General features: G+C 43.9%; 2 protein-coding genes across 2 annotated transcripts in view; one reads left to right on the top strand and one right to left on the bottom strand.

Annotated features, from left to right (window-relative positions):
• The window catches only part of LOC131485967 (1,25-dihydroxyvitamin D(3) 24-hydroxylase, mitochondrial), a 21,399-nt gene extending 21,331 nt beyond the window's left edge, over positions 1 to 68 (bottom strand). Inside the window, exon 1 of the mRNA XM_058686012.1 lies at positions 1 to 68. This exon is cut by the window's left edge and continues 604 nt beyond it. The gene's annotated coding sequence lies outside the window, so the exon portion shown is untranslated.
• A 28,931-nt stretch (positions 69 to 28,999) lies between these two features.
• PFDN4 (prefoldin subunit 4) lies at positions 29,000 to 41,248 on the top strand. Its single transcript, XM_058686013.1, has 4 exons — positions 29,000 to 29,249; positions 36,573 to 36,680; positions 37,519 to 37,659; positions 40,848 to 41,248. The coding sequence occupies exons 1-4, from the start codon at positions 29,226 to 29,228 to the stop codon at positions 40,977 to 40,979; spliced, it is 405 nt and encodes a 134-aa protein (XP_058541996.1). The 5' UTR covers positions 29,000 to 29,225; the 3' UTR covers positions 40,980 to 41,248.
• The last annotated feature ends 30,841 nt before the right edge of the window (positions 41,249 to 72,089 follow it).

Here is a 72,089-nt window from a genome sequence, read left to right on the forward strand (position 1 = left end):
GAGGGCAGAGGGATGCTGCGCGGCGCCGCGCTGTCCTCCTGTCCCTCTCCATGCTCCATGCCCAGGGACCACGTATTTATGGACACGGGGCAGGCCCCGGGTGGCCAATCAGCAGGCTGGGTAGGGCGCAGTGGGCCCCGGCTGGCCTGGCCCGGAGGGACGCGGGACCCGGGGGGGTGGGGGTGGGGGGGGGCGGAGGGCAGGGCTGGGGGTGGAAATAGGATGGAGTCAGCGAGGTGAGCGAGGGCGCCCGGGCCTCGGGTGGCGGGTACGCTGCTCCCCGGGCGGGAGCGCGGCCGACTCCGCCCGGAGTTCACCGGGTGTGCGCCCGGCGCGCCTCCCCGCCCTGACCCGGCGGGCAGGAGCCGGCAGTGGCGGCCGCGGCTGCAGCCCCGCGCTTGCACAATCGCGCTGCCGGGCGGGCGAGGTCTCCGAGGGCGGCCCCGGGGAGGCTGCCGGCGCCTTCAGGGGGGCCCCGGGGTCCGCGCGCCTCCCGGGAGCGGGGGCTTGCCAGCCTGGACCCAGCTCTCTCTGGAGGAAGGTTGGCTTTCTGCGCCTCCCAGCGTGGGGTGTTTGAGGCTTAGTGAAAGGCATCCAGAGAGGGCATTTCAACCTTCGGGTCTTGGCCGGGGCGAGGAGAGCCAGCTGGGTTTGCAGGCTCCTCCCTGGGTGCTCCATTTGCTCGGTTCTTCTGAAGATTTAATGAATTACAGTAGGTAAAGCGCACACAACAGAGCCTTGTCCGCAGTCAGTACTCAGTGTAGTCGTTGTTACCTCCTCTTGGGGCAGTTCTGAAATGCGCGGTGAAAACGTGGCTTGCCCTCGAGGCTGGGTTACCTCTCCCAAGTCCATCGGCCCCGTCTCTTTTTGGACACCGACTGCCCTGTGCAGAGATGCGCCCAGGCAGCGTTAAGTCGCGTTGCCCCACCTTCCCCACCCTCCCTTGCAAAGTGCACCCCAAGCAAGCAAGACACACACACACACACACACACACACACACACACTCACACACTCTTTCGGGAGTCGTCCTAGCTGCCAGGGGTAGAACTTGTTCTACTCATTCAGGAAGAGAAGGTGAAGATTTTTGTTGAGTGTTTTAAAGTAATTCGTGTGCTGTCATTATGACCCAGCACCAACAACTACCGCCGGCCAGAAGTTTCCTCGCCAGGCTTTCCAGTCACGTGACTGGCTCTTTAATGACCCGACTGTTCCACAACCCCTTCCCTGGTGAGTTTATTGTAAACTTTCAGGTTTCTCGAAAACTTTTGCGGTCCACCTTGAGCTGGAACACTGCCATTTCAGATTTGTCCTGACATGTTAATGATTGCTAATGTTAACAATACCTATATTAATGTAAGGTGTTATGTTAATTATTATTTTAATTGTATTAATATAATGTATTATATCTACTATTATAGGATGTTAATATAACGTATCATATCTGCTTAACAGATATCCATTTATATATACATATTAGATAGTACATTTTATATATCACATACTATATAGATTATATCCTATATGTAATATATACATCTTATGTTACATAGCATACAAATGAAAGCTTTCTAGGGCTTATGATAAACCAGGCACTTAAGCTAGACATTTTACATAAGTTTCCCCATTTAGTTCAGTCCAATGACAAAAATAAATGAAGAAATAAAACCAGAGTTAAGCCCAATGTCACATGTGGCTCGTGTGGGATTCAGCCCCCCAATTTTCTGATTCTGGCCCTTACGATATACACCCATCTACATATTATACCACCTTTTCTTAAACCAAGAACATCTCAGAATATTGGAAATATTCTCTAAGTGGAAATACCACCAAAAGGGGGTAGGTGGGATCAGTTTGTGGGGGGCTACGTGATGCAATGTGGCCTTATGTGCTAATGGTGGTTGAAAAACTGAAGAAGGAGGAGGAGGAGGGGGAGGAGGGGGAAGAGAGGGAGGAGGAGAAGGAGGAGGAGGGGAAGGGGAAGAGGAAGAAGAATTCCAAATAGAAGATGAATTTAGTCTATCGTGTCTATCTTGTGTCTGGCAAGTGCTCGGCACATAGAGAATGGTCAATTTATTTATTGACCGCTTAACTCTTATTGTTAAGTCAGATATTAAGTTATCCCCCCTCCTTATTTTTTCTTTGCTTCCCCTCCCTGCAGATGCATTCAAGAAGAAAGGGAAATAATTTCATATTTTCTAGGTTTTCATATGAATCTAGCACTATGTTGCTTTATAAACTCCAAGTAGACACTTGGGCAGTGCAGGCAGTCCTTAGTGCCAACGATGGTCAGCAAGAGAATTCTTATTTCAGGAAAACTGGCTTCTCGTGTCCAGTGGAGAGAGTCCCCAGTAATTTGTACACCGGATTGCAGAGAGAAGAAGATTGGTTCTTGGAAACTTGCTTGACATAAACACACATCCCTCCTTGACAAGGCACAGCTAAATTCAAAATGACCAGTCCCAGAAACACTCTTCCTGACTGGGCCTCATCCCTAGCTTATTACGAAGCCTCTCTGAGTCATCCTGCCCGGGATCCTGCTGGGAATTACTAATGAGAGATGTTGTAGCATCTCATAAATGCCCACCCTCATTACGGAGACAGGTCCAAGCCCTCTGTTTTGTTCTGGGAAATCTTACCAAGTCCTGAATGGATAATTATACTCCAGCCCTCACACACCAAGCCACCACCACAGATGACAAAGTGTGTGTGTGTGTGTGTGTGTGTGTGTGTGTGTGTGCGCGCGCGCACGTGCATGTGTGTGAGCTTGTGTGGCGAGGGTGCGGTGGAAGACTCTTTGGAAGGACAATAGCTGCTTTCACTACTGAAAAACACAAAACTCTTTCAAATATATTAAGTGGTTATATAGTTTTGTGCTTCAGAGTCTTTACTAAACTTGGTGTAGGCCCTAGATCTGTAGAGGACTTGCCTTCCACATCTGTAGAATAGATGGGGTTAGAATCAACCTCACAACCTGAGTAAAGCCTAAGCTTCATGGGAACAGCAATAATAATAATATTAGCCAATCTGGGGTTCGCTGTGAGAGTAGTGAGTACACAGTTCTCAGCACGGGAGAAGCATTTAGTGGATATTACCTCATAGCATTCCTGTATTACATGCCTTGGTTTTTGCAAACTACATACAAAAGGGGCAACATATAACCTCTCAATGATCATACCTTGTGTCCAACTTAACATTGCAATTTCAACTTGGGAAACTGTATAATTGATTAAGCCAAAGGAATATTAGCAAAGAAATGCTGGTGAGTTCAAATCCCAGTTAGCCCGGTAGGCAGATAAACCAGGGTTAATGTATTTGTCTTTGTAAGCTTAAGTACCTCCTCTCAAGGTGGTGATAATGGTCTTACCCACCTAGTGGGGTTTTTCTGAGGATGACAAAGCATTGGAAGTTCCTGGCATCTACTAAAGCTCTGAAATGTTTATCATTAAAGTGACGAAGTACACGAATTGGGCTCATAAGTAATCTCTAGTATATTCGTCTCAGAGTCCTCTGCCTAATTAGAGAAAAAATCGCCCTGAAATTACAGACATTGTCTCCTTGGTTTTGTCTCTCCTGGAGTATATGATCTAGTGGTGTTTACCATGGCCAGCACCCAATAAGCAAATAATAAGCAATTGATTATTGATTTTTTCCTCATTCTTTAGGGAAAGCAAAAGATCAATATCAACGCATTTTTTGTTTTCTGAGAACTTGCTGGTAAATCCTGGAGGGCTTTATTTGTGTGTCATATAGAAAGCAATTCTGTATGACAGAAATAGTAATTTCAGTCTCCACAGATTGGATTGAAACCATGGCTCCATTACTCGCAAGCGTGGCCTTGGGCAAGTTACTTAACCTCTCTGGACCTAGTTTCCTCATTCAAAAATTGGGGGTTGCTATGCCTATAGGTCAGGAAGGTTAAGATTATACTTGATTTAAAGAAAATTTTTAATGTTTTATTTTATTTTTGAGAGAGAGCGAGAGAGAGACAGAGTGTGATCAGGGGAGGGGCAGAGAGAGAGGGAGACACAGAATCCGAAGCAGGCTCCAGGCTCTGAGCTGTCAGCCCAGAGCCTGACGCGGGGCTCGAACTCACAAACCGTTGAGATCACGAGCTGAACTGAAACTAAGACTTGGATGCTTACACTGACTGAGCCACCCAGGTGCTCCAAGGTGAATACTCAAAATACCTTCCTGACACAATTAAACACTATCTTCCCAAACATTCATCTGGCCCCAAATATGCTTAATGATTTCCGAGTACAATTCAGTCCTGTTGGTAAGTTGAAGTTACATTATGGAAAAATGCATCCTAAATCCCCCAAGACGTGTTTACACAGAGAGAACTTCTTATTGAACGTTTTGAAAAAAAAGTTTGTTTGTTTGTTTATTTACTTATTTATTTAGAGAATCCCAAGTAGGCTCGACACCCAGCAAGGAGCCCAACTCGAGGCTCAATCTCACGACTCTGAGATCATGACCTGAGCTGAAATCAAGAGCTGGACGCTTAACTGACTGAGTCCCATCGTCGGGGAGAACTTTTGAAAAGGTTCCTCATTAAAAGAGCTGTTCCATCGCGAAAGAGATGAAAAATACAATGTGTACACTCAGGCTCATGAATCATTCTCCTTGTACAACAAAGAATAATTTACCGAGGAGTCGAGGAGCTCCTGTGTGTGTGCCAGATATTGTACTATCTCTACGAACAGCGGCAAACTCTAAGGTAAGTATTAGTTTGCTGTTTATGTGAGAAAGCTTGTTTCTTAGGGAGTTTAAGCTACACCCGAGTTTCATTCTATCCCTCCATGTATTGCCGAGTTGGTTCCTCATCTATAACATAGAAACAATAGTGGCTCTGTCTTTTATTCCCTTATATATATAATACATATAATATAATTATTATATATTATATAATTATATAATATACATTATATATTTATATTATTATATTAGATATTATATATAATAATATAATATAAATAATATAATATATAATATTATATATTATATATTATATCGTATTATTATATATGTATATATATTATATAATATATATTATATAATTATATTATATATAAATATAAATATAATATATATAAATATAATATATACATTATATTTCTCTATATATTAATATATAATTATCATATATAATATATTATATGTTATATTTATTAATTAATATATGAATTAATTAATATTAATTAATATAATATATTGTATATTGTATTTATTAATTAATATATGAATTAATTAACATTAATTAATATAATATATTAATATATATAATATATTATATTTCTCTCTATATATTCTCTATTTATATATATATTTATATATATTATGTATAATATATATAATATAATATAATATAATATAATATAATATATATTATATAATATATATACTATATTATATAATATATATAATATAATTAATATATAATATATAGAAAAAAATATATATAATATTATATATAATTAATATATATTAATATATCATATATATTATATTTCTCTCTATATATATTCTCTATTTATATATATAATATATAAATATATATTATATTTATATTATATTTATATATTATATATATATTATATATAATATTTATATATAATAATATATAATATATTATATAATATATAAATATATATTTATATATTATATAATATATATTAATATAAATTTATATATTAATATAAATATATAATATATATTTATATTTATATATTTTATATATAATATACTTATATTATATATAAAATATATAATATATAATACATATATTAAATAATATATAATACATTATATGATATATAATACATATATTATATAATATATAATATATTATATAATATATAAATATATTTATATATTATATAATATATATAATATATAATATATAATGGTATTATATAATTACAGTCTTGTAACTTGAATTCTACCTTGCTTTAGGATGTCAGCTCCCTAAAGGCAGGAAGACTATCTGTCTTGTTTTCTGCTCTATTCTTAGTACCTATATCTATGCTTGGATCAGTTTAGGTGCTCAATAAATGTCAAATAATATACTACAAGGTAACAGAGATTAAACGTCTTATTTGTTATAGCTGTACTTGTTTGAGTTGATTGATTTTACGGTTCTAGTGAAAAACAGTTCCTAGTAAATAATATGTTTCATTACAAATCTTATATATAAAGGAATATTTTATTTCATTTTTTTCTTTTTTTCACATGTCTAAGAAAGTAGAAATCTGTACAAAGAAGATGTGCACTCTTTATTTTATTTCTTTTTTCTTAATTTTAAATGTCTGTTTTTGAGAGAGAGAGAGTGTGTGTGTGTGTGTGTGTGAGCAGGGGAGGGCCAGAGAGAGAGGGAGACACAGAATCTGCAGCAGGCTCCAGGCTCTGAGCTGTTGGCATAGAGTCCGACACGGGGCTCGAACTCACAAACCGTGAGATCATGACCTGAGCCAAAGTCAGACGCTTAACTGGCTGAGCCACCCAGGCGCCCCAGTGCACTCTTTAAAGTAATAACACATCTCCACATGAAAATGGAAAGAATTAAATGCGTTAATATTGTGAACAGTATTTGTTGCATGGTAAATAGTATTATCCGTTATTATCAATAACAGTTTTAGAAGGTGTAGGTATAACTATCAGATCTAGAGTGAAGTTGAGCTACCTGTGATAAAATCCATTGATGCTGAAAAACCCCATTGGTGCTGTATATGTTTCATCACTGACTTTTCAAATTACATTGTCAGGGTGCCAGGGTGGCTAAGTCAATTACGTGTCTGACTCTTTTTTAATTTTTTTTTATATTTTTTTTTTAGCGTTTATTTATTTTTGAGACAGAGAGAGACAGAGCATGAACGGGGGAGGGGCAGAGAGAGAGGGAGACACAGAATCAGAAGCAGGCTCCAGGCTCTGAGCCATCAGCCCAGAGCCCAACGTGGGGCTCGAACTCACGGACCGCGAGATCGTGACCTGAGCTGAAGTCGGACGCTTAACCGACTGAGCCACCCAGGCGCCCCACGTGTCTGACTCTTGATGTCAGCGCATGTCTTGATCTCAGAGTTACGTGTTCAAGCCCCCGTGTTGGGCTCCACACTGGGTGTGAAGCCTACTTAAAATCAAATCAAAATACAATTACATCATCATTGCATTATCACTTTGATACCTATTCTATGTTGTTTTTTTTTAAATTTTCTTTGTGGGTTTTTTTTTTTCATAATATAACTTGGCTAATTCCATTGGGGTGAAAATTGGAGAAATCCCATGACAGAATTATTACTGCTCATTACTTTGGAAGCAAAGTCCATTTCGTTTTTTGCTCCCGTAAGTCGAGAACCTGCCTTGACGTTTCTTGTTGTGGCTGTTGACTTTCATGAAGCATCGTCGAGCTCTGATTGTGTTTTGCCAGAGCTTTAATAGGAACCAGCAGTGCAAACCTCCACAGGGGACAGGCACCTACAGGGAACCGGTGGAAAGTACCCCTGTGGTCTGGGTGAGTCAACTCCAGGACGAATGCAAATGGATAGCTGGTCGTTGTTCAGTATTCGTGAAGTGGGCCAAGTGAAACTATTCTGAAGCAAGAAAACTCCGGGAGAGTTCTCTTGTCCATTGGGAAAATAAAATTCAGCTAGCAGAGGACTTAAGCAGCCTTTGTATAGGAGCAGATGCCAAATAGCTCTCACAGTCCGGATCCTGTGACCTGATCTTCTGCTGCTGGAGAACCATATGCAAACCTCCTGCAGTCTGGTTCTTGTGCAAGGTCAAATGGTGGTGCTTCCGGCAACGAGGGGGAAGTCAATCGGAGTCTGATCCTATTGCAACTTGGACAGAATAATTTGAGATCTTGCATGTTTATGTGAACACTCACAGTTTACCCCAGAATCCATATTTTTCCAAGACCTCTAGGTGATTTGTATGAGTATTAAATTTGAGAAGCGTGCATATTATTATCCATTTTACAGGAAAACAGATGAAACTCAGGGTAAGTATCTTGTCCAAGTTAGAAAGTCTGTCTAACTCCAAAGTTACTCTGCTTTATTTACCAAGAATAAGTTTATTGTCCCTAAAAAAAAAATCAGTGTTTCCTCATGGGTGTGAATGGTTCCATATGCAGGCACTTTTCCTTTTCTTTCTCTTTGCGTTTTCCCTTTCTTTCTATTCTTCCATTATTGCTTTTTCTCAAAGGTTTTTTTTTAATGTTTATTTATTTTTGAGAGAGAAAGAGAGTGAGTGAGGGTCAGAGAGAGAGGAAGGCACAGAATCCAAAGCCGGCTCCAGGCTCTGAGCTGTCAACACAGAGCCCAACGCGGGGTTCGAACCCATGAACCACATCATGACCTGAGCAGAAGTCGGACGCTTAACCGACTGAGCCACCCAGATGCCGCATTCTTCCATTATTGTTAATGAATGACTCTTTCTGTTCTTTTAAACGTCAGTGTTAGATGTGTGACAACTTCTTACCTTAAAGTATTAAAGGAGGGTTGCCTGGGTGGCTCAGTCAACTGGGCATCTGACTTCGGCTCAGGTCCTGATCTCACCATTCATGTGTTCAAGCCCCACGTCGGGGTCTGTGCTGACAGCTCAGAACTGGAGCCTGCTTCAGATTTCTTCTCTCCCCCTCTCTCTCTGTCCCTCCCCCACTCGCCTTCTGTGCCTCTCTCTCTCTCTCAAAAATAAATAAAAACATTAAAAAATAAAAGGCATTAAAGGAAAAGACAAAAAGCCCATGCTTCTTATTCCAGAAGTTACGTTTCTGCCCCGCCAGCAGGAAAGCTGGGTGGCCGCATCCACACTGGGGAGCTCGAGTCAGACACTCCCTCAGAAGTGGAGTCCAAGGTGAAAAGCGTCTGCCAGACAGCCTTCATCTAAGGCCACTTAGGTGGCTACTCCAGGAAAACTCCAGCGCACCGCTCGAGAGTTCTTTGGGATCTGATTTTTGTAACCTGCTACAAAAGAAGTGATCATCAGAAAAGCTCTTCCCTACCAGCTAGAGACTTCAGAGAAAGTGGATATTTCAACAGAGATCATCTCACAATGATCGTGCGAAGAGACATACAGGGGCCTTCTCGGCGGACGGGTAAAATCATGAGGACCTCTAAAAGTCTCATATGGCAAGTTTAAGTGGCAACTTGTATCTCAAAATCTCAGGACCTCACAGATCTACCATGGCCTTCTCCCTTTATGTGGGAAATCTGTCTCCACGGTGGAGCTACGTCCCCCCAGCACATACACCTGCCCACACACTTATAGCTGTGGATCTGTACATGCCCCCGCAGTCACACCCTCCCCCACACACACATTGCGGGGGCACAACCTCTTCACAAGCACGCCTTCCAGCACGTGAACAGGCACCCACAACCCACACCCGTATGCACCCCTGCACAACCACACAACCCCCAGGCTTACACCCATGCACATGTGCTTATCCCTGGCACACCTCTGCCTCCACACACACACACGTGCGCACACACACATACATACACACACACACACACACACACACACCTGCAGATTTAATAGCACCTGCTATTTTGAAGGTCTATGATGTCATTTTCCAACCCATTAAAATTTGTTTCAATGTTTATGTACTTTTGAGACAGAGAGAGACAGAGTATGAGTGGGGGAGGAGCAGAGAGAGAGGGAGACACAGAATCTGAAACAGGCTCCGAGCGGGCAGCACAGAGCCCGACGTGGTGCTCGAACTCATGGACCACGAGATCATGACCTGAGCCGAAGTTGGACGCTTAACCGAAGTTGGATGCTTAACCGACTGAGCCACCCAGGTGCCACCCCTCCAGCCCCTTTTTGTAATCACGTATGATCTTCAGTCCAAAAGATAATGGGTCTGTATTTCCAGAAAAACCCAAAACAGGAATTTTGAATTCTCCTAACACCTACCCTCAGTCCCTGCCCCAACTCAGAGGAAGAAGGCCTGGTATATCCTGTGGTCTGGCACTGAGCCCTCTACCCGAAGTCCTTGTTCCCACTGTGGTGTGGAGAGGCACAGCTTCCCTGAGCCACGAAGGATTCAACCAGGGGGAATCACCGTAACAACCTTTGGCTTATCTCCAAAGGGTACTTCCTCACACGGCCTGATGGAAGGTAGATACCCCATAAGGATGTCAAAAGAATGCGTGAGATGGAATTTCTTGATAAGCCCCAGAGGGGGCATTGAGAATTTTTTCATTTTTGGCACACACCTATGTTTGTGGGGAAAAGGTGAGGGTAGCTATGAGCGATCCTTGCCATTTGAGCCATAGAGGGGTGAGGGAACCAATTGCTGCAAATAATGCACGAGGGCCCTCGAAGAACACAGCAGCCCTTAATTTTCTGCAAAAACTCCACCTGCTCACCCATCCCGCCAAATACATTGTCCACAGGGTGGTAGTTAAGGTTACAGTAAGAGAAACTTGGGTTTGAGGCATGACCTTGAACACGTGACATCCTCTCGCTGAGACTCGATTTCCATTTTCTGTAAATGGTGGTACTTACTTCATACAATTGTTTTACGGATTAAATAAGACAATGCAGATGAGGCATGTGACAAGTAGTCAATAAATATTGGCAAGGAAATGTCAGCTAAATTACTATTAATCGAAGCCACAGACAGGGGAATGTCTTAATTCCAGAAGTAGTGCTTTTGGTGGATGTTTTGGGCAGGTTTATCTGTGGTGGAATATTGGGGCCAGGGAGCATTTTTTATATGTGTAATCCTATCTTCAGAAGCGTCTATCATGTGGGAACAAACAGAAGGTTCCTACAGGGAAACTTTTGCCAGATACCTTGAAAAACACACACCCAGAAGGAACGTCCAGGGATCATGGTCATCCAGTTAGTTGTAGGAGGAAAAGTACCTGAGGTGTTACATTCTCAAGGATGCTGCAAGAAGGTGTGAGCGGATTTTTCTATGAACCTTAACAGGGATGGCCATTTTCCAGGTTTTCTCCATAATTCAATCCTGCATCTCTCGTGGTCCACCCTAACTTAAGGCCCCTTTCCCACTATAGAACTATTTCTGCCCCCTCTGCATCTAGGGGAAGTGGAAAATAAATATAGATGCATATGTAAGATGTTCGGGTGTACCTTGTAAATGTGAATTCCCCTGCTCTCACCATCTCCGGGAATCACCACAAATCCTGAAGGTAAATACCACGTTGGCTATCGTTTTGCAAATGAGGAAATGCAAGGTCAGAAATTGTGAGCGACCTTCCCAAGGTCATGGGGTAAGCTTGTAGGAGAGCTGCAAATCAAAGCATGTCTTCATCCATACTCTTCCACGTTCTATCTTGAGAATAATCTCTTGCCCTACTTTTGATGATTATTGCATTTTCTTTAAATCTGGATGGGAAATATGCCATTCTGCCCAGCACGGGAGCCTAGACTATTTTGAGAAATCCTAAAATGGGGACATTTGCACCAGCTACAGAAGCCGAAGGGACTCCCGAAAGTCCCCCTTGAATGCAAACTGGTGTAGCAACTATGGAAAACAGTATGGGGGGGTTCCTCAAAAAAAAAAACAGGATTACCATACGATTCAGTAATTCCATTACTGGGTATTTGCCCAAAGGAAACATGAATTGGAAAAGATATATGCACCCCTATGTTTATTGCAGCATTATTTATAGTAGCCAAATATGGAAACCACTCAAGTGTCCGTAAATAGATTAATGAACATAACAGAGGTGGTAGATATATATTCAGTGGAATATTATTCAGCCATAAAAAGGAATGAGATCTTGCCATTTGCAACAACAGGGGTAGGTCTAGAGAGTGTAATGGTAAGTGAAATAAGTTAGTGACAGAAAGACAAATGCCATACGATTTCACTCACGTGTGGAATTTAAGAAACAAAACAAAGGAAGAAAGAATAATAAAAAAAAAAAAGAATCAAGCAAAGGCCAGACTCTTTGTTTTTTTTTAAGCTTATTTATTTATTTTTGACAGAAAAAAAGAGCAAGCGGGGGAGAGGGAGAGAGAGAATCCCAAGCAGGCTCTGCACCGTCAGCACGGAGCCCGACGTGGGGCTTGACCTCACACACCGTGAGATCACGACCTGAGCTGCAACCAGGAGTTGGAGGCTTAACCCACTGAGCCACCCAGGCGCCCCCAACAAGCAGACTCTTAAGCATAGAGAACAAACTGATGGTTACCAGAGGGCAGGGGGTGGGGGGATGGGTGAGACAGGTGGTGGGGAATAAGAACACACTTATCACGATGAGCGTGGAATTGTTGAACAAGAATCGCTCAATCGCTATATCATGCACCTGAAATTAATATGACACTGCACGTTAATTAGGGGGGAATGAAAAACAGAAAGCCCGCCTCCCAGCGCAACAAGTAGAGATCATGTGACTAACCCCAGCCAATCGGATGCTCCGGCTGAGGGCTCCGACCAAGAGCCTGCGGTCCTGATTGCTGGTTGGTAGTGAGCGGCCTCCAGGAAATCAAATGTGCTCTGCCGGCCGTGCTGTGGCGGTCTCCCTGATTCTCAATCCAACCAGACTCCTTTTGCTGTAATTCGGGCCACAGCGTGGCTGCTTAATCTCCCTCGAGGTCTGCCTGCTTGTCCAGATCTGCTTGTGCAGCTTTGCCATCAGTTCCGTGGGCTCCAAAATATCCCATCGACAACTTCCTTTTCTGCTTTGGTTAGCCGTCATGGACGTCTGTTACTCAAACACAAGAAATCTGACCGACTGTGGCCACACGGTAAAGAAAAGAGGCCGTGTGCTTTGCAAATGTGACAGGGGTGTCCTCCCTTCAACCTTGCAAGGGTCCTGAGCAGCTGCCCGTTTCTGAGACTTGCCAAGCCCTGGCGGTAAACAGACTTTTCATAAAGACTCTTGGAATATTGGCATCTTTCTTTTTGAATCAATAAGAGAATTGTCCATTTTCTTTTCCAGGCTTAATGAATACAAACAGGGCTGGCGGGACGTCCTCAGTAAGGTTGGAAGCCGGGAGTCGTTCCTGGGGTCCAGGTCACTGTCTGCCATGCTCTTGCTGTCACCCGGCCCCTTCCTGCCCCATCTCAATGGCCTAGTTAGTGCAGTGGGTAAAAGGGACTAATTTAAGTCAGACCAATGGAGTTTCAATCCAGCTCCCCTACTTCCTGGCTGTGCAACCTTGGGCAAATCACTCAGCATCTCTGTGTCTCAGTTTCTTAATCTATAAAATATGGATTATGAGACTACCTATCTCCTAATGCTGTTAAAACGATTCAAGGAGTTAATTCATGTCAAACACCTGGAATAATGTCTTGCCCCTTGTAAATGCCAGGGAAATGTTAGCTCTTGACATATTTTCATCATATCTAATTTTTTTCCCTTTTTTTAATGTTTATTCATTTTTTAAGAGACAGACCGAGCATGAGAGAGAGGGGGAGACACAGAATCTGAAGCTGGCTCCAGGCTCCGAGGTGTCAGCACAGAGCCTGACTCGGGGCCCGAACTCACAAACTGTGAGGCCATGACCTGAGTCAAAGTCGGACACTTAACAGACTGAGCCACCCAGATGCCCCATCATCATATCTAATACACACTTGTTCTTGTCCCCTTTCTCCTTGTCAAAACCAGCTTTCAGAAAAGAATCTGATATTGTGTATGGATCTCAGTCTGAATTTGTTTCTCTCAGTGGGATATCCTCAAGTGAAGCCCATTCTCTAACTGTGAATTTCCTGGTAAGAGAACTGGAGGTGTTTATAGAAGTTCAGGGGATATTTTCAGGGACATAAGAGTCTGCACTCATAGAACTCAATGACAATTCCACCTATACACGGTCAAGCCTGCAAGTGAACGTACAGGAATTAAATTCAGACTTTGAAATATATCAGAAGACATATGTATGGAGGGGAATTGTTTTTTATCCTTGAGATAAATAAGCAATTGATAGAGTGAAACAAAAAGGCTCCCTGCCTGTTCTGAAGACTAATGATCAGTGCGTCCATAGAGTTTCACCATTAACAATGGTGACATTGATGAAACATTGTTTCATCTTGGGGAGTGTCACTTTTACTTACATAACACTTACAATCAGTTCATCTCACCAACATAAATAAGTCTGTTATCCTCATGCCCCGGCCTGTGACTTGATTTCAAAACCATTCAATCTCAAATAAAGCCGCTCGTGTGTTTTGTTTTGTTTTTTTCCTACATGAAGTCCAGTGACTCAGATATTTTGTTATTCAACAAGATGACTCTGCCATGACTCAGGCAACAGAGCTAGGAACATTTTCTGAGGTCTCAAGTCTGGAGCCCAAAAGAAAATGAGTTCTTTCCTAAACGACGTTTCTCTAAAATGAAAATGCATGTGTGTCTTCTGGTTGTCAAAATCCTGGTTTGAATCTCAAAGGAGGAGAGTCGTGGTTGGAAGAGCGGACTTGGCCTCAGAGGCAGTTGGGCTCAAATCCCAGTCCCCGAACTGATCAGCCTTTGGAAAGTGATAGCATCTCTCCCAGCTTCTGCTTCCTCATCAGTGAAAAGGAGAATGTTACCAAATTCATGGGTAGTTGTATGGATACCACTTAGCGGAGTGCCCAGCACATGCCAAGTAGGTAGTATAAGGGTCTGTTTTGCTTCCAGCTAGAACTTCATGGCACAAAAGGACATCACACTCAGATGGGGGAGCATGTCCTCACTTCTGTCGAAAACCGTGGTTGCAGGAGGGAAGAATTCTAACGGAAGTGGTATTGTCTCTGGCCCCATTTTACCCTTACTCTCTGGAAAGGTAGGTTGTGCCTTGGAGTGGATTTCCAATGCGAGTTCACTAGCAAGGGTTGTCGGGTAGTCTGTTGCTTCAGTAGCCTGGGGGTTTTATCGAATTGGAACAAGTTTAGCAGAACAACTTTTTGTGGGGAAAGGTAGTTCTTTATTCTGTTCCGGCACCTTCTTTTTCCCCCCATGGTAAAGTCTTTGTTTTTCTGTTGTTGATCTTAGATGTAAGCCTCCTTGGTTTCACATCCTTCCTTGGCAAAATAAACAGTTGGTACCTCTCTGATGATACTGCTCCCCAGTCTGTATTTTAAAAAAATGTATTGGGATGTGAAATTCAAAGGATTGAGAACTATTCATATCATGATCAAGCAACTCTCCCTGTTATCCCAAGTATAGTATGCTTCTGTGTCCCTCTGCTATCTTAATACCTTCGGCCCAGGAGATACAAATAGAACAATTTTTTTTTTTTTTTTTGATCAGGAAAAATCAACCAGGATATTTTAATGAGGACAATGAAGGCACAGAAGATCAAACCCAGTTTCTAAAGCGACTATCTCCTACTATTTTGTCACCCGTGAACTTTCAAGGAACTATCTTCCACTAACCCTTATAAAATCATGGTCTCTGCTGACTAATAATCTCATGAAAGACACCGAGAGGTTCGTGCCAGGCGGTGATCACAGATCCCAATGCAAACCTTCCCAGAATCATGACTCAGGGAAGCCCATGTGAAAGATAAAAAAGTGAGTGAAAAATGGTTTCTCTCCCTTACCGCACAGGCCTGGCCCCTTGGCAGCCATGATCGTATATGACAATGGATTCTGGCCATACCTTCTGGAGTGACAATGGATTCAAATGGGCCACTTGGATCTTACCCTGAAGCATTTCATCGATTTGGGATTTGGGAAACAGCACGCTCGTTAGTGCGAACTGGTCTCTTGATCAGAGGTTATGGAGAGACCACCCATTATTCCCCACCCCTCTGTCACTGAATCAGTAGAGGAAGAAAATTTTCAGAGATAAAGAAGGTTGTAGCAGCTGAGCCGAGCGGAGAAAAGGAGGGAGGGTCCTGATGGTTTACTAATTCCCATTTGCAGGCCTTTCTTGAGGCCCGGTGTGGATGGACCTTTTGGAGTTGCCGGTGGAAATTTAATTTAGATTCTTTCAGTTATAAGCAACAGAAACTGGTTCCGACTATCCTAACCAGTAAGAGAATTTATCTGACATATGACAGAGGCTTGCCAAAGTGTTGCAAGGTGAGGGTGTGAAAGGATTCCAAAAGAAGCCCACCGCTAGAGGATTGTCAGCACCGAGGCTGCAGGACAAGGAGACCGGGAGCGGCCTTCAGCAGGTATCATTTGAACACCAGCAGGATATTTGATCAGCATTCTCGCTTGCAGGTTAAGACTCAAAGCGCTTGGACATTTTCATTGCTCAAATAGCTGGGTGAGTCACACGTTCCGGTGACCCTCTCGGGCATCTGGATTTGAGACCCAGGATTGTTCACAAAAGTCACCTTGGCTCCCATTCAGAATAAACGGTGTTCTGCAGATGGGTACCGGTGAATGCTGCAAATTTCACGTCCTCTGAATATACTCCGAACTTCTTAGGGAGCCAAGACAGGAGGAAATCATTAAATGGGGCGGGTTTCAAATGAGTAAGCATTTCATTTTCAAAGGATCTCAGCAACACTTCCTTGTTTTGTTCTAGGTAACTCGAAACTTTTGAGACTGAATTGTTTTGCTCAGGAGAACAACGTTATCTCAGTGTGCGTGTATCTCCTTTCTGATCCGAGAAGTACTGGGCTTGGAGCACCAGGTGGATAACGTTTGTATCAGCAAATGCTCATTACGTGATCATCGATTTTGGACAAGGACAGAATTGATAGGGAAAGAATTAAAGCATTAGCAGCTCATCCCAGGCAGTTAGGAAATGCAACAAATTTAAAATAAGCCAACAAAAACCATCTGCAGTCATATGACCCAGGAAAAAACAAACAGAATTGTTTTAGAAAGAAAACTTTTAGGGGCCCCTAGGTGGACAAGTCGGTTGAGTGTCCGACTTCGGCTCAGGTCATGATCTCACAGTTTCTGGGTTTGAGCCCCGCTTTGGGCTCTGTGCTGGCAGCTCGGAGCCTGGAGCCTGCTTCAGATTCTGTGTCTCCTCTTCTCTCTGCCCCTACCCTTGCTCATGCTCTGTCTCTGTCTCTCAATAATAAATAAACATTTTAAAAAATTTTATTGAACTGTAATATACATACAAAAAAGGAGTCACTTTTGAAATTAAAAAAAGTATCTGTTACTTTTTTTATAGATTCTTTTTTTTTTTAATGTTTATTTATTTTTGAGAGAGAGAGCGAGAGCATGAGAGACAGAATCTGAAGCTAGGCTCCAGGCTCTGAGCTGTCAGCACAGAGCCTGATGCGGGGCTCGAACCCACGAACCGTGATCATGACCTGAGCTGAAGTCGGACGCTTAACTGACTGAGCCCTCCAGGCACCCCAAAAGTATCCATTACTTAATCAGGGACTGTATCCAATGTGGAAAACTTGAACATGAAGCACCCTACTTTTGCGTATGAATTAGAGATCTTTAAAATGAAATGTACCTTCAGATTCATTTTTTTTTCTTTTCTTACACTTGAAATAGAACTGCCCCATAGCATTTTCAGCAGATGGAGATGCCTCCTTCAGGATTAAGATCTTCGCAGGACTCCTAAAATTTTTAGTCCTTAGTTTACTGAACCCATCACAACATAAGCTATGGTGAAATTGCCTGCAGCTGAGAATATAAGAGTAATTCATATAACCCAGTGAAAAGAAATACAAATTCCTGTGATGTAAACCGCATTACCCATGGCAAGGCATGTCCCGGAAGTCCCCTACCAGGAGCACTAAGAACACCTGAGTCACAAACGCCTGAGTGTGTCCTAACTGCACCTGAGCCCCCTTCATGCTTCCCTTAGTGGCACCTGCCCTCATTCCCCAACTTAGGAGAACTCGTCGTGGCTTAGGCTGGATCTGGCAGCTTTCTTCCCCTATTCAGATGTTGGTGTTTGGCAAGCTTTAGAGGCTGCAGAGATGTTCTCTGAAAACATTTGCAAGGAATACCTTAAAGATTAGCAAGTGAGTACTTATGGATTTGAGCAGTCCCGGACTCAAAACGCTTCACAGACTGTGCAGGTAGGATAGCTGTGTTAAGCAGTCAGGTATGAAAGCCGTAGGGAGTGTGGGAAGGCCACCGGGGGTGTAGATCACTTAGCAGTTAGGGTCTAAATGAGATTATAAATCAACTGTGACTAATAATTAAACTGATATTTGACAATCCCCAGGAAGCTGGCCCTTGGGACAAATGTCTTTCCCGGAGACACGCCTGATGTCCCTCAACGTAGCCAGACCACCCCCTCTGCCCCGGAATATATCACTGGTTCTTCAGGTGAGCTCCCGGGGTTTAGGGACGAGGTCGCATGAAAAATTCTTTAATATAGAATGAAACTCACTCTAGCAGGTGCTCAGGCTGTGAGGCAGACCGAGCGAGGGAAGAGCAGGAATCCCAGCCTAGACTCTTCACGAGGACAAATGCTGGATGTGTCTTGTTTGCTAACATACGCCTGAAATTTACCACAATGACTGACACACGGATGACATTCGGGGCCCCTTGCTCAGAAGGTCCCCACACTTGGTCTAATGCTCTGCTGTTGCCCTATAGAAATTCTTAATGATACTCGAACAATTCCTCCTCCCCACCATTTTCATTTTGCGCTACGACCTGCAAATTATGTGCCTGCTCCTGGTAACTTCGATAAATAACATGCTGAATGAATGAATGAATGAGTGAGTGAATAAGGGCAGGTCTTTCTTTCCTCACCTCTTTAAATTCTGGATGGAGGTGGAAAAAAATAAGTTTTTTCTTCACTCGATCTAAAATTCACCTCCCTCGTTTTAATTTGTCAGATCGAGACTGATCTCTTCCATCGATAAATGACAATGGGGGTCATTCATTCATTTCAGGGGAAAGCCCTCCTCTACCTACACACAACTGGTCTGACCCTGTTCTGCAACAGAACGATTTCCTAAGAATTGGATTCAGGAAACTCCCAAAGGGGATTACTTAGTCTTAAGTAAGAGTGATGGGAGACATCAATATTTGAGTCCTGGTTGGACTCCACAGGAATCAGCCCTGCTCTTTTCCGAGTTCATTAAAAAAAAAAAAAAAAAATAGTGGAGGGCCACCTGAGTGGCTCAGTCAGTTGAGCATCCAACTTGGGCTCAGGTCATGATCTTGCAGTTCATAAGTTCGAGTCCCACATCAGGCTGGCTGCTGTCAGTGCAGAGCCCGCTTCCTTTCCTCGCTTCCTCTCTCTCTGCTCCCCCTTGCTTGCGCTCTCTCTCAAAAATATATAAAACATTAAAAAATGGTGGAGTTCAATCTTAGAGGGGAAGTCTGTTCTACCGATAACTGATCTATATTGGTGTTGTGTATCTTTAAGGCCTTGTCTTATATCCCCGCCTTGACCTATCTTTCCACACTGGCCATTGGCCTCACCAACAGCTGTGCAAAGAGCACCTTAGTCATCTCTGCCTTACCTCTAGAGGATTTTCTGCTGGCTGCAGGTAGCTCCCGCAAGGCTTCTGGTACCAGAACAAAGTGCAAGAAAGTTAACACCCCAGGGCAACCCTCAAGCAAACCAGAAAGGGTAGGTAAGTGCTATTTCTGTGGTGAGAACAATTCTATGATATGTGGTGCAAGGTGCCCTGAAGGGTTCCCAGGAAGGGTGAGTCCAGTTGCCCACGGGGTAACTAGCTCAGTAAACAGCCCTTGGAACAGCTTCCTGGCCCAGCCTTTTTCACCTTTCCCGGCCCCCTCCCTACCCCCTGTTCCAGTTCCCCAGAGTCACTTCCCAGTATTGACTCCCTGTGGCAAGACTTTGTCTCAGGCTCTGTTCAGACATTGCTGTTGCTAGAACATGTCAGCTAATACTCTTTTGGTTATAAATCACAGAAAATTAAGGCAAGTCCCATTAGACAAATAAAGAATTGACTCATGTCACTGAGAAGTTCAGGAGGAGAGCTAGCCGAGCTTAGTGGGACCAGGGCAACACTTGAGAAATCAAGCCTTACTTTATCTCTCTCCATTCCTCGGCCACACTTGTGTGTTGGCTCCATCTTTCAGATGAGCTCACTCTTTATAAGGCAAGATGCTGGCCACTGTTCTAGAATTTACATTCCTATAGTTTCACAGCCAGCAGGGAGAGATGTCTTCTGGTGTCCATGCTAATCAGAAGCCCTGGCTCTGATTGGCCTAAATTTGGTCTTATGCTGATTGCTGAACAATCACGCGGCCACAATTTGCTGATTGGCTGAAGCCTGTTCTTATGCTCTACTCCTAGGACAGTGTTAGAGCCCATCCAGATCACATGGACTGATTGGGAGTATATTAGTCTGGGTTCTCCAGAGAAACAGAAAGAGTAGAATGTGGATGGATAGATAGATAAATAGATAGAGGATAGATAGAAAGATAGATGGAAAGATAGAGGATAGAAAGATAGATGGAAAGATAGAGGATAGATAGATATAAAGATGGATGGAAAGATAGATAGAAAGTTAGAAAGATGGGGCGCCTGGGTGGCTCAGTCAGTTAAGCATCCGACTTCAGCTCAGGTCGTGATCTCGCAGTCTGTGAGTTCAAGCTCCATGTCGGGCTCTGTGCTGACAGCTCAGAGCCTGGAGCCTGTTTCAGAGTCTGTGTCTCCCTCTCTCTCTCTGACCCTCCCCCATTCATGCTCTGTCTCTCTCTGTCTCAAAAATAAATAAAGGTTAAAAAAAAATTTTTTTAAAGAAAGAAAGAAAGAAAGAAAGGAGGAAAGAAAGAAAGAAAGAAAGAAAGAAAGAAAGAAAGAAAGAAAGAAAGAAAGAAAGAAAGAGAAAATTATCAAAAAGTGATTTATGTGATTATGGAGATAAATCCCAAGATCCACAGTTGGCATGCCAGAAACCCAGGAGAGCTGATGTGTCAGTTCAAGTCTGAAAACTGGAAAGGACCAGTGTCCCAGCTCAGTAGGCAGGCAGGAGGAGTTCACTCTTATGCCATCTTTTTGTTCTATTCAGATCTTCTATTGATTGGATGAGGCCAACCCACGTTAGGAAGGGCTTTACTCTGTCTAGGGTTCACATATCAATTTCAGTCAAAAACATTTACAGACACACACAAGGTAATGTTTGGCCAAATGTCTCTGCAAGTTACATGTTAAAGTGACCATTGGAGGGAGTTAGAGGAAGATCTCTAAACTAAAATCAGCACCATTGCCAGAAGGGGAAATGCATGTGGGGGGAGCAAATGCCATGTATTTAGGAAGAGTAGTTCTTCTTGGACAGATAATCAAATGGTGTGTGTGTGTGTATTTGATAATATATAATATATTTGATAATATAAAATATATAAATATAAAATATATTTGATAATATATATAAATATAATATATATTTGATAATTATCTACCTATATATATATATAAAACATATAAGTATATGTCTCCATATGTCTATATATCTCTGTTTAATACCGAGTTAATGATAAAAAATTATATTTAGGTATAGTTTAAATTAGTAAAATAATTTCTTATAACAAACATTTACAGATTAAATGAATGCTACTTCTCATAGCAACCATGTTTTATAAGATTTGTGCTCATCATGTTAAAGATTGAGTTTATAGAAATTTTTAAAAATTGTAGTTAACTAATACTTCAGGGAGCTTCTTATTCCTCCTCAGAGACTTAGGACAATAATGTCATAGAACTTATTTCAGTATAAATCCTTTGCTTCTGACGATGGAGATCCTGCGATTAGGAGAATGTGAGAATTATCTAGCATTCTTTACTGAGAAGGTAATAGTGTACTCCTGTCTTGAAAAAGAAGTTTCCCAGAGCACCTGGGTGGCTCAGTCAGTCGAGTGTCCGACTTTGGCTCAGGTCATGATCTCATCGTTCATGAGTTTGAGCCCCGCGTCGGGCTCTGTGCTGACAGCTCAGAGCCTGAAGCCTGCTTCAAATTCTGTCTCTCCCTCTCTCTCCATCCCTCCCCATTTGTGCTTTGTCTCTCTCTCTCTCTCTCAAAAATAAATAAACATTAAATTTTTTTTTTAAAAAAGGAAAAGAAGTTTCCCTGTGATAGGGTCCCCTCTCTAAGGAAAAGAAAAAAAAAAAAAAACCAACCAAACCACAATAAAAAACCTCAAGGTAACCTGGCTATACACGTATATGACATCTCTCACGACCCTGTAACATGAGACCACTTAATCAGACTATATGTTTGTGTGTTACCATATATGGGAGACAAAGAAGTAAAAAATGTATTAAAAATGATACATGTGGCGTTTGGGGCTCAGTTCATCAGGTATGAACCCAACTGAGCTGTGCCGACACGAATAAAGTTGCTTCCTGGAAAGGAAAGCCTTGGGGGTCATGACTTTCTGTGCAAGAATCCTGCTACATCCCAAATATTATTAAAGTAACATATAATCATTAAAAGAAATTTAAGAAAGTACAAAAAAGAAAACATTGGATTTTATGTCACCACCCAGTGACAGCTGCTAAGAAGAGTTGTGTATTTCTTTCTATATATTCTGTCTGTGGTTCTAGTTAGAATCACAATGTGTTCACCTTATAGCTTGCATCAGGTTTCACTACATCTTGCATTACTACGTACTGGTTGGCTTAATACTAATTTCTACCTGACTAAACATGAATCCATATTCACTTTTTAAAATTCAGAAAATACAGAAAAGCATAAAGATGGAAGCAAAAAGTTCTATTTAACTCCTGATACCTCCTATATAAAATCATTGTTACATATTGACATTTTTACATATTTCATTCCTATACATTTCTAAGTGTCTGTCTCATATAGAAATGATTTTTAAAAACAAAATTGGAATTGTAATTTTGCATCTGACCTGTTTTTCCACGTTTCCCTCTGCTGTTACTTTTCAGGATGGGCGTTGTGACACGTGCATATTGCGGTGAGTATCCTATGGGCCACTTAAACTGGTCTCTTTTGCCAAACCCTTAAGAGTAGTTGAAATGCTTCATTTTTATAAGCACCGCTTTCCTACGCACTCTTGGAATAGTCTATTTATGCTTTTAGACCTATGTTCTCAGAATAGGTGGCCAGAAGTAGAATTATTCCTAAACAATAAAAATGGTGTTTCATTTTATTTAACTGCTGTCTACACATGTCTCAGCATTCACTTCTCTCCTGGTGGCAGTGAATGAGCGTGGGGCAGAGGCTGCTTTTTATTCCCCCTCTTTGGCCTCAGTGCCCGCCAAGTATTTTGCTCAAGGAGAGACCCCAGAAGCGTTAGGAGTTGACAACACTGATTCCCATGACGTCTTCGATCTTGTCCTTTGCTCGTCAGCAAAACGGAGTCAGGTTTCTTGCCAAGACTCAGCCTGATGCCTCTGAGGCTCTCCCAGCCCCAGGTGGTGGCCACTTCTCACCAGTGTCCCTTCTCCCTTCCTCCACCAGTTTCCGTTTCCATGTGGGGCCCTCCCAGGTGACTAGCATTCTGTGGCTGTGGTTTGTGATGGTTCTGGTGCTGGCTTCAGCTGATGGCTCTTCATTAAATGTGCTTTACAAAATGCATTGAAAATCAGCTCAGCGTCCTTATGTTGGCATTGCGTGTGCTGTGGCCATGTAGCAAGTGGATTTTTTTTCTTCAAGTAGTTTCACCTGCACAGCTGTCTGTGCTGAGCACAGGGATCCTGCAACATTTTTCTTTCCATCTCCTGATCATCTCAGCTGAATTTACCATGGCTAAAGAGTAACTTTCTTTTAAAAGTCACATCTCTTCGGGGTTCTTTGTGTCAAACAACAGAACTCCCTATAGATAGATACAGCACAAGAATTTGAAAAAGGACGTTGAAATGTGGACAGACCCTTTGTGAGGTGGCCAGGGATCCACAGTGGACGCAAAAGAGCCAGGGATGCCATTGAGATGACCTTGCCAGGCTGCTCTGGCTGTCTGGAGTGGAATCTCCTGGGCACCTGGCACCTGCCTCCATTGCTCTCCCCTCATTGGTCACTGGCCTGTCACTGGTGAATCTGATTGGCTGGACTCTGATCACAGGCCTGCATCCGAGCTTCAAGGATGCTAGGAAATTGAGTCCCGACTTCCAGAATGGAGGGGCAACACTCATCACCTGGAAATGTTAAATATGGAGAAAAGTATTCAAAAGACAACAGATGCCCACTCCAGCACAAAACAGATTCTTTTTATGAATAACATCTATGCGAAGAGGCTACCTGGCTCAATACGAGGTTCTTGTTGAATAATTCAAATGTATATTTTAATTCGAAGATATGTAGTGACTGGTACTTATAACAAGTTCTGACTCGTTTCTTTTTAAAAACAATTTTTTTTAATGTTTATTTATTTTTGACAGAGAGAGACAGAGCATGAGCGGGGGAGGGGCGGAGAGAGAGGGAGACACAGAATCCAAAGCAGGCTCCAGGATCTGAGCTGTCAGCACAGAGCCCGACGCGGGGCTTGAACTCACGAACTGAGATCATGACCTGAGCGGAAGTCGGACGCTCAACCGACTGAGCCACCCAGGTGCCCCAATGACTGACTCCTTTCTTAATATGAAAATTGCCACAGGCATGTACCCTTGAAATAAACAGGCTAGTTAATGGTCTATCTCATAAAGGCCTAAACCCAATGCATACATTTGAGGGTTCTGGAAAATGCTTTGCTTTTTGCCAGGTAAAAATTAAGGTAAGAATTCAAACCAGTGAGAGATGAGTACATTTTGTCTCAAAGAGAGGTTTCCTTGATTTTGTGTATTCCTGCTTGGCAGAGTGTAGCCGAGAACGCGGACAGTTCCTAAGGAGTTGCAGAAATAAAAAAAAAAAAAAAAAAAAAAAAAAAAAAAAAAGTCAGAAATAAAATGTCCTGGAGTCACAGCGCCACCTGGTGAAGAAGGGAAGGATTGCGCAGGCAACGGAGCCGCATGATCACGTGATCGCTATTTGGGCGAGGCACCTGGTACCATATACAGCGCGCACACACACAAAAAGCAAGTGGAGATAAGCCATGGACTCTTGTACCGTATTGCTGAATGAATTCATCAACGGCTATATTGTTTTGCATACTACTGTATTAATCCCATTACTTAGGGGCTTAACCCTAACCCTAATTAATTACATACTACTGAATTACATACTACTGGGTGCTGCAAGTAAACCAGGGGAGACATATTTCAAAAGAAAATGTGCCAGAGAGGCTTGTAACAGTGTTTGCAAGGGGGATGTTGCTCTTTCTGGGTGGTGGATGTGTTTGAGAAAGATTTCTTGATGGAGCGACACAGAGGCTGAGTGTTGAGGATGGGCAGAATTCAGCCAGGTGAAAAACAGGAGAAGGGCCTCTTGAGTAGCAAGACAAGCAGGTGAAAAGGCCCTGAGGTAGAAGGGAGCAAGTATCATTCCCAAAAGGAGACCCAAGAAGATGGAGAATATTGAGGGGAAAGATGGTATAAAAAATAATGTCGGAGAGAGAGGCTAGGCCTTGGTAATAAATCTAAATTATACCTTAAGTGCAATGGGAAGACAGAGAAGAATTTCATCGAGGGTCGTGGGAAATCATTTACGAAATTGTTGAGCCATATACAAATTCACACTAGTTTATGTTACCCATCATAGTAAGAATATTCAAAAGAAGTAGCAGAGAGAGAGAAAGGGTAAGGTATATGCAGTGGTAGCTTAGAAAAGCACCAAATTGAGGCGCCTGGGTGGCTCAGTTGTGAAAGCACCCAACTTCGGCTCAGGTCATGATCTCACGGTTCGTGAGTTTGAGCCCCGCGTCGGGCTCTGTGCTGACAGCTCGGAGCCTGGAGCCTGCTTTGGATTCTGTGTCTCCTCTCTCTGCCCCTCCCCTGCATGTGCTCTGTTGCTCTCTCTCTCAAAAATAAATAAACATTTTTTTAAGCACCAAATTGTGTAGCAAGTGGAGAATTTAAAGATGGGCCAGGTTGATGAGAAACAAGGAAGTCTTTAGAGAATGGATTAAATGTTGAGTTAGGTTTAAAGGCACCACCCGAGGTCAAGAGTCCTGAAGAAGTTCTGATGATCATGGACAAGCATAGGAAGGAGGCGAGAAGGGAAAATACTAACCAGACAGCTTGGCGATGAAATTTTCAGTAAGAGCTAGAGTTCCTAATTTACATTTTGACTTCAGTAAACTTAGGGACTTTATTAAAAATTTCATTTAGGAGGAAAATTTGGGCTTAAGAACATTCCATAATATGGGCATATGGGGAGGTTTGCTGATGGTCACAAGCGAGTGGGTGGCTTATGCCTTCCATCTGCCTGGTATACATACGTGAAGATTTTGAGTGAAGGTTTTGACAATGTGAGACTTCCCATTTATTATTTTTTAAAAATGTTTATTTATTTATTTTTGAGAGACAGACAGAGAGAGAGAGAGAGAGAGAGAGAGAACACAAGCAGAGGAGGGGCAGAGAGAGGGAGACACAGAATCTGAAGCAGTTTCTGAGCTGAGCTGTTGGGGCTCAACCTCACAAACTGTGAGATCATGACCTGAGCCTAAGTCGGAGAGTTAACTGACTGAGCCACCCAGGCGCCCCAAGTCAAAGATTTTTAAATGCCCTTTTAAAATATATTTTTTCTAAATTTAAAAAATAGACTATCTTAAAAATTAAGAAAATAATAGTTCTGTATTTTGGCAAAACATTACAAAGGTTGCCTCGAATGGCTCCACTACCACGACCCTCGGACGCCCCCTGCAGGCCTGGAACAAATTACCACGTGATAATAGGGTTGGCTCCTTGTTGCCCCTTACTCCTCAAGGCCCGCGTGAACAGGTAATCCCACCAAGATTTCCTTTTTAAGTCCCAGAACCAGGAGCTTGGCGCGGATGGAGCGGGTTCTGGAGGGCATTCATGCACGTTCTGCTATGACATGAATCCATTATTGCTTTGTGACAGAATCTTAAACTGGGACATGTCTGGACAATTTTGTAGGTTACATGTTAACTCAAATAGATGGGTAGGTGGAGGGGTTTCCCCTTCAATTTTCCAGCCAACATACTTACCATTTCTTGTATCTTTCTCCTGAAGTTTTCATCCTGGTAGTTATACAGTCTTTTATTATTATTTTAAGTGTTCTGTCTTTTTTTTTTTTTAATGTTTATTTATTTTTGAGAGAGAGAGAGAGCTTGAGCGGGTGGGGGGGGGGGTGGAGGCAGAGAGCGAGGAAGACACAGAACGCAAAGCAGTCTCCAGGCTCAGAGCTGTCAGCACAGAGCCCAATGCGGGGCTCGAACCCACAAACAATGAGATCATGACCCGAGCCGGAGTCAGATGCTTAATGGACTGAGCCACCCAGGTGCCCCAAGTGTCCTTTCTTATAGCTATTAATAATACATAGTAATAACATTCATCTCTGACATACTATATAATTCATTTCTGTATTTTGAATATGGTCTGTCTCTGATCACTAGAATGTAAGCTGTATGAGGATAAGGAATTTTGTCTGTGTTTTTCAGCACCTGCCCTTCTTGATCCATTCAGCCTGCCACCAATTCCAGGGTTTTCATTGGCTACTCCAGCTAAGCTCTTCCTCCCCAGGACCCCTCAGGCACTGGTCCCAGGGCTGCAGCTCCCATGCTATAATTTGTGGGGATACATGTGTGCCAACTGTAAGCTTCTTGATGTGAAGCACCTTGTGTAATTCATCTTCCTTTTTGCAATAGCATCTGCAATGATACAGATTTCGAACAAACAGATGCACACACAAACATTCTCATTTAGATCTGCTAGAACAGAAGCCTGACCAGTGACAAGTACATATACCTGGAGGGTCTGACAGTTAGGCACAAGGATGGGGCAGGTGGGGATCTGCCAGGGCCCTGGAGAGGGCCTGTTAGCTAAACAGGCCTTACCTGATTATCACCAGCAGCAGCTGGCTGCTATGCAGGAATGTAGATTCAAGGTCACAGGGACACTGATTTTACAAGCTCAAGCAAAATAAAAAATCTGATACTGTTGAGTGCAATTTCGTAAGTCTCATATGTTGGTTCAATTAAATGAGAATACTGCGTGGGTCAAAAAAAACCCAAACCAAAAAACAAAAACATGGATCCTGTCAGTGGATGACAGTCTTCATCTCAGTGTAAGGGAATATGTTCAGTCACCCTTAGTGGGGATAGTATTTTCAAGTGGTGACTGGTGATTTTCCTTCCTGACCTGCAATTGTTTCCATTTGCACCACAAGCTTCTTTCTTTTGCTGGTCCAAACAGGTGGGGACAGTCCCCTGCTAGAGAAAGAACCAGAAGCAGAGGTTGGAAATGCTCAAATTTAAGGAAAGGAGAGGAGGCTTAGCAGAAGACTTGAAAGTCCCCATTTACATTTACAGAACTGGTTCTCCTGCTGGGAAAGAGATCTGCTTGAAGGATGCCAGGGCTGGGAGAGAAGGGGAATGGAGACCGTGAAATGCAGAGTGAGGCGGAGGGCTTCTGAGCCGGACAGAGCCAGTACCATGGTTGCCAGGGGTCAGCCACTGTCCAAGCGGTTGCCCAGATCAAATGACACCCTCCCAAGCCATGAGACTCTGGCTTGGGGAACACCCCACCACCCAGAGCCCCAGGTAGAAAACACTATCGGCTGCTGACCAAGCAAGCTTACATCCTTTTTTCTCTCACTTGTTTTCAGAAGCCCATGCCAGTTCCCAGTGATTTTGTATAACTTAAAATGTTACTTATATTAATATAGAATGGGTTTCTTTATTAAGTGAATTAATAAATGTTTTAAAATTCCGTTTTAATTCCAAATATGGTGAATATCGATGAAAATAACCTACATACACAGAAAATCTTTGGGGTCTTCAATAATTTTTAGGAGTGTAAAGGAATCCTCACACACACAGAAAAAGAAAAACATTTGGAGGCACAAGCGTCAGGGTACACAGTAATTGCGCAGTAAGTGTTTAATAAATTAATAGTATCTCCTCCTTTACACCAGGGCACGAACGTCTCACATTCTAGACCAAGGTCATTCGTTCTTAGCTCTGTTTAACGCATGCCGGTTTCTTAACAAGGTTTGTGGGATTGATGAAAGAGAACTCCCCTTTGGTCCACTCGTGGCCCCGCCCCGGCTCCACCCCCAGCCCCGTCCGGCCCCGCCCCGCTGAGCGGGGCGCCCCCTGCCGCCCGCCGCGGAACGCTGGGGCCGTTCGCCACACCCCCCTAGTTTCTGTCGGCCCACAGGGCGTTGCCTGTGCCTTTAATTGGCATGTACCAAGTCCTTCCAGGATGCATTACCTCCCTGAGTCCCAGACGTTAGGAATCACGGGTCGGTGATGCGGTAGGAGGGAATGTGGAGACAGTGTTGTATTTTGGGGGCGCTCTGGGCCGACAGGGAGCTGGAGGCGGCCCCGGGCCGAGGCGCGCCCTTGCGGCCCTCCCCACCGCGCGTCGTAGTCCAGTCCCAAGATGGCGGCCACCATGAAGAAGGCGGTGAGTGGGGCGCTCGGGGTGCGGGATGCTCGGGCGGGCGGCGGAGGTCGGCCTTCGGGGGCCGGGCGCGGGCTGCCTGGGGTGTGCAGCTCTGAGGCCCGGCGTGGGGCCCGAGGCCGAGCCCACCGGCCCTGAGAGCGGCCCCGCGGCGAGGCCTCCCCGCGCCCGGCGCCCTGGGTGTCTTCCCCGGCCCCCCGGCCGGCCGAGGCGGAGCAGCCGGGCCGGGACCCTCGGGGAGCTCTGGGTCGCCTCTCGCGGTGCCGGGGACGGCCGTGGAGAGCCTGTGGACCCGGCGGCCCACGCCTTGTCCTTGCGGGGGTGAGAAGCCGGAGGTCCCATTGACTGCGGTTGGCCGTCACCGCTGGGCATTTTACCTGGGTTGTCACATTTAACCCTCGCAAGCCCACAAGCGTGGGTGCTGCTGGTACCGTCCTTTGCGCGGAAGGAAGCCGAGGCCCAGAGAGGTAGTCACCTGCCCAAGGTCGCGCAGCTGTAAGGAGCGGATCAGGACCCTGCATCCCCAGGCAGTTTGACCCCAGAGCCCTTGTGTGTAGCCCTGAGCCGCCCGCATCCACACTCCATGTCTCTGTGCTTCCAGACTAAAACTGTATATGGAGGATAGACGATAGGCCAGGGCCCAGAAGCCATCTGTTTATTATCTCTGATCCTCCCAGCAACTTAGCAAAGACCGTTTCCTCCCATTTTACAGATGGAGAAACGTAACAGAGGTTAGTGGCCTCAAAATGACTCAGCTAATAAGCAGAGCTGGAGTGCGAACCCAGTCTTTATTCTGTTTTTCCCAAAGCCCACCTTTTATTCTACTAAGCACGCTGAATTCCTGTTCACAGCTTGTAACTCACCGAGTCTACCCAGATGCTTGAAAGTATCTAGATAGAAGACAAATAAAACGGGGAAGGGCAAGGACATAATAACATCTGATCGTTACTGAGGCTTTACTTTTTATTGTGTGCTAGGCACAGCTCTAAGCGAGTTGTATACGTTATTTTAACCTTACACGCTTTTTAGAGAGAGACTGCTTTGCTCCTTATTTTACAGATGAGGCAACTGAAGTATACAGGCAAAGGTAGGATTTAAATGAGCACAACCATTGTGATTCTAGAGCGTTTTTAACCTCTGTGGTGTCTGATGAGTGTCCCCCGGCTAAAGGGATTTGCTGGCATCATTCAACTTCAAATTCCTTCGCTCTCCTACTCAGCAATATGCATAGTCTGAGCCAATTCCTTCTATTGTGGGGTGCTAAAACCAGGACCGCCCCAGGCACACCAGGATGAGTTGTGCACTCTATTGGCCTGCCGTCCACAAATTCTTATTGAGTACTACCAGAGTAGGATTCAGGGTCATGGTGACTCTGGGGAGTCTAAACTTTGGAAGATTTACGCCACCTCTGTTTTGTATTTAAGTTGGGCGCTTTGTCGGGGCACCTGGATGGTTCAGTTGGTTAAGCGTCTGACTTCTGCTCAGGTTCATGGGTTCGAGTCCCCCGACGGGCTCTGTGCTGGCAGCTCGGAGCCTGGAGCCTGCTTTGGACTCTGTGTCTCCCTCTCTTCTGGCCCTCCCCCATTCACGCTCTGTCTCTCGTTCGTAAATAAACGTTAAAAAAACAAGTAAATTGGGCGCTTTGTGAGGTATGATCTTTAATTCCATAGGAGATACTAGTTGTAGGCTCTCCCCTCCCCCACTTGACAGAAGTGGTAACCGAAGCGCGGGGAGATGAAGTAAACGTAGAAAAATGATCTCAACCTTGGACTCGGCAAAATTTTTGATTACCAACACATTTTCATGCATTCAGCAAACTTTCTGAGCATGTAATGTGTCACAGTTTCAGTTGGAGGTGATAAGCAGCGATAGCAGTGATGTTTTTATCCCCTTATCCTCATAGCCCTTGTAGAACTTCTGTTCTGGGGGAGGGGCAGGCGTTACTCAGTAGTCCTCCGGAAAACTAAAATTTCCAACTCTGCTAAGACCCATGAGAGAAAGGACTTGTGACATGAGGGCTGGAGGGAGTCTGTTTTGTGAGCAGAGAAGGCTTTCGTGAGAAAGTGTGGTCTAGGCGATGACATAGGAGGGGAAGGGAAAGTTGGAAAGGGATGAGGCGTTGTGGAGGGAGAGCATCACTTGCAGAGACCCTGAGTGTGTTTAGAGAGAGGGAGGCCTGGGAGGCTCAGTTGGTTCAGTGTCCGAACTCTCGATTTCGGCTCAGGTCACGACCTCACGGTTCGTGGGTTCCAGTCCCGCGTTGGGTTCTGCACTGACAGTGCGGAGCCTGCTTGGGATTCTCTCCCTCTCTCTCTCTCTCTCTGCTTCTCCCCCCTCCCTCTCAAAAATAAATACACTTGAAAAAAGAAAGAAAGGAAAAGAGTGGCTAGAACAATAGAGAATTGGGGGAGGTCAAGCCAAGATGGTAAATGAACATATCCAGGGGTGGAGGGGTGGCCACAACGTGAAGGACTTTCTTTGTCTTAGTAAGACTGGCCTGATAGATGCAGCAGCCTTCTGCAGGTGTTTTCCAGTGCTGGGAGCACTCTGGTCGGTGACCTGCGTGTGCAGTGTGGCCCTCTGCCCACCCTGGGATCAAACAGGCCTGCCAGTGAGTGAGTGTGAAATATCATAGGGACTGTCCTTTGAACTTAATAAAAACTGCTCACAATTTGGAGTGCTTGACATTTACGTTTACATCCCAACGGGTCATGGCTTTTCTGGTGAAAAGGTTTAGGTGAGGTGATTCAATCTTCCTGGCCATCAGCTGGGAACAGAGTGTGTTCGATTTCTGTCTCTGATCCTGAGTACAGATGGCCCCTCCCTGGAGAGGCCATCTTTGACCTCCCTACCTAAAGAAGCCCCCTTCACTCCTAAGCCCCCAACACTTCCAACCCCTGAACTGGTTTACTTTCCCCATCACATGTGTCATTATCATCTAGCATTATCTTGTTCACCTTGCTTTTTGCCCACCTCCTTCGCGAGAATGTAAGCTTGCAGGTGTTCAGGAGGGTAGGACTATGGTGGCTCTCTTCACTATGCCCGGCATGTAGGAAACATTTACCACATAGCTGTTAGATAGATGACTATAAGCATGAAAAGTGAATAAAAATAGGAAGCGAAACTGTCTTGGGGACTTGGTAGACACCTTTACAAAACAAAAATAAAGGCAGACTGAAATCGGCCAGAATTGCCTTCTAGGTTTTTCGAATACCGATGGACTCACCTGTCAGTGCACATTCTGCTGGTAATAGCCAAACTCGGTGTGGGGCGAGACTGAGTGTGGTTCACTTGCCTCACATAATCCCACAAGATGCTGGTTCTCAAGAAGAGGGCCTAGGGAGTTTTAATTTCCACTTTTCATCTTGAGGAGTCCTATTTCTCCCTGGAGTAGCAGGATTTTCTTCTAGATCCTTGGGTCTTTTTCCTCTGTAATGATTTTTTGGTAAGCATTATTCAGGAAACAGAGCACTTGGCTATCATTTATTGAAAGGCGATTCTGTCCACAGGCCCTGTGCTAGTTGCTAATTTTATCACTCACGCGAGGTAGGAACCAGCTTCCCCATTTTATAGATAACAACCCTGAGATGGCTACAAAAAATTGACTCATTTGTCCAAGTTCCCACTTGCTTGGATTTGAATCCATTGTTACCACCACTCTGTGCCGCCTCAAATGAAACATAACTCCTTCCTCTTTGGGTTCTCATGACTTTGTGAGCAGCAGTGAGTACATCTGGCTTCTCTTAAAGCAGAAGTCCCCAACCTTGGGGGGTGTGAATCCCTTTGAGGATCTGAGGAAAGCTGCGAAGTCCCAGAGGAATGTGCATCCAGTATGTGCCACGCTGCATACAATTTCAGGGGGTAAATGGACTTCCTGGTGTCTGGGGATCTCCAGTGAAGAATTCGCCCCTCCCTGCCACAATGAAGCTTCAAGCAGTGTAGGAGTGTTCTAGAACAGTGAGATGAAAACAGAAGCCACTGCTATTAGTCATGGAAGGTGCTGACTTCTCACTTTTTGCTGTAAACAGAACTCCACTGGGTGGATTACAGTTTACACACCGACCTCACGCTGCCTCACTCACCACCTGTAGCCCTTATCGCCGGTGAAAAAAACCACCGTTAAGGAAATGGACTCTAGGCCCCGAGTACATTCTGGGGGCTACTGTGTGGTGAGACCACAATAGGAAACGCCTGCTTTGGAAAAACAGCCAAATTCCTCCACAACTTTTCAGAAACTGTATGTATGTGAGTCTGATCAAGCATGATTTACATTTAAATTCAGAAACAATATATTAGCCTCCGTTGTGTGTCAGGCCAGCCCTGTGGTAGTTGCTTTCGCGGGAATTACCCCGTGAAAGCCTCAGGATGACAAATGTGTCTATAAATACATATTCACGTTTTCAGGGGCTCAGTGTTTCAACTCCGCAGGCAGGCAGGAACTCTCTAGAATTCTCCGCGCCCTGTTTGCTTTGGGAATTGGTAGTTCTCATGTAGGCAAAATAACTTGAATGCCAAGATATCTGAATATGGACTTTGCTTCTGTAGTGTAGCCCCGCGTTTCCCAATTTCCATATTCATAAAAATCATGCACAAAGTTGAATATTCAAAGTTCTATGTATTGTGACAGAGAGGATTTGTTCAAGATGTCCTCTGGGTCTCTGATGCTGAGCCTGATGCACGTGAAACTGTGGTGTGGTTAGAGCCCGGGACGGGGAAGGGCTGAGTTCTAGGCTTCTTCCTTGACATTGTGCCCACTGAGCTCCAGTCTTGCTTGACACAGCAGGTTGACTTTCTACCTCTGGAGAAATCAGTGCGCACCTCTTGGGGCACCGGGTGGCTCAGTCGATGGTGTCTGACTCTTCGTTTCATCTCAGGTCGTGATCTCACAGCTTGTGGGACGCAGCCCTACCTTGGGCTCTGCACTGATAGCACGGAGCCTGCTGGGGATTCTCTCTTTCTCTGCCTCCTCTGCACGCTTGCACTGTCTCTGTCTCTCTCTCTCTCTCTCTCAAAATTAATAAATGAACATTAAAAACAACAAAAAAAGCATACACCTCTTATGTGACCGGTCATGAGAAACCAGGTAAAAGGTTGAGGTGTGGTTGTTGTGAATCCTCACCAAAGAGCAAAAATAATCCTCGCTGAAAGGCCCACGCTCTCCCTCTCTCTCCTTCCTCTCTCCCCCCTCATTTACCTTGTAATCCAGTGCTCTTATTCCTATTTTATAAATGAGGGGAAACTCTAAGGGGAGTGTGGTAGTTAAATTTTTTTTTTTTTTTTTTTTTTTTTTTAATGTATGGTCCTCCTTTGGGAATCTGATGAAAGTCAAGGACTTCCTGCTGCCTCTTCCAACTGTGCGTGATCACGTGCCCCCCCACATTTTCACCCTTTAATTTCTGAGAGCTTGAGGATCTGTCTGGACCCAGAGTCAACTTGGGTTGACATCCAGTTCCGCCACTTACTGGCTGTGTGACTTGGGGAAAATTACCTACCCTCTCTGTGCCACACTTTCTCCATCTGTAAAATAGTGCTACTTCCTGATGGTCCTACTTGTTAAGATTTATTGGAGGATTAACAGTGATGATAAACTTCAGAAAGTTCTTGGCACACGGTGAGAGCTCAATAAATGTTAGCTATTATTTTTATGATTTTATAGATTGTCATCTAAGTACTCTAATTTTCAAATTTAATCACTAAATATTTTTAAATGTTTGATTTTAATCACGTTATATATATAGTACATTACACCTCATTCTCTTTTAAAAATTAAAAAAAAAATGTTTTTAATGTTTATTTCTGAGAGAGGGAGACAGGCAGAGCGTGAGTGTGGAGGGGCAGAGAGAGAGGAGATACAGAATCCGAAGCAGGCTCCAGGCTCTGAGCTGTCAGCATAGAGCCCGATGTAGGGTTCAAACTCACCAACTGTGAGATCATGACCTGAGCCGAAGTTGGATGCTTAACTGACTGAGCCACCCAGGTGCCCCCTTTTTAAAACATTTTTTTAAATGTTTATTTATTTTGAGAGAGATTGTGTGTGTGTGTGTGTGTGTGTGTGTGCGTGCGCGCACCCGTGTGTACACGGTATGCACACACGGTATGTGTGCACATGCGCGTAAGCAGGGGAGGGGCAGAGAGAGAGGAGAGAGAGAATCCCAGGCAGCCTCTGCACTGTCAGTGCAGAGCCTGATGTGGGGCTGGAACTCACAAACCAGTAGGATCATGACCTGCGCTGAAGTCAAGAGTTGGACACTTAACCGACTGAGCCACCCAGGTGCCCCTCATTCTTAATTAAGGTATGTAAAAGCTTTTGCATTAAAAGAAACATAATTTGGGGGCACCTGGGTGGCAGTCAGTTAAGTGTCCGACTCTTGATTTCCCATCAGGTCATGATCACGTGGTTTGTGAGATCAAGCCTCACATCTGGCTCTGCTCTGACAGTGGAACCTGCTTGGGATTCTCTCTCTCCCTCTCTGTCTGCCCCTCCCCTGCTCATGCACACATGCTCGCGCCCTCTCTCTCTCTCTCGCTCTCACTCTCTCTTGCTCTTGTTCGCTTTCAAAATAAATAAACGCTTAAAAAAATAAAAGAAACATAATTTTTCCTCTGTGTGGAATATAGCCACTGAGATGCATAGTAACCTTCTTGCCAGTATGTCATTTGTGCTAAACATTATAGAGACTGTCAGATTCCTGATAGCCTCAGTAAGCTTATGCAGGTTTTAAGTCTGAGAGAAGAAACTGGTGTGAGGCATTTGCCAGAGTTCGTTACCACATCATCTTTGCTCTCTGGTTTATCTTGATGACAAATGTTCTAACTCGAGAAATTGTGCTCCAGGCCAAAGTTGGCTGACTTGATTTAGGACTTACTCCTAATTGTTGTTTATATATGAAGTGTTTTTGTAGCTTAGGTATTATTCTGTAGGATGTCAGAAGAGATCATAGATGTAGGAACAAATCTTTTTTTTTATTCTTCAGAGAGAGACAGTGCGAGAGGGGCAGAGGGGGAGGAGAGAGAGAATCTTAAGCAGGCTCCATGTTTAGCATGGAGCCCAACATGGGGCTCGATCCCACAACCCTGGGCTTTTGACTTGAGCCAAAATCAAGAGTCGGACGCTCAACCAGTTGCCCCAGATGTATGAACAAATCTTGAGCTCGTGGAGCAAACAAGTATAACGCCTGTGTTTGTGATTTTCTGTACCTCTTGTGGTTCTTGACTGTATGAGGGCAAACGGTTTATTGAGTTGTTTCAGAGTTAATACAAAAAGCCAACCTATACCTTCTCCCTTAAAATTAATTCTGCAAAAAATTAAACATTTTTTTTTTTCAGGCTGCAGAAGACGTCAACGTTACTTTTGAAGATCAACAAAAGATAAACAAATTTGCACGGAATACAAGTAGAATCACAGAGCTGAAGGAGGAAATAGAAGTAAAGAAGGTAGTGAAGAAACGTATCTTATTTAAGGAAAGGAAAAGGTCTTTATACTATAGCTTTTAAAACTGAACTCGGTAGTATGTGATTATATTTCTCTGGGCTCTTTGTCGCAGATGACGCAATCCACTCTAGTTAGTTTAAGAAGAAAGACCTCGCTTGAGGGGCGTGTGAGAACTTAGAGATCGTTGAGGGTATGAGCCGGGGCCGGGGCTCCAGGAGCAGGTCCGGGAACGGCGTCTCCGAGAACGCGGCCGGTGGTGGAATCGCTGTTGTTTGCGGTGATCCCAGAGCCAGCCGCCTCCCTCCCCAGGGGAAGCTGCCCGGCAGATCACTGGGCTGCCACCCCGGTCCCTGCCTGCCTGCGCGACAGGCCCGGGCCCAGCCTCTCCTTGTGGGGCCCTCCGTGCGCAAGTCCAGTTCGGGTACATTTGATTGGTGGAATTTAAGTTATTATCTGCTTTCATCCTATTATCAGGCAAGGCTGCAAAGTGCAGGTTTCTTTTGTTTTTACTCTGCCGAGGGAGGCAGAATTCCCAAAGTGGAAATTCTTAGGGTAGGAGACACTTTGAGTGGCCACGGGTACCTGCTGCCCAGCACCGGTGCGTGTTCTGGAAACACCACTCTGGAAATCTCTAGAGTTCGGTGTGGGAGTTCGCTTTCAGCGCTTGCTTCCTTATGAAACGCCATCTAAAAATGTAAGAAAGTCTTCGGTTCGTGTAAGAATACCTTTGTGAGAGGATCTCTCCCGGAGCTGGTGTCCCCAAATTAAAATGGGCCGTTTCAGCTTCTATCAGGGAATTTTGAGTGCGCTTTTCATGGCTGTTTCCTTTTGTGTGTATAGAAACAACTCCAAAATTTAGAAGATGCCTGTGAGGACATCATGCTTGCGGATGATGATTGCTTAATGATACCCTATCAAATTGGTGATGTTTTCATTAGCCATTCTCAAGAAGAAACACAGGAAATGTTAGAAGAAGCGAAGGTATGTTGAAGTCTCTCCCTGGGCGAGGGAGTCTAGCTCTTAAGTCAGGGTGTGTGTTGCTGTACGGACCCCGTTAATTCCAGGTGTCGGGGAACGGCAGCTGCGAGGTGACGCTCCGGGGGTTCTTCCAGCGTCCGGGCATGCTCCGAAAGCCTGGCAGGCGTGATTGCGTTCAATGCTAACAAGGGGTCTGAGAAATAGGGCCCACGCATCCCAATTTAGAATTGAGGGGTAGAGGCTGGGGAAGGTCATGGACTCATTCAGGGGGACACAGAGGGAGTGGCCTTTTGACTGCAGAACCCGTGCTCTAACCTAACTGTGTGGAAACTGTAGAATATGATAAGGGAGACAGCAGCAATCACCCGGAATCCCATTTCCCTGAGATAGTCTTCCTTAATTAACATTTTCATATAGTTCTTTCATGTTCTCACCTTCTCTTTTCTCTGGGTAGGTTTGCTTCACATTTTGCCCAGTTCTAAATCCGGTTCTATTTAACGTTCCTTTGTCCAGCAGAAAGTCATCGGGGGCCTGCTCTGGGCCAAGCACACATGCTTTAAAAACAACATTTTTGATGACTGTTTAACATCATGCTGGTGGACACTGTCCACTTGTTTCCAGTATCTTCCCACAGTCATGTTATAATGAGCATTCTTACACTTGAGGCTTTTTCACATTTAGGAAATTCTTTTAAGGAAATGATCAGACACATGTCATTACTGGGTCAGAGTATGGATTTATTGACACTTAAGGCATTTGAGATACGGTATGAAATTAGTTTCCGGTTCACATGCCCTCCACCCGTCTATGAGAAGAACAATCACATTGTGCATATGAGAAGCTGATAGAAATCAAACATTTCCTAATTCTTCTGAAGTTTGCTTAATCAGTCCAGATATTATTTAAAATGTTAGTCTCCCTTCTTCAAATGTCATAGAAAGCAAAACTTCCTCTGAATTAAACCCACATTTAATAAACCTGTGGGAAGAACCAACCCTTTTCCTCCAGAATCTTCCACGCAGAAACATTGGTGTCTCCTCTTGGGTTTAAATCTTCTCTTTCGTAGTAAAATTTTATAATTCTGTTCCTTGTTAATCACCCTGAAATAGTCTTGCTGGATGTATTTCAAGATAGTTTATCGTTTGTGTCCACTGCTCTGAACGTACTGTCCTCCCTCTCCCCGCAGGTAGTGACCCTTTATGTGGTCATTCATACATTCATTCGTTCATTCATGCATTCATCCCAGAAGTATTTGTGGACTGCTTACGCTCTATCGGGTTCTGCCATGGAGCAGGGCTTGGGGTTTTGGGGGGCGGGGGGTGGAGGGAGGACAGGGAAACCACGAAACACGCCTGGTTCCTGCCTGCGCAGAGTGTGTAGTGTAAATGGAAAAGAGGAAGTTCAACAAGTCAAACTACTGACGAGCGGGAGGCCGAGTGGGGAGAGAGGCGGCTGGAGGACCGGGTCTGGCGTGGGCATCAGGGCCAGGAGGGGGTCCCTGGCAAAGGGGTGAAGCAGCTCGACAGTAAGTGGGTATTCTCTGGAAAGGAGGACGGGATGTTCCAGACGGATGCGGGGTGGTCGTGTGTGTGGATGGTCCTAAAACGATCACGGCACAAAAATATAAGTAAGAGTTTAATTTGCTGGAGATTCGGGAACATCCGAAATCATGGCCACATCTTGCAGAACTCTGTCAGTCAAGTCGAATGAATTGACTTTATTTTAGCAGGGGTCAGCCAACATCCTGTGCAGGGCCAGGCAGCAGGTATCTGAGGCTTAGTGGGCCACCTGGGCCCTGTCACAGCTGCCACGGGAGCAGGGAGTGTCTCCAGTAAAGCTGTGCCAACGAGCGTCCGGCTAGATCTGGCCCGGGGACTGGTTTCTGCTCCCCCGGCCCAAGGCAAAGGGGAGCCTTTCGCGGGGGTGGGTTTTAAGAAATGTGCGATAATGTGGTAGGGTCTGCGATTTTAAAATAATTTCCTCGCATGTTACAATTTCATTCATGAACTAGGTTTTCTGGGTAGAGGAGTTTTATCTCCTTTCTGATAGCTGTACATCTTCTTTCTCTTTCTTACCGCCGTGGTTCTCAGACTTGTAGCAGGCATTGGGGTCACCCAGAGGGCTTGTGGACAGTTTCAGTCACCGAAATCCCAAGAATCTCTCGGTCAGGAGGCCTGGAGTGCGGCCCCGGAATTTGTTTCCAACAAGTTTCCAAGTGATCCGGGGGCCATACTTTGAGATTCATTGGCCAGATTTCTAAAAGAATAACATTGAAATAGTGCAGGGGAGGGGCGCCTGGGTGGCTCGGTCGGTTAAGCGTCCGACTTCGGCTCAGGTCACGATCTCGCGGTCCGTGAGTTCGAGCCCCGCGTCGGGCTCTGTGCTGACGGCTCAGAGCCTGGAGCCTGTTTCGGATTCTGTGTCTCCTTCTCTCTGACCCTCCCCCGCTCATGCTCTGTCTCTCTCTGTCTCAAAAATAAATAAACGTTAAAAAAAAAAATTTTTTTTTTGAAATAGTGCAGGGGAACAAGGGAAGAATGCCCAGTACTGACAGAGTTTCTTGGTCATGTTTAAGGAGAAATCCTTTTTTTTGATCCTGGACAGGAAGGAACTTCTCATATTCCATGCATTTCATGTGGGCGGCGCTGATCTGTTTCATGAATGAGGCACCCACTACTGCTGTCTCTCAAAGTCTAGCTCCAGGAGCCTTGAAGTTAGTGAAAATTTCTGCCAGCTTTTGACTATAAATTGTTATTCTAAATTACTGGTGGTAGTGTGAATTTCTGTCATTTCTTCTCGTTTCATAGTTATTTTGGGGGGACGTTGGAAGAGGCTGGGTCAGAAGCGAGGCCTTTGATAAACTGTTTACCAGAAGTGTTTGTAATAAAGTTTCTTCCTTTATTAGGATATGACAATTTAGGAATTAATTTTCTTTTATCCATTTTGTTTTTTAAATCAGCAAAAACTGAGGAAACAGGCTTGATGTATTCTATAATAAGCAAATATAAATCATGAATTAAAAATAGCTGCATTCAGACTTTTGGTTTAGATTTAATTATCAGTGTCCTGTAGCTGCCTATCCAAGTTTAGAAAGTTTTTGACCTAGAAATCTTCCCCTATATTATTTCGTCTACAGACACTCAGAAACCATCCGTTGAATAGAATTAATTTAAACAACTTATTTTTTCCAGAAAAATTTGCAAGAAGAAATTGACGCCCTAGAAGCCAGAGTGGAATCAATTCAGCGGGTGTTAGCAGATTTGAAAGTCCAGTTATATGCAAAATTCGGGAGCAACATAAACCTCGAAGCTGATGACAGTTAAACATTTTATAATACTTTTTTTTTAATTTGTTTAATAAACTTGAATATTGTTTAAAATGATAATTTCCCTTCTTCAAATGATATGGAAAGCAAAATTTTCTTTTTTTAAAATTTTCATTTATTTAATGGAAACTTGCCTATTTTCACATGTCTTGCTTATTTATTTTATATTTTTAAAAGAAGACAGTATTCATCTATGTATTTTGCATAACGATTCTATCAAGTGTAGGGGCTTTATGTCATGTTATTAAAATTGGTTGAGCAACCTTTTATGTTTCTATATTATTTAGAATATTTGGTGCAATTTTTATTTGTAAGAAAATTTAGCCGTTGGGTCATATTGTTTACATATGTCTCTTCCAGTTTGTATTTGGAGGTGGCTGAAGACTACAGAAAGATCCCGCCCTACGTCCGACTACTAACGTCACCACCAAAACTTTGTCCTCTGCTGAATGTACATATTTCATTTAAATATACGTAGTGCATGTCACATCTAGACATAACGTATTTCACGTGTCTGGTATGTATATGTCGGTGTCCTAGACCTTGGTGAAAGAACCAGACGGTGCTGAGACCTGCTGGGGCATGTTGTGCCGCATACGTGGAACAGAACGCCAGAAGAGTGTTTCAGAAACCCAAGAAATGTACCAAGAGGAAGGACTATTTAGCGTGTTTTTTTTTTTTTTTTTTTTTAATTATAAGTTTTAGACTTTGTGATACAGCATTGTAATTAATTGGGCTTATACTGACAATGGTGTGGAAGTTCAGGAGCTAGGTGGTTACAGATAAGGCTTTTTTCTTAAACGGTACATTTATCCCTTACTGCTCCCCCCGCCGCCCCCAAGATACACGTTTTGGATTTAGAAGACCTAAATTTTATTAACTTACCAGCAGAGGGCACTGACACACCAAAATACCAAGGGCAGGATCATAATACAAAAATGAGGCTATTTCTAGGATTAGATATACATAATTTCAGAGGTGCTGTCACTTGTTCACCTTCAAGGCTAAACGTTGATACGCCAGGTGTTGGTTAAATATTTAGACACGATTCAGGCTTAACGATAAAATATGTTCATTCTAAGATTCTTTAAGACACAAAGGCAGACTTTTAAATTGGTGCAAAATGTTTCCAAATGGTGATAATTCAGATTCTAGAAAATGATTCTTACAAGGATATTTTTTCTTGCATGCATGTGGTTAGTGCTCAGTTAGAGGGGTAAGACTAGAGACATGTGTCAGTCAGGCCATAGCAGGAGCTAATAAGCACACTCCGTGTAGTTTGAGGACACTTTCGCCGAGATTCCCAGGGTGGAGCTTAACCACGAGGAGGGTTGTGTACCGTCAGAGGCCAGAGGAGGGAGCAGCCACGCCTTTCACTCTGGAACTCGGGGAAAGGCTGCCTTCATCTGAAGTGGGACACAGCCAGCCTGCGACCTCCCTGCAGTGACAGAGCCAGGAGACTAGGCGGTCGGCCTCGTTCTTGCTCCAAAACCCAGCTGGTGCCCACCATTGGCCAAACCCAACTGGGATCGGGAGGTAGTTCGTCGGGTTCCATCTTTCTCAGAGCTGGAGAGGGGTGGCGAACGGATGCGTCTGGAAGGCCCACGGAGACACAGCACGGGAGGGTGGCTATAGCTGGGCCATTTAGAAATTTTAACAATGAAGGCTTACCTCACTCAATGTGCCAGAAATTGAATTATGTAACTGACCAGGACTTAAAAAATCTTGTGAGCACAGGAACAAGTAAGCCTAATACAAGAAAACCCTCTAACATTGGGGATGAGGGTCAGGGGAGATCAATATATATTGTTGCTAACTATACCTTGTTTTTCTTTATTTACCTGGGAAGTTCCAGGACAACAGGAATATTTGATTCCCATTTTAAATTCATTTCTAAAGTGTCCGAAGCCTCTTTTTGGTTAGCAGGGCTAGGTGCAGACGTAAACAGCTTGCCCCGCATCTGAAACAAAGCGTCTAACACTCAACTCTAGCCAGTAGCGGCCACACAGCAGTTTGGTCTGGATGTGTCACCACTAACTTTTTTGGCCAGGAGTCCTGATTTTTTTCTTTTTTTTAAGTTTGTTTATTTTGAGAGCAGGAGTGTGGACATGGAAAGGGCAGAGAGAGAGAGAGTGAAAGAATCCCAAGCAGGTTCTGCACTGTCAGCAGGGAGCCCGATGGGGGGCTTGATCTCACGAACCTTGATCATGACCTGAGCTGAAACAGAGTCAGCCACTTAACTGACTGAGCCACCCAGGTGCCCCGCCTGAGTTTTACATAGAGTCACTTGATCACGGTTGGTTTTTTTTTTTTTTTTTTTAAATATATGAAATTTACTGTCAAATTGGTTTCCATACAACACCCAGTGCTCATCCCAAAAGGTGCCCTCCTCAATACCCATCCCCCACCCTGCCCTCCCTCCCACCCCCCCGATCACGGTTTTTTAGAGTGCAACTTTTTTTTTTTTTTTTTTTTTTTAATGCAAGCTAGACAGAAAATACTTACAAATTTGAGCATCAGGCAGCTGGTTTGCAAACTCATGTGCACTGTATGCTACATCTTATCGAGGCTTTTGATAGGAAGTAGGTAGTAGATTGTTTGTACTGAGAATCCTAGGAGCTTGTGCTACTGACTCCAAGTTTTAAATACCTCTCAAACCCGTCCATTTCTTCCCGTCTCCACAACCACCCTCAGGCTTGTCCAAGTCTTAAGAGCCCTAGTCACAACAGGGTGGGAAGGGAAGGGAATGCCAGTACAGTTAAGTTTTGACAGCTGGAGGCCAACGGGAGTCTCTAAAGAGAAGGAAGCAGGAGCTGAGAGCAGGTGGAGTGTAGGGGTGCAGACAGTGACGCGGAGAGACCAGGGAAAGACGGGGGGCCAAAGTCGAAGAACTTGGTTCTGAGCACAGGCCACGTAATGGCCTGTGACAGGTTTTCTTTGGCTCTCATAGTTGGAAAAAAAGTTTTTAAGGACTTCCGGCCACAATGAAACCAGATCTCCCGTGAAAATCCACATGCATTTTGGCAACCTCGGGACCGCATTTCCAAAGAGCGGTCCTCAGCTGCTCACTCCGTGGACAAAGCAAGCTGTCTCGGATTCAGCCCCAGCCTGCCCCGCTCACGTACACACCTCCGCACACCTGTCTTTGACCTTGTGAGGCCCCGCAGCCTGCTGCCGTGATTACTCGGGCAGGGCCGCCGGAAGTGTCTGGTTGGCCCCGGGGAGGGGCGGGGGTTTGGCTTTGGACCTTGGCAGTTGCTGGGAGGACAACCACATGGAGATGGGCAACCGGCTATGGGAGAGGTGGGTAGAAACTTGCCTCGACTTTTGGGACAAGAGGGGTGGGAAACGCGTGGTTGCCCCAAGGAGAGCTGCCCCTCTTTGGTGGCGAAATGTCGGGGCTGAAAAGACAGATGAGCCCCGGTCCGGGTCTAGGGAGCCAGAGTGGGCTGGGCAATCTCCCGGCAGAGAACCCGCCCTGGGTCCCGGAGAGGATGGCTGCAGCCAGTCCCCTGGGGTGCAGCGCCCACCCTGCCCCATGGGGCTCAAGGGAACAGCGCTATGGGGCAGGAATCCGCGTTGGTGTCCCCGCTTCCCAGCTCCATGAGCCTGGGGCTGCGTCCACCCCATGCCGGACCAGGGAGGCATATTTTAGGACCATTCTCATCCGAGAGACAAGTGTTTCTTAACATTTAAGGCACATACACATCACTGGGGAATTCTGTTAGGATTCAGGTTTTGCTCCAGTGGGTTTGGGCTGGGACCTGAGAGTCTGCATTCCCAGCACGCTTCCAGACGATGCAGATTTTGCCGCTGCGTGGGCTGTGCATGGGACAGCTAAGACAGATTGTCATGACAGGGGGCCTAGGAAAGTGCAGGTATGAGGGAAAGGCCTGGCTAAAGAGACAGTGGCTGCAATTACGATGTGAGACCCAGGGGAGGGCAGGATCCTGGACATGTTAGGATGCGGCCTTTTTCATAGGACTACACCCTGCTAAAAGGATTTCCCCAATCGGGCGTGATGCCGTGGGGTAGAATGGATGTTTCCTTCAACAACTATTTTGTAGAAACCGGGGGTGGAGACCCGTGTTTTAACAAGCCCTCCAGGTGATTCTGACTCAGCTAAAGAACAAGTCTGGCTCAAATAATTCAGTCTGTCTGGGGGTTGGGGAAGGAGACTGAGTACCAACTGAGAATTCCTAATGCGTGGTCCTCACGATGAGAACAGTAACAAGATATGGGAGCATCCAAAGAGACTGACCCATCCAGCTTAGGGGTAGAGGTAGCTAGAGAGGTCATGTTGCCAGTGATGAACAGATTATAAAAGATTAAGCAGTAGGCGATGTGAGATTCGGAGGCAGCAGTGAGAAGTATTTTTACAAGAAAGTTAACAGTGGAGGGAAGGAGGCAGACGACCATTAATGCCCATGCAGTGTGGAACAAAGGGCCTTTTTCTGGTTTGTTTTTCTTAATGAGATCAGGGCATATATGAGGACACGTAGGAGTGGATGGGGAGGAATCCAGGAGAGAAGGTGATGACAAAGTCAGGAGATGAGAGATGGGGAACATAGCACCGGAAGAGTCTGTGGAGGAAAGGGAAGGCACAGTGCTTAGACAAACAACACACGGGAAAAACTTAACTTTATAGAACTCTCCCTTGAGGACTAAATGCTAGAAGAAAATGCAGATTCCTTGGGGCACCTGGGTGGCTCAGTCGGTTGGGCGTCCGACTTCAGCTCAGGTCATGAGCTCATGGTCTGTGAGTTCAAGCCCCGCGTCAGGCTCTGTGCTGACAGCTCAGAGCCTGGAGCCTGCTTCAGATTCTGTGTCTCTCTTTCTGCCCCTCCCCTGCTCATGCTCTGCCTCTCTCAATCTCAAAAATGAATAAATGTTAAAAAAACAAATTTTTTTTAAAGTGCAGATTCCGAACAGTGACTAGTTATGGAGGGCGAGGAAAATGGGCTTGGGAAGGCCAGGGCAGGAGGCCGGTTTGTGGGCGACAGAGCTGTTCACATTCGGTGTCATATTCAGTATGGATCCTTGGTGGTGCACGAACTCCGTCAATGATGACAAGCGATTTATACAATCCTATTAGTTACGGCACAGATACAGACGGGAAAAACACGCCTGTTATGAGGTTGTTGCTGATCTCTTACCACATCACTTCCAACACTGTTTTGTGTCATTTGACATAAAGTGGAGCATTGAGACTCTCCATTTTCGAAGGTGGGAAAAAACACGCATCTTTGTTAAAGATTACACACAACACGTAGTGGATAGAATTTACAAGTTGCCTGGACAATTTGGTAGAAAAAATTTGGAGGGGGCGCCTGGCTCAGTTGGTTTAAGCATCCAGCTCTTCATTTTGGCTCAGGTCATAATCTCACGGTTCATGGGATCGAGCCCTGCGTTGGGCTCTGTGCTGACAGCATGGAGCCTGCTTGGGATTCTCTCTCTCTCTCTCTCTCTCTCTCTCTCTCTCTCTCTCTCTCCATCTCTCTCCCTCTCCCTCTCTCTCTCTCCGTCTCTCTCCCTCTCCCTCTCCCTCTCTCTCTCTCTCCCCTTCCCAATGCTCCTCCCCTCTCAAAGTAAATAAGTAAACCTGAAAACAAAATTGGAGAACAACATGTAGGGCTTGTTGGTGGTAGGTGCTTCTCAGTAATGACTGGTCTGAGAGTGTCTCCACTGTGACGTCTACAGATCATTCCAATGACCGTGACCCCAAGGACCAGCAACCGAGTGCCTACAGTATGCGCTGCCCCTGTTCTGAATGCGTTTTATGGATTAATTTTTTCCTGTCCTGTAATAACCCTTTCAAGTAGGTTCTCTCATTACCCCTCATTGTACAGATGTGGAGATTAAACTCACCCCCGCTCCTACAGTTTGCTTGCAAATGGGCTGTTAATGAATGCGCACGCGGTACTTCTGAGATTTATTTTGTTTTATGATTTCATCTGTGTCTTTTTTACTTACCAAACAGAATTTCACAGAGCCTCTCAAGTACACATGCGAATGTATAGTGTCTATGGATGAAATAGAAATGGGACGTTAACAGAATAGGAGAAGAAAAAAGAACGGAAATGAGTTGAGTGAAAATGGGGAAAGTCAATAAATTGGCCGCAGAGACCACACGATAGATGAGCATGCTCTGAGCTTCTGGGTGGCAAAGGCAAAGACGGAAAAAAATGAGTTAATACCACATTAGAATGAGGGGTATAGGGGCGCCTGGGTGGCTCAGTCGGTTGAGAGTCCAACTTCGGCTCAGGTCATGATCTCGTGGTTTGTGAGTTCGATCCCCACGTCGGGCTCTGTGCTGCCGGCTCGGAGCCTGGAGCCTGCTTCGGATTCTGTCTCCTCTCTCTGCCCCTCCCCACTTGTGCTCTGTCTCTCTGTCTCTCAAAAATAAATAAATGTTAAAAAAAAAAAAAAAAAAGAATGAGGGGTATATACCAGTATCTCAGGAGAAAGACAATGTTTTCAGAGGCCTGACCCCGAAAAAATTCCCCTAGTGGGCACGAGCTTTGGGCAATGTGGTAGACGGTGACTTCAACGCCTGCTTCAGAGCAAATGCGAGAGCAGAATTCACGTGGCCGGTTCCCGTAGCAACGCAACAGTTAACCTCGATCCAATGGAAGTGAATCAGAGAGGCTGGTAATAACCAGCCAACATCCATACAGCCAGGCACGGCCTGAGCCCTTCATATACGTGAATGAGTCTAGTCTTTACGACCCTGCAAGCAGCAATGATCATTACCACCATCTCCGCTTTACAGATGAGGAAATGGAGGCCCAGAGAAATCAGGGGCCCTGCTCAAGATTCCACAGTCCTTAAGGAGAGAATCCAAGACTCAAACCCAAGCCGTGGGGCTTCACCTCTGAGCACCCAACCCCCCCACTGCGATACTAATGTGCAAACGTACAATCTTCTAGCGATTCCCCTTGATCTAAGGAGAGCCCGTGGCCACTTCAAATCCACGACTTCCCTTAGAAACGGGTAGGGGTTAGGGGCGCCTGGGTGGCTCAGTCGGTTAAGCATCCGACTTTGGCTCAGGTCATGATCTCGCGGTCTGTGAGTTCGAGCCCCGCGTCGGGCTCTGTGCTGACAGCTCAGAGCCTGGAGCCTGTTTCAGAGTCTGTGTCTCCCTCTCTCTGACCCTCCCCCGTTCATGCTCTGTCTCTCTCTGTCTCAAAAATAAATAAACATTAAAAAAAATTAAAAAAAAAAAAAAAAAGAAACGGGTAGGGGTTAGAAAGCAGAGCAGCGATGGCCTTGGTCTAGGAGCCACCTTAAAAGACCCCTCTTACCGGGAACACGTTTCAGTTTGATCCTGTAAGATGAGGGGAGGCATCCGGTCATGCCCACAGAACATCCGGAACCTTGAATTTGGCTTTCTATGCCGCCGTGCACAATAATACTGGGGGCCCGGGGAAGGGTCATTTCTGTTGGAAAGGGACGATGAACACTAGTCCTGATCTCTGATTCGTTTTGTGGTTTTTATCTCTGACTTTCACAGTCATGCTGCAACGGGCAGCAGTGCTGGAATCACAGGTAGAGTTTGTCCAGTTAGACGTCCGTAAAGCCCACAGTAACACGGATACGGGTGAGCAAATGCACTGGGAAACTGAACTGAATCTTTCTTGGGATGGGATTGCAATGGAAAACAAGCAGCCTGAAGAGGACTTGGATTTCATTAGTAATCTACTAATTATTGTTTTATTTTTTATTTATTTATTATTTTTTTTAATGTTTATTTTTGAGAGAGAGAGGCAGACAGAGTGCGAGCAGGGGAAGGACAGAGAGAGAGGGAGACACAGAATCCGAAGCAGGTTCCAGGATCCAAGCTGCCAGCACAGAGCCCGACGCGGGGCTCGAACCCACCAACGGTGAGATCGTGACCCGAGCCGAAGTCGGACGCTCAACCGACGGAGCCACCCAGGCGCCCCAACTAAGTATTGTTTTAAATATTCAGCTCAAACGTAGGAGGTCTGGATCGCAAGAGCTGCCCAGTGGCAAAGGGACTGTGATGAAACCAGCACGAAAGATTGGTGAAGCTTGTGTATGAGATGACTCTCAACATGGTCCCCATGCCTCCGGCTCCATCCTTCCCACCTTGGCCTGACCCGACTGCTCATTAGGACCATGGCTCCTGTCTTAATGAGTCCCCCATGTCCACTCTTGCTACACATACTTCCTGGAATCAGTCTCCCACCCAGTAGCCAGACAAATGTTTTCAGACTCCAAACCTGATGAGATCACTCTCTACCCAGCCCTCTTCCTCCCCCTCAAAATATTAATGTCCCCCCACCCACTGCTCGGTAAGATTAGCGGAAAACATGTCACATGGCCTGTTCAGTTTGAACCTTGCCAGCCTCTCCATTTCCCTTTTCTTCTCTGCACTAACTGCCTTTGTTCCGGTTCCCCAAGTTTGTCAGGCTCCTTTGATTATAAGACCTGTGCCCTTTCCAGACACCATGCAACCCCTGCCCCCATACTTTCACAGCAACCATGTGCTAGTCCTTAATGGCGTGTGCAGCTATTACATTTGCATTGATCTGTGCCGATTATTGCTATGTCTTCCTCATTAGGCTGAAGTCAGGGAACATACAGATCTATTGCTCCCTCTTATATTCCCAGTCCCTACCTACCATAAGGACTCAATATTTATTATGATCCAGCAGTTCCACTCCTAGGTAGGTATCCAACAGACATGAAGTTTGTGTCTATCAAAAGATAGATTCAAGAATACTCATAGCAACTTCATTCTTCATAGCCCCAAACAGAAAACAACCCCATTTCTATCAACAAGAGAATGGATGCAATGGAATACTATACAGCAGTAGAAAAGAACAAATTACTATGACACGCAAAAGAAATCGATGAATCTCAGAGACAAAGAAGCTAGACACAAAAGAGGATATTCTGTATGATTCCACATATGTGAAGTTTAGAAATAGTGGAGCGTAAGGGAAGATCACCTTCTGGGGAAGGACAGTAATAACTGCCATTTGTGGAGCATTTACTCAAACGTAGACACTCCATGAAGTGCTTGACATGCCTTGCCTACTACGCCCTCCTCAAACCCTATGACCGATTCTTTCATGATGCCCATTTGTCAGATGTGGAAACCAAGGGTCTGTGAGGGGAAGTTCCTTGTCCAAGGCCACGGTGCTGATAGGAGCAGACCTGGATCCACTCTCGCTCCTCATGACCTCACTGGGTGTGGACAGTTCTAGCACAGTGCTGCCCAAGAACCATGGCCCAGGGCTGCCATGCCCAAAGACCGCATGAGACAGCCCGCGTTAAGTATTCCCCAGCGGGCCTGGAACATGGTAAGAACTCAATAAATATTGTCTGCTAGGATTAGTCCTATGACAAAATGGAGGCTCAAAGACATTGCTCAAGGCCATCGAACTAAGTAACTTCGCACGTGTGCAGTTTCGCCATGAATTCTATCGTGTGGACGGATTCTATGTGACTTCCATAGTTAGCCTGAGTGATTAGCCTCTGTTAGGATTTTCCTGGGCCCTGAACACTTTTGCCTTCCTGAGCCTTTTTCCCCATAAGGCAGACATTACAGAGTATATTTTATGACTCCCTTGGCATAAAGACAAATGTAACCCAAGCTGGATTATAGTCATTATTTTTTTCTAATTGTAAAAGAAATGAAAACATTTTCATGGACTCCTAAGGTGTTGTGGGCCGTGGGCACTATACCCACTGGGTCTAAATGGACAAGGTGGGATTTGTCAGGTGCCTGTGATGAAGCTAATGAATTTCTTTGAGGGGGTCAGGGGCTGGGGGGCGGGGGGACGTTGTGGTTGAAAAATACAACTAAAGACAATTCTTCTTTGAAGAACTTTGAAGGCAAAATTCTTTTTTTGAGGGGAAGAGATTTTACTTTTCATATTCTTTTTACAATTGCCATAGTTACTGTGAAAGATTCAGCCATCAGCATGAAATGACATTTGAGTTCAAATGATAACGAAGACGTTTTGATTTAATGAAAAAGCAGAAAACAACCCAGAAAAGGAGACTGCAATTCATGGAGATAGTGTTTTGTGTCATTTTACCTGATTTGGAACAGGGTGGGAAGACAGCATTGATGAAATGCTCTGAAATGCTAGAATTTAAGTAGGCCTTGATGTAAATAATGAATCATGGTTTGGGGCTTTCAAAATACACAATTTTATTCTCAAGTTAAATAGTAGTCTGCCAGAGCCAATCTAAATACAATATGTAGAGACCATTAGCATCAAACATCACATAGGATACATGTTTCCCTGAAAGTCTTAAATGACCTATTTGCCTTGAGTCTGAACCATTCTAGAAGGCCTTTGACAAAGCACTGGAAGAAAAAAAAAATCCCCCCAGCAACTTAGATGGTGTTTGTTCATGGGATCTGAAGAGCTTTTAACTGGTAACTGGTGTTTGTAACCTTTTATGGAGATCTTTAAAAGCAAACAAACACATAGGGATGGGGGAACAGAAGCAATGCACCGAGCAGGTTCTAAATTTTACATAGGACACAACAGGATGCTTACACATCTTCGTTCTGTGCACTTAACGACAGCTGTGTGCCACGCAGGACAATGGGTAAGTGTAAAATATGGGTTAATTTCAGCATTATGGCTGCCATTAACACAAAACCAAGATAGCACAGAGACAATAATGCACCTTCCCATTCTGTCAAGAGTGTCGGGTGTGATTGCTCCAAGGACCAAGTAATGTGAGAACAGGTGAATGGGAAACCAACAGGAAAGCCATTGACAATGCAAAGAAAATGGGTTAAGGCCCAACGCGGTTTTCTCATGCTGTTGGCCTTCATCGTGATGGATGAGATCATCTTACCCCAAACTAAGATACGTTCAGGCCAGAAATGCTATGCCTGGATCTATCCCCAGATGTCTCCCTCCCATGACTGGGGAGCTCCCAGAAGTGAACAAAGCAGGCTGGGTGAGTAGAGGCTGTCCTTGTTCAGAGATGGCAGAATTCTCCACAGTTTATACCTGCCCTCATTGTCTCTTAAAAGTCACCGTGGCTTTCACGGAAGAGAGATTTTTAGTTGTTTTTCTTCCTCCTCTTCTTCTTCTTCTTCTTCTTCTTCTTCTTCTTCTTCTTCTTCGTCTTCTTCTTCTTCTTCTTCTTTGATGTTTATTTATTTTTTGAAAGAGTGGTGGAGGGGCAGAGAGAAAGGGAAAGAGAGAATCCCAAGCAGGCCTCCCTCCAAGCTGTCTGCGTAAAGCCCAACATGGGGCTTGATCCCATGAACCAAGAGTCAGACACTTAACCAACTGAGCCATCCAGGTGCCCCTAAGTTGTTTTTCATTTTAAGCTGATATTACAGTTTCCTAGAAGACTTGGGAGTGGGGTGATGGTAAAGACAGGCAAGGACATGCACTAACCAAAGGAAGAAACCACTCTTTGGCTTCACCCAGCTGTCACTGTGTTGGGATGTGGGCAAGACTCTTGAAGCTTCTGATTGATGAAAGAAAGCCAGAAATCCAAATTTCTTTCACAGTGAAATTTCCCAATTCTTACATGTCAAATCATTCCAATTCAAAGGCATTGAGAAGAACAGAGCAATAAGAGACAAACAACGAACATATGCACACCCTCATTCAGAGGCCACCAACTCATAGCAGGTTCATGTGGGAATATGAACAACAGGTTCATGTGGGAACATCAACAGATACCTGTAAGGGCTGACAAACACCTCTTAATTAATAGTCAAAAGGAAAATCTCATCTTTCCTTTGGAGTTTTAGCCAAAGGACACTATTCACCAATATGTTCCCTGTTTTCCCTATCTTCAACCCAAAGGAAAAGTTAATAAATACATAGCAGGGATATTTTTTACAACATCAATAAATGGCTTAAATGTAGTTTTACTTGACGTCTTACTCAGTTGCTATGATGGGTTAAAAGAGATTTCAGAACGTTGCTCAAAAGGAAAGCAGTATGAAGTTTCTTCAGTAGATAAAAAAACAGTGGTGGACAGAATTTTGTTTGTTTGTTTTTAATAATGGTCAAGAAAACATCTAAACAAACTTAAACACCACCAGAGAGAGTTTGTCCACAAGTCAATAAAGCAAAAAGGTTATTAACCTCAGAATGGACTTGCTGTTGGGATCACAGGAAAACCATCTGCCATGCACCCTTTTTTATTGACACTTCAGGGTAAACTAATAAAACTCTCCATTTCAATTCATTTTTGGAAGCCCATGGTCCCTCTTTCTCAAATGCTGCCAACGGGCATATACCTACAGAAGCCCCCTTTTTTTCTCAAGTCTCTTCTTGGCATGGGAAGAGGATCCAATGGCACATTCCAGTGTTTTCCTCACTATAGTTCTTGACACACAAGTTTACCAGATGTGATGCTAACAAAAGGTGGGGGTTGGGGGAGGTTAAAGCCCTTTTCATTCTTGCAGGTGAGCTTCTGGAGCCATTTTGAAATTAAGAGTGATTTTTTAAAAAAAGTTTTTAAATCTTTATTTTTTAGAGAGAGAGAGAGAGAGAGAGAGAGAGAGCAAGGGGGGGGTAGAGGCAGAGAGAGAAGGAGATACAGAATCCAAAGCAGGATCTAGGCTCTGAGCTGTCAACACAGAGCCTGACGCAGGGCTCGAACTCACAAACTGTGAGATCATGACCTGAGCTGAAGTCGGGATGCTTAACCAACTGAGCCACCCAGGTTCCCTGACATTAAGTGTGATTTTAAAGTGCAAATGTGTTCCTTTTCAGGACCTCCTAGAATCACAGTTTGGAGTTGAAAATCCCGGGGAATTATAGTACAAGTTTTAGGGATAAAGGAATTGAGGCACAGAATGTCTGACTTGGTCAGGGTCAAAGAGCAAAACAAAATCAACTTCGTCCATAGCCCTGGAGTAACCAAATCCAGCTAACCTGAGGGGGCCTAGAATTGCATCCTTCAGATAAAGCTGCATCACCAGCCAACACTTTGGTTGCAGCCTGATGGGAGATCTTAAGCCAGAGACACCCAGCTGAGTGATGAAGGCCTAACCCATAGAAATTGGAGGTGATCTCTGCATGCTCATTTCAGCTGCTAAGTTTTGAGAAAAATCTGTTGCACGGTAATAGGTAACTAATACAATATCCCAGAACTGTTGACTCTTGGCCACTGTTCTTTGTCTAGCTGGCTGCCTTTATATTCTTTGTATATATATTTTCAATTTCTTTGTCTACATTCTATTAATATTTACTAGAAGGACACCGGACTAGGTAATGTCCAGGATACAAAGGTGACAGTGACAGAGTCCTTATCCTCACAGAATTTTGCTTCAATAATGGAATTAAATTTTTAAGTGGCCATCTTGGGTAAACTTCGAAAAGACTTCTGTAAAGACCAATAAAGACCAAATTCTTTGTCGGGAAAAAGAATGTAATAACGTTTCCATCATTGGACTATTGTAAGAAACAGGACAAGTTAACAGAAATAGTGCTTTGTGTGGGACAAGCACCACACTAAGCACTTGTAGATATTCTTTTATTTTGTTTTTTATTGTTTTTAAGTTTGCTTTTTAAAAAAAATTTTTTAATGTTTATTTATTATTGAGAGACAGGGCATGAGCATGGGAGGGGCAGAGGCAGGAGGAGCCGCAGAATCCGAAGCAGGCTCCAGGCTCTGAGCTGTCAGCACAGAGCCTGACACGGGGCTTGAACTCACAAGCTGCAAGATCATGACCTGAGCTGAAGTCGGATGCTTAACCGACTGACATCCAGGTGCCCCAAGTTTACTTATTTATTTTGAGAGAGAGAGAGAGAGAGAGAGCATAGGGGTGGGGCAGAGAGAGAGAGAGAGAGAGAGAGGGAGAAAGAGAATCCCAAGCAGGCTCCATGCTCTCATCACAGAGCCCCACATGGGGCTCGAACTCACTGAACTGGGAGATCATGACCTGAGCTGAAATCAAGAGTCAGATGCTTAACCTCCTGAGCCACCCAGGCACCCCCAAGATATTAATTATTTTATTCCTCACAACTTTCTAATGAAAATAGCAACATCACTCTCTATGTTCCAGAGAAGGAAAGTGGAGACAAAGAGATTTTAAACAAGGTCACACTGGTAGAAATTGGCAGAAAAAACGATTTAAATCTGGAGTGCTTGGGTTCTAGAGTCTGTATTTTAACTAGTCTCCTGTTTCTAGGAAAATGAATAATGGGATAATATACGTAAAGTGCTTAGCATAGTACTTGATGCATATGAAGCACTTAGTATGTGGTTGATGATGATGATGGTAACGACTATTACAAAAATGATTATTGTAAAAATTATTCTAATGATTATCATACTTCCCTGTTGCGTTGGCTGGTAGCAGCAGATCCTTTATATAACAAAGATTTTGTGAGGTTCTGATATAAGCTGACCCCAAAATACTCAAACCCTTGAGGCTATCCATCAAGTTTGAAACAGGCTAAGATTTTTTAAATGCTTGGACCTGAAGGCATTAAGAAACTTTCTATCAAATGTGATCTAAAAAAAAAAAAAATCCAAACAACTCATCAGCCAAAAATTTTGCCTCTAACCGATACAAGCTAAAAAGGAAATTTATTGGTGCGGAATAACTGAACATTCACAGGCAGGATTGGCTTCAGGGGAGCTGGATTCAGGGCTCACACACTGTCATTAGGATTTATTCCTGATGCCATCTTCTGTGCTGGCTTTATTCGAAGAATACAGGCAACAGCGCCCAGTGACAGATGGCTTTGGGGGCTCCGTCTTCCTACAGCTCTGGGTTGAAGCCACCCGAGAGAAAGAAAGCCTTCTCGGGAGCACACAGAGGAAACAGAGATTCCTTCTGATTGGACCAGCTTAGGTCACATGCTCATCATTGACAGATAGCAGGGATGTATGGTGGTTTGATTGGCTGGCCTGGGTGCTCTATCCTTAATATAGGTGGAGCCACGTTCAGCAAGAACTGAGAAGAGGGAGGTGGGTACAAAGAAGTGGGAATTGGTGTCAGCGAGGCAAGTGGCGAGTGCTCACTAGGAAGTGTCGAAGCCTTGAAATATCTACAGTTTTGACAACCAATGCATTTTAGCTGGAGAGTGAATCTATGAGCCTTGCATCATGTTTATCCTTGCTTTTGTCCTGTGTATTCTCTTTTGATCATTATTCTTCTCAGTCAGCTTTCTAATATGACTCTTCATTTACAAAAAATTGCTTTATTTTATTTTATTTTATTTTATTTTTAAAGCTTATTTATTTTGAAAGAGAGAGAGAGAGAGAGAGAGTGTACACACAGGAGGGGCAGAGAGAGAGAGAGAGAGGGAGAGACAGAGAATCCCAAGCAGGCTCCATGCTGTCAGCACAGAGCCCCATGTGGGGCTCGAACCAATGAACTGTGAGATCATGTCATGTGACCTGAGCCGAAATCAAGAGCTGGATGCTTAACCAACGGAGCCACCCAGGTGCCCCAACAATATGTTATTTTAGCAAGTCCTTTTTTTATATGCCTGCAAGGTAAGAATTGACTACTTTTTCTGGGAATGTGCCTGTGGTGGACACATAGACTTTATAAGTATCTCTTAGTTTTCTTGTTTAACCTTTTAGAGTGTCTTACAGCTTTCTCTTCTCCCCATATTTATATCTCCTTTGAAATGAGAGAAAAACGAGATGAATTCTTGGCATAGGAAGGAAGTGAATACCTAACAAAATTACATCAACTTGGAAACCAATTCAATGAATAACCACACCGTGGCTTTCCACAGCACAATTCATAGTTGCATCCTTTATAAGGTTGACATATTTCGGACATCACATAAGGGGTTCAGTTACATCTTGTACTAGTTATCAATGGCTGTGTAGCAAATCATCCCCAAACTTAGCCCCTGGAAACAACAAACATTTATTATCTCACAGTTTCTGTAGGTCAGGAATCTGACCCAGGAGCAGCTCAACTGGGTGCCTCTAGCTCGGGGTCTCACAAGACTGCAACTAAGTCATCTGCCAGGGATATGGTCATCACAGAGCTCAGCTCTGGGAGGGTGTGCTTCCAAGCTCGCTTAGATGGCCGTTGTCGGGCCCCAGAAGATACACACCCATGCTGATGCATATGGACCCTCCACTGGTCTGCCTCACAACATGGCACCTGGCTTCTCCCGGAAGCAAGAAAGAGGGAGAGAGAGACTTCAATATAGAATCCATCACTTCTGTCATATTCTGTTCATTAGAAGCAGTTCAGTAAGTCCAGGTCAGTAAGAAGAGGGGATTAGCCACGGGAAGAAATACTAGAAAACCAGGAGATAGGTTCATTGGGGGGCCTTCTGAGAATGGTGTCCATTCACCTCTGTAGGATGACTGTGTTACAGGACAACATGATCTCTGAGGCAACCAAAGATACTTGCGTATAAGGTAAGTATTTCTACAAAATTCCAGTGTTGACTGTATGAGCCTTTATTTTTCAAAATTGGATTGATATATATATATATTTTTTTCTAGCCAACAAGATTGACCCAGTTTGAGTTAAAAAAAAAAACTGGCTTGATTATTGATTTCATTTGAAAAGATTCTTTAATATTTGGTGACTTCTGGTTATACTTTGGGAATAGAAAAATAGAAAAATAAAACCCACTCACAGAATTGTGAATTCACCTACTGAAGAAATGACTTTCAATTTCACGGGATCCACCTTATGGCTTTGTATAAATAAATCATCTTGAAGAAAAATTGAAAGGAAGCAACTTGGAGATAACTGAATGAATTAACAAAGGCCGTACAACGTAAGAAAACACTGTTGTGTTAAGTTTTATAGAAAGTGGGGTTATAGAGATGAAAATGCCATACGAATGGGCTGGCTCATGGCAACTCTACCATTTTTCACTTTGGCAGGTAAACGTGGTTTTGATTCTGTTCAGAGTTTGCCTTTTCTAGGAAAGGAAGAGGTAACAGCAGCTAGAAAATTATCCGTTCTTTATGCTTAGGAGTAAAAGAAAATGTGTTCTTTTTTCTAAAGGTGTGTGTGTGTGTGTGTGTGTGTGTGTGTGTGTGCACGAGCTTTCCTTTTGACTGGGGTTACTTATAAAGCACGTGAAAATAATGGAATTAAGTGTCTTCCTTTTCTTATGCTACAAACCTTTATAAAGGTTGCTATAAATGTCATAACTACTTTGTTTCCTGAAAAGTAATTTTGCTGTCAGTCTGATCTGTTCCTTTGAGATACCATATTATTAGTCTATGATGGTTTCTTTAAAGTGCATCAAAGTGTATTTTTATCATTTCACTACCTTACAGTGAGATTTTCACCAGCTTCAAGGCTTGTTTCTAAGTCACTAATTATTCATAAAGGATGGTAAGATTGCTTTATTTTATCCTTCTAATGAAGTGCATTAAAGTTTAAGGAAAACCCTTAACAGAGCTTAAAATGCCAAAAAGAGCTTAGGAAATGAAAAGTCATTTCCAGTTAAAATGTGAATTACAGCAAAAAGAAGGCGGCAGGCCATGCTTAGAAGCGGAGATAGGCTGAGGCATGTAGGGAAGCAGAGAGAGGGGGAAAGAAGCCATTGTTGAGCATTTATGGTTTCCATCCCATCAGTGTTCACAGAGCTCATTCAAAACCAATCCCAGGAATGGACAGAAAGGCCAAGAGGGCAATAATGAATGCCATGCCTTTTAAAACAAAACATTTAAGCCTCTACATTTTTTTAGAGAATGTCTCTGATGTTAGGAAGAATATTCCCTAAGGAGGAGAGACGATCAGGAGACAGGACAAATCTAATGTTTATTGTTGTTCACCAAAAAATCATTGGCCCAGACTCACAAAATGCAATCATATTTTATTATGTTTTCTAGTTATTCAAGACTTAGCTAAAACAGAATCTTTTAAACAACACATTTAAACAGAATGTTAACACCTTGTATTACATAGCTTAATGTAATTGATTCACAGTCTATAAGAAAAACCAATTTTCCTTTTTTGTGAAACATATTGATTCAAGACAAAAAGCAGTAATTGATCACACCTTTGGAGGGCAAAGGTGAGCTGATGAGAGAGGAAATTGAAAAAGAGAGAGAGGAAAAAATATATGAAAAACAATCTACACATAAACATCTCTTTCTATTTCTGATATTTAATTTATTATTTCCAAGTTTTACTTTCCCCAAATGGTTTTCTTCAAGGAACAGAATTCATTCACGTTCAGATACAAACACACACACACACACACACACACACACACACACACACACACAAAGAATCTGCATGTGTGCCTTTGGCTGAGCCCATCTGTAAAATAAACAAGAAACATAGAGCTATTAACAATAGGAGGAGGCAAGAATTATAGGCCCACATGTACCATACTCCTTCCGACGTTTAAGCGGAGTTTTCTTTAGCACTCAAAGCCCTGAAAGGGTTTTATGATGCGTCATAGTATTACTTATTTAATTGGATATTTAGGAGTGCAATGACTTCTTGAAGAATACCTTAATTCAGAGAAAACTGTTATTTGTAATTGTAACGAATAGGTTTCTCTGTCTCTTTTTGGAATGGATAATGAGCCTGTGGGCTTCGTTCCTCATTGTCTTCCTCTTTATCTCCCTTTTAAATCTCCTTCATTATCTGCTATTTATTTTACTAAAGGTGATCACTGCTTTATTAATCACTGCTTGATTAACCACAGTGGGATTCGAAATGAGCTTATTTGGACTGTGAGAACAAAGGCAGGTAGTGGCCCAAGCTTGAACCTCTTGAGTTTTTCCTTTTCCCCTTGACTTCCTCAGGAACTTCCATATGCTCTTGAAATGATACTCGCGCCCTTGAAGAGGATGTGTATTCTCGTGTTCTTGCGTGGAATGTCAATAATGTCAACGAGGGCAAGTTGGTTGACAATTAACTCAAGTCATGTATATCCATATTGATCTTCTGTCTACTTCTTCTATCAAGTTTTGAGAGACGGGGTTTTGAAGTCTCTGACTATAGTTACGGGTTTGTCCATTTCTCCTTTCTGCTCTGTCATTCTGCTGCACGTATTTTGAAGCAGTCACTAGGCGCATAAACATCTAGAAAGCTTGGGTTGAAAGACAGCTCCCCATGCAGAGCCAAGTTCCAGGTCATGATCAGGAAGACAATCACATGAGTCAGATATAAAGAGTGACATGAGGAAAGAAATGAGGGTTTGAATTCTAATGTCATTGGTAACATGGAAGGTGCAAGTCAGGGTGAAACGGGTTGAGACGAGAGCTGCAGAAGTAAGACCGAGGGCTGCGAATGTGACCCAGAATGCCATGTTTAATGCAGAGACAGCATCTGATACAGCAGTTGAGAGAGCGCAAGCAAGGCTAGACATCTTTGTGGGACAATATATCTTAGTCTTTTGTCTCTCCAAGTCCCCCAAGCAAATATATTATCATATTAATCCCGTATGCTGATGCTAGGTATAGAGGGACGATCTTAAATACATGTGGTCCTGTCCTCGGGGAGATTCCAGGTCAGTAGAGGTGGGGCTGGGGAATAGATGTCCATGAAACACTCCCCCACATACAGAACTACTTTGGAAAAAAGCCAGGGTTCAACCAGAGCATACAGCTGAAGGCCCTTCTCTAATCTGTTGGATTAAAAGAAATATAATCCTTAAGAATGAGCTCTTTGAGCTGGGATTTAAAGAGCTTTCTCCATCAACTCAGGCTACCTTAATAAAATCCTATGGACTGAGTAGTTTAACAACAGGCATTTAGTGTCTCACAGTTGTGGAGGCTGGCCGTCCAAGGTCAAGGCGCCAGCATGGTTGGTTTCTGCTGAGAGCTCTCTTCCTGGCTTGTGGATGGCCACCTTCTTGCTGTGTCTTCACGTGGTGGGGGGAAAGAGCAAGCCCTCTGGTGTCTCTTCTGATAAGGACATTAATCTTAACATGAGGGCCCCACCCTCAAGACCTCGTCTAACCCCAGTCAACTCCCCGAAGTCCCACCTCCTAATACCGTCCCCCAGGAGGTTAGGGCTTCGACGTATGAACTTTGGGAAGACACAATCTGGTCCAGCATGGGGAGTGTTAATGAACGTGAAGTGGAGGAGGAAAGGGGCAGTTTTCCAGGAAGGAAGGCTGTGCTTCTCTTTCACCTATCATCCCTCTTCTCTGACTGTTCCTGAGACCAGCTACCTTCGTGTCCGCAACTCGTACCCGGCAAGCACTACACACAAAGGTAGTGGCCTCCCTCACTCTTCCACCTTCTCCTTCCACCCGTGCTCCTGCCTCCATCCCCGACCACAGGTGACGAAATGCCCGACCTTTGGACATGTCAAGAGTGTGCTTGTGTTGAGTGACGGCCCTCCACACAGAGCCAGAAGTTCCACGTGTTGTTATTTTGTTCATTGTCTGGCGTCTTCGTCTCCGGGGTGTTCAATGAAACCAGAACACAAGCAGACAGATGTCCGAGTGGGCGAGTGTTTTAGCTTCTTGCCAAAACACTTGCCATCAGTCCCAACTCTTTTTCCTCCCTCTCAGCTTAAATTAGTGATGTCACAGCTACCTTGCTCCCTGGCTGGTAAGCAAAAGGGGCTCTTTCTGGTACGTTTGTGAAAGATGAAGGTCTTTGAAGACAAGTTCAGAATCTATCAGTGTTTTCTGGAGGAACCTCACCTGGTGAAGATCTCTTGATGACTGACTGTAAAATAACACTACTAATAATGACCCCAATTGAAAAATGCATTGTACACTTATTATTAGTATCAGGCACTTTTCAAAGATTTTGTTCCCACTGCCATTCTGTTAGGTAGATACTCACAGGCTTATCTGAGAGGTGAGAGCAACTTACAACCAGCTAATATTTTTATTTATGTATCCCCTCCCTACTTCCCTCAAATATTTATGAAATATCTACTATACTGAAGGCACACCACGCACAACTTATTATAGACTTTCAAGACCCTTTTGGCCTTAAATGGGAGAAATTAACAACAACTAACATTTATTGAGTTCATTCACTGAGTCCTTACCATGTTTCAGACACTGTGTTTTCCAATCTGGAGTTGTTTTCTTTAAAAAAATTTTTTTGACGTGTGTTTATTTTTGAGAGACAGAGCGTGAGCAGGGAAGGGGCAGAGAGAGACGGAGACACAGAATCCGAAGCAGGCTCCAGTCTCTGAGCTGTCAGCACAGAGCCGATGCAGGACTCAAACCCACGAACCGTGAGATCATGACCCGAGCCGAAGTTGGATGCTTAACTGCCTGAGCCACCCAGGTGCCCCTGATCTGGAGTTATTCAATGCTTTTGACAATCCTCTGATGTAGGTTTCTGCCTCATATTCTACAAACAGGGAAGCTGGAACATACAGAACTCAAGTGAAAAGTCCCCCAGATCACATATTTTCTAAGTGATAGAGCTCCCATTTAGACCCTGCGGGCCTATCTTCAGTTCTCTAGATTCTGCATCTCTAACCACCGTCCCATGCAGACCTATCTTATTCAAAATGTGCATACACACATACACACAAACGCACACACAATCTGTAACATGAATCGGCACCATGAGTCCTATTTGCTTTTTCTCCCTGCAATGAGATGGTCAGCTTCTTTAGGTAGGGAGTCTCGCTCAATATTTTGATCCTAGGACTCTAGTGCAGTGATTCAGGGTGGTGTGTGTGTGTTGATTTTGCTGCCCAAGAAACATCTGCCATGTCTGGAGACACTTGGTTGTCGCAACTGGGGGGTAGGTGCTTCTGGCGTCTAGTGGGTTGGGGTCAGGGATGCTGCTAAATGCCCTGCGTTGCACAAGCTGGCCCCTCACAACAGAGTAACACAGCCCCAGGCGCCAGCAGTGGGGTGGCTGGAAACCCCACCCTAATCTGATGCTTAACACAGAGAGGGTACTCGATAAATATTTTGTGGACTGAATTTCAAATCACATACCAAGAATGTCCACCAAATAATTCCTCAAAAGACAGACTTCCACTTACCATTCAAAACCCCGTTCAAATGCCATCTCTTCCTGGAGGCCCCTCTGATGCCCTCAGATAGTTTTTTTTTTTTTTTTAACACTTTCTAATGTTTATTTTTGCGTGAGAGAGAACAGAGCACGAGCAGGGGAGGGGCAGAGAGAGAGGGTGACACAGAATCTGAAGCAGGCTCCGGGCTCTGAGATGTCAGCCCAGAGCCCGATACAGGGCTCGAACTCACGAACTGTGAGATCGTGACCTGGGCTGAATTCGGACGCTCGAGCAACTGAGCCACCCAGATGCCCCTATTTTATTATTTTTTAAAATGTGTGCTCATCTTTGAGAAACACAGACAAGACAGAGTGCAAGCGGGGGAGGGGCGGAGAGAGACGGAGACGAAGAAGCCAAAGCAGGTTCCAAGCTCTGAGCTGCCAGCACAGAGCCCAGTGCGGGGCTCAAACTCACAAACTGGGAGATCATGACCTGAGCCGAAGTCAGGCGCTTAACTGACTGAGCCACCCAGGTGCCCCTGGTTTTTGCTTTTTATCCTAGTCAAACAGTGGCTGATTTTACTTATTTTTTTCTATCCCTGCTTGGCCCTTCAGCCCTGCTCAGAGAATGCCGATGCCTAAGCATGACACAATTAGGCCAAAGTATGTTTCTTAAAAAGCTCTAGGATACATTTCAAAGTTTAAAAAAAAAAAGCCTATGGATTTTCTGTGGCTCTGTAGGTAACGGGGTGGGATTTCAATGGTCGATTTCCAACCATAAATAGTTACCTACCTTGTTTTTTTTTTTTTTTCTTTCTCCAAGAAAGAGAGAGAGAGAGAGGCAGAATGAGCAGGGGAAGGGCAGAGAGAGAGAGGAAGACACAGAATCTGAAGCAGGCTTCAGGCTCTAAGCTGTTAGCACAGAGCCCGCCACAGAGCTTGAACCCACCAACAGTTCGAGATCATGACCTGAGCTGAAGTCAGACGTTTAACCAACTGAGCCACTCAGGTGCCCTGAGAGTTACCTATCTTTTAATGAAATTCAAACCTTCGATCCAGTCACTAAATCTCTCAAGGGAGTTTCTGTTTTCTTCCCTTCTTAGTGGGGCATTCTTATAATTTTTTTTTTTATTTTTTTTTATTTTTTATTTTTATTTTTTTTAATTTATTTTTGGGACAGAGAGAGACAGAGCATGAACGGGGGAGGGGCAGAGAGAGAGGGAGACACAGAATCGGAAACAGGCTCCAGGCCCCGAGCCATCAGCCCAGAGCCTGACGCGGGGCTCGAACTCACGGACCGCGAGATCGTGACCTGGCTGAAGTCGGACGCTTAACCGACTGCACCACCCAGGCGCCCCATCTTATAATTTTTTTAAAGTCAGGTTTATTTACATTCACCCCTTCCAAGTCCATGGTTCTATTTATTTCAACAAGTGTACACAGTGGTGTGACCAGAGGAAAACCACGCACACACACATGATCTGTTAACAGCGAACCTTTTACTTTTTACTGCGTATTTTATTTTTTACAAGAAGCACACCTTACTTTTATGAGCACTTTCCGTCTGATCTATTGAAGTATAATTTACAGACAGGTAAATATAGCCTTTGCAGTTCTGAGAGTTTATACAAATGTATATGGTCATGGAATCACCACCGCAATCATGATAAAGAACATTTCTGTCATCTCTGAAAATCCACTGAAGCCGCTTTGCAGTCAGCCAGCCTTCTGACCACCCCAGGCCACCAGCACTGGCACCTCCTGATGTGATGTCTGTCCCTGGACTTCTGATGTTCCCAGAATGTCATACACATGGAATCATATAGCAGTATGTGCTCTCTCATATCATAATGCTTTTGAAATGCATCCACCAGTGAAGGTATCAGTGGTGTGCTATTTATTTATTATTTTTTATTGCTGTTCACCCCATTGTAGGGCAGGCCTACGGCTTCTTTATCCATTTCCCAGCTGATGGATATTTGAGCTGCTTAAAGTTTGGGGGAATTCTGAGGAAAGCTGCTCTAAACATTTGCATATAGGGTTTCGTGTGGACATGCATTTTCATTTTTCCTGAGTAAATACTCGAAGCCGGATTGCTGGGTCCTACGGTAAGTGCATGTTTATTAGAAACTTTCAGACTGGTCTCCAAGGTGCTTGTGCTATTTTGCCTTCCCACTAACAATGCATGCCAGTTCCACCTGCTTCGCGTCCTTGACACTTAGCATTGTCCGTGTTTCTTTTTTTTTTTTTAAGCCACTTTAATGGATGTGTTACGGTATCACAACATCGCTTTCCTTTGCATTTCCCTGATGAGGAATGATGTTGAGCCTTCTTTCTGTGGCCCATTCGCCATCCACGCGTCTTCCTGTTGGGGGAGCTCACGGAGGGGGCGTGGCCAGGGCTGACCCTCAAGCTGCCTGGGGATTGGAGGCCCCTGGCCCCGCCCCTGACCGTGGTCGCTGCCCCCTTCCTCCTTCCCTTCCCTGGAGCCATTTTCGAGGTCGCAGCCTTGAGGGAGCAAGGCGGGGTGGAACCCAGAGCCCTTCTGGACGGTAGACGTGGCCCCGTGAGGCCTCTCTGTAAACTTTGAAGATTCTGGCCGTTGGTGCGGAGGCGAGACCGCCGCGTCTGTAAGTTCCCTTGCTGGTCAGAGCGGCCACCTGCCCAGCTCAAGTGGCCTGTGTCTGCCTTCCCTCGCTCCCCAGCCTCCATGCTTCCTGCCCTCACTCCTGGCCGTGGTCACGACACATCATCCCATCATTCTTTTCTTTAAAAAAAAAAAAAAAAAAAAATTTTTTTAAACATTTATTTATTATTGAGAGACAGAGAGAGAGCATGAGCAGGGGAGGGGCAGAGAGAGGGGGAGACACAGAATCCGAAGCAGGCTCCGGGCTCCCAGCTGTCAGCACAGAGCCCGACATGGGGCTCGAACTCACGAACTGTGAGATCATGACCTGAGCCTAAGTCAGTTGCTTAACCGACTGAGTCACCCAGGCGCCCCTCCATCATTCTCTTAATAGTTTTTCCGACGCACGAGTCTTTACTTTTGATGATGTCCAGATTTTCAACGTTTTTCTTTCTTTCTACCCCCCCCCCCCCCCCCGCCCCACCCCATGTTTTCTTTTACGATTTGTGCTTTCTGTCTTCTGGAGGAAATTATTGCACACTACAAGGTCATAAAGACTTTTCTCCGAAGTTCTCCTTTTGAAGTTTTATAATTTTAGATTTTACATTTGGACCTACGGTGGGTGTGCTTTGGGTTTTGTCCGTAGAGTGAAATGTAAGTCAAGGTCCTCCTCTTTTGGTACCTAATAACCAGCTGTTCCGACAACATTTATTGAAAAGAAATTTTTTTTCCTCATTGAATTACCTTTGCACCACTGTCAAAAATGAACCGGCCAGTATTGTGTGGATTTATTTCTGCCTTCTCTATGCTGGTAATAGATTAAAAAAATTTTTTTTATCTGTTTTCTTGAGCAAACGTTGATATATACCAAACACCATTCAAAGCACTTTACAAATCATAACTCTTTTAGTACCCATCACAACTGTAATGGCAGGTGCTTTTAATAATTCTGTGTTGTTGGGGTGCCTGGGTGGCACAGTCGGTTAAGCGTTCGACTTCATCTCAGGTCATGATCTTACAGCTTGTGGGTTCGAGCCCCACTTCCGGCTCTGTGCTGACAGCTTGGTGCTTAGAGCATGCTTCAGATTCTGTCTCTTTCTCTCTCTGCCCCTCCCCTGCTCCTGCTCTGTCTCTCTCTCCTTCAGAATAAATAAACATTAAGAAAAAAATTTTAAAAAAAAGAAAAAAATAATTCAATGTTGTTGACAAGGAAACTGAGGCACAGAGCAGTTAGGTAGATTTCCCAAGATCACACAGCCCATAATTGATGGAACTTAGCTTATTGTTTTCTTCTCTCTTTGTGAACCACCCTTTGGTTTAGTTGTTGGTTTGGTTGCCTGAGTTCCTTACTAGGTGGTAAACTCTTTGAGGATACAGAATGTGTTTCTTAGCTTTGTGGCCTGGGCCCTTAAGCAGATGCCAACTCCGGAAAACATATTCCATGAAGGTGTATAAGGAATGAATGAATGAGCAAATGCACAAAGTGTGCACCAAGATTTGAAGATTATGGTCTTTGGAAGCACCTTCACTGGCATTGTCCCCCGTAAAAGACTGCCAACAACCTAATCAGAAAGCTAGGTCAAACTGAACACATAGGGTGTCTCCATTAAAACAGAAAACATGGTGCCTAGGATGTTCATTGTTGGCACATCGTGGTCCAGATTTCAGTAGATCAACTTTCATGTGCTGCTAGGAGACTGTTTGTACAATGTCCCAAATTTGGAGGCCACACTGGAGGTCTCAACTAGAGAGGGGACAATTACCAATATCTTAAGTAGGAATTAAGGGATAGAGTCATGAAGTTAATTCCAAATGGGCATCAATGTCAAGGCAGGAGCAGGAAGAGGTGGAGGAATTGGTGGATCATGTGGATTTTCTTTTGGGGAAGAACCAAGGCTCTTACCAGGAGCTGGTACGGAAGATTGAGCTGTACGCGACAGGGATGTGTGGAAGGAAACTGGGACTATCCGATGGGCTCAAGGTGACCTTTCTTCTCTTTTCTTTTCAGAATTAAAGCCTGAGAGTACATGCTTGTGGTTAAAACTGTCAACAGAAATGGAGGGTAGAAATTAAAAGGGCAAAAGTCATCCAGACTTCCCTGATGCTCCAAGGAGAATGGGTAAGATTTGTTTGTTTGTTTGATTCTAGAGATTTGTCTGGGCCCATGCAACTGTATGCCATTTATGTCTGAAGATCAGACAATGTTTATGGTCGTTTCCGTTACCTCAAGGAGCTTCTTATTTTCAAAATGTCTCCTATTCCAGAGAGCCCATTCCTCTATTTTATGCTGAAGAACAAATAGCGATTTATTCACCTCAGCTGCAGGTTAGGATCATCTGGGGAGTTTTGTTCTGTTTGTAAGTGCTGGATGCCCAGACTCTACTCCCAGAGAATCTGGTGGATTCAGCCTGAGGTGTGGCCTGGACTTTGTGGTGACCCCCACATGCTTCTACTGTGCAGCCAAACCAGGATCGTTTCGTTTCCTTCATCTAGGGCCATCCAAGCCCCATGTGTGATTTAACATGGATGTGTAGGTAACATACTAGATGACTAGACATTGGACCATTCGACTGTATACTTACGTTGGTATATTCCAACCAGATAAAGCGCCTTTTCGCTTGCTTTTAAACTCTTTTCACTAGGAATGGAGTTTTGCTCTTTTGGGGGGATGGTCCCATTATTTCTGGCACAGAGTATGTCTCCTTTAGGGTTTGGTGTCTGTGAACATAAACGATTCTCTGGGAGCCGTGATCAGACAGCCGAGTGCACTAGGAAATCAGTGCTTGAGAAAAGTCTGGGCTGGTTAGCAGCTGCCCTCATCTGAAGAATGGGGATGATATTAATACTTGTCTCATAAGATTGTTATAAAGATAAGATGAGACCATGTATGTGCCCAGCATATAGCATGGTGCCTGCTTCTTGAAAGGCACTGGAGTTTTGTTACTTTCATTATTATATTGTTGGTCATTCAGAAGGGGATGGGATTCAGAGGCATAGTTGGACACTTTCGGAACAAAGTGGGTTACAGATGTTTTTCTTCATTAACAGATATTCATTTAAACTGCACATAAATTCATGCACAGGAACATTTCATAGGTACCTTTTTGTATTAGTCCTTTTCTTTCCCTTTGGTGCTCAGGTCCCCTACCCTCACATATCAGCAGTATCCCACTCCTAGTTAAAATAGGTTAATAAGCAAATAGGCATGGTTTTTTAAAAAGCAGTTTAGGGGCGCCTGGGTGGCTCAGTCCATTAAACCGTCTGACTTCGGCTCAGGTCGTGATCTCACGGCTCATGAGTTCAAGCCCCACATTGGGCTCTGTGCTGACAGCTCAGAGCCTGGAGCCTGCTTTGGATTCTGTGTCTCCCTCTCTCTCTGCCCCTCCCCTGCTCACACTGTCTCTCTCAAAAATAAATACTAACAGTTTATTAAAGTATAATTCATGTGCAATAAACTTGCACATACATAAAGTATAAAGTTTGATAAAATTTGGCATATCTACACCTATGAATCCATTCACTATAATTAAGATAATGAACTTAACCATCACTCCCAAAAGTTTCCCCATGTTCCTTTGTGACCAGTCCCTACTGACCCCTCCTCACACCCCTGGGAGGTGCCCAGCCAACACCAATCTATTTTCTGTCACTATTGAGTAGTTTGTAGTCTCAAGAATTTTATAAAAATCGACTCATACAGTGTATAACCTTTTTTTTTTTTTCTGTCTTCTGTAACTTAGCATAATTATCTTGAGAGCCATCCATGTTGTGACTATTATTTGGGACTTTTCTTCTTTTCAAATATAGGCATTTAAATATAGGAAACTATACAGTTTCCTCTAGCAACATCTCACAAATATTTTTTGTTGTGTTATTTTTTTTGTTTCATTTCCATTTGGTTCAAAATACTTTCTAATTTTCCACTTGATTTTTTTTTTTTTTGGTCCTTTGGGTTATATTTGGTGTATATTTCAGGGTATTAAATATTAAAATATTTGTGGGTTTTCCAGCAATCTTTCTGTTACTGATTTCTAATTTAATTCTATTAGGGGCAAAAAATATTTTATATGAATTAAATCTTTCAAATCTGTTGATACTTATTTTGTAGCGTGGCATATGATTTATCTTAGTAAATGTTCAGGGTGTGCTTTATTGTTGTTGGATCAACACCGAATAGGTCAAGTTGGTTGATGGTGTTCAAGTCTTCTGTACCCTTACTGGTTTTCTGTCTGTTTGTTCTATAAATTATTTTAAAAACTGTTTAAAAAAATTTTTTTTTAAAAATTACAAACAAAAACGTTAACAAACAAAACGCTTGACTGACTGAGCCACCCGGGTGCCCTTGTTCTATCAGTTTTTAAGAGAGGGTATTGATGTCTTTGAATACAACTCTAGATTTTTATTTCTTCTTACTGTTCCATCAATCATTACTTCATGTATTTAGAAACTCTGTTATCAGATTTATAAATGTTTTGGATTGTTAGGTCTTAAAAAAATTTTTTTTTTTAATGTTTATTTATTTTTGGGAGAGAAAGAGAGACAGAGCATGAGTGGGGGAGGGGCAGAGAGAAGGGGACACAGAATCTGAAGCAGGCTCCAGGCTCTGAGCAGTCAGCACAGAGCCCGACACGGGGTTCGAACTCATGAACCTCAAGATCATGACCTGAGCCAAAGTCGGACGCTTAACTGACTGAGCCACCCAGGTACCTCCGGATTGTTATGTTTTATTGGTGAAATGACCCTTTTCTCATTTTGAGGTGGCCTTCATTATACCTGGAAATATTCTTTACTATGAAATCTACTTTTTCTTGTAACAGCTTAGTCATTTAAGCTTTCTTTTGGCTAGGGTTATCGTATTACATTTGTTCCATTCTTTTAAATTTTTTTTTTTTTTCAACATTTTTTAATTTATTTTTGGGACAGAGAGAGACAGAGCATGAACGGGGGAGGGGCAGAGAGAGAGGGAGACACAGAATCGGAAACAGGCTCCAGGCTCCGAGCCATCAGCCCAGAGCCTGACGCGGGGCTCGAACTCACGGACCGCGAGATCGTGACCTGGCTGAAGTCGGACGCTTAACCGACTGCGCCACCCAGGCGCCCCCCATTCTTTTATATTTAACCAGTGTGTGTCATTATATTAGAGCTCATTCTTCATAGACAGTAGACACTTGGGTATTGCTTTTATTTAAATCTATTATCTTGAGATTTTTTTAAGTTTCTCTCATCTTTTCTTTGTTCTTTTTTCTCTCATTATCCACCTCCTTTTGGATAACCTAAATGTTCATATACCTTATTTTTGTCTCCTCTGTGGTTTTATTAGCCACAGGAGTTGTTTTGTTATTTTAGCAGTTGCTTTAGGGGTGGTAGCATATACCCTTAACTTTATCAGTGTACTTTCTTTAAAAAAAATTTTAGTGTTTATTTTTGAGAGAGGGAGAGACAGAGCACAGGCAGAGTCACACTGACTCTGTAGTGTGAACGCCATCTTGCTTGATTTTCCTTAGTGATCTTAGATCTATTTCCCCCTCAGAACTCAGAGATGATCTCCTTCTATATTTCAGTCATATTTTGGATGTGCCAGGATTGATTTCTCTAGTCTTCTAATGACAGGCATCTAGATTGTTTACAGGGACCTTCTGTTACCAAGTTTTGCAGTGGACCTCTTTGACATTAGGTTATCTTTGGGAACTTGTGTGAGTTGAAGAAGGAGTTGTTAGCACTAGAATTTATTCATTCCAGAGTGCGTGCCTGTACATCTTTGACAGGGGCTCCCCCCAGCTTCCCTATAGAAATGAAATAAATTTATCAATTTAGACTTTCACTGACAATGTGATAGTGGGAGTGTTATTTCTAAAGGATGTTTTAAAGAATGCTCTGAACATGATTCACATGTTATTTGCAAATGAAACGTCACTGTTTTTCTTCTTCTCTTCTTCCCACTTTCTTCTTTCATAGTTCAGCATGAAATTTAATTTTTCAATTCTATTCCAATGGAAAAATGCCAAATAAATCACTAGATTTTAGAGACATCACCTTAATGATCTGGATGTAATAATTATATCAGCTGGCAACCTGATTTAGGCTGCTAGCTTCTCCAGAAATGTTCAATCATAGTGGGGGAAAATGAGAACATTTCCAATTTCTTTCTAGAGTACAGGGCTATTAAGAGTCCCAGGAAACTGACAACTTTCCATTTCTATAGCATCTGACATACAACTCAGAAGAAAGTGAGCTCAGAGCTCAGGCCTCAAGGTTAGATGTTTGCAATGGCAATGCAGAAGTCTCGGCTTGGAGCCCCGAGTCCCAGCTTTTTCTCTTCCTTTTTATTTTATTTTTTTAATGTCTATTCATATTTGAGAGACAGAGACAGATGGAGTGTGAGTGGGGGAGGGGCAGAGAGAGAGGGAAACATAGAATCTGAAACAGGTTCCAGGCTCTGAGTGGTCAGCACAGAGCCTGATGCGGGGCTCGAACTCATGAGCCATGAGATTATGACCTGAGCCAGAGTTGGATGCTCAACCGATTGAGCCACCCAGGTGCCCCCAGAAGTAGTATTTTAACATATAAATCAGATGAGGTGACTGGAAAACCCAAACCCTCTACTGGCTTCCCATC

Source organism: Neofelis nebulosa, chromosome 9 (genome assembly GCF_028018385.1).
Source record: "Neofelis nebulosa isolate mNeoNeb1 chromosome 9, mNeoNeb1.pri, whole genome shotgun sequence".
In the NCBI taxonomy this organism is placed as follows: domain Eukaryota; kingdom Metazoa; phylum Chordata; class Mammalia; order Carnivora; family Felidae; genus Neofelis; species Neofelis nebulosa.

Coding starts and splice junctions, on each gene's coding strand:
- PFDN4 (XM_058686013.1), top strand. CDS start 29,226: ATGGCGGCCACCATGAAGAAGGCG. Junction 29,250..36,572: donor CGGCCACCATGAAGAAGGCG/GTGAGTGGGGCG, acceptor TTTTTTTTTCAG/GCTGCAGAAGACGTCAACGT. Junction 36,681..37,518: donor AGGAAATAGAAGTAAAGAAG/GTAGTGAAGAAA, acceptor TTGTGTGTATAG/AAACAACTCCAAAATTTAGA.